Source organism: Protomyctophum bolini, assembly GCF_963924005.1.
Source record: "Protomyctophum bolini genome assembly, chromosome: 18".
In the NCBI taxonomy this organism is placed as follows: domain Eukaryota; kingdom Metazoa; phylum Chordata; class Actinopteri; order Myctophiformes; family Myctophidae; genus Protomyctophum; species Protomyctophum bolini.
Genome location: NC_137879.1, coordinates 1902829 through 1955328, shown reverse-complemented (window position 1 = coordinate 1955328; position 52500 = coordinate 1902829). Strand labels below are relative to the sequence as shown.

General features: G+C 43.2%; 2 protein-coding genes and 1 long non-coding RNA gene across 3 annotated transcripts in view; all 3 read right to left on the bottom strand.

Moving 5' to 3' along the window:
* LOC308332989 (protein TANC2-like) overlaps nucleotides 1-3078 on the bottom strand; it is a 168238-nt gene extending 165160 nt beyond the window's left edge. Inside the window, 1 exon segment of the mRNA XM_080789143.1 lies at nucleotides 2597-3078. The gene's annotated coding sequence lies outside the window, so the exon portion shown is untranslated.
* Nucleotides 3079-10441: 7363 nt separating this feature from the next.
* On the bottom strand, nucleotides 10442-19943 carry LOC308332822. Its single transcript, XR_013965749.1, has 4 exons — nucleotides 19651-19943; nucleotides 17081-17155; nucleotides 15137-15391; nucleotides 10442-12061 (listed from the first exon to the last, which is right to left on the bottom strand). It is a non-coding gene; the product is annotated as an uncharacterized lncRNA (long non-coding RNA).
* A 2421-nt stretch (nucleotides 19944-22364) lies between these two features.
* On the bottom strand, nucleotides 22365-41003 carry mfsd13a (major facilitator superfamily domain containing 13A). The gene is made up of 9 exons (XM_080789147.1): nucleotides 40797-41003; nucleotides 40290-40372; nucleotides 37340-37612; nucleotides 36141-36335; nucleotides 35626-35746; nucleotides 33517-33613; nucleotides 31554-31725; nucleotides 28550-28743; nucleotides 22365-26264 (listed from the first exon to the last, which is right to left on the bottom strand). The coding sequence occupies exons 1-9, from the start codon at nucleotides 40989-40991 to the stop codon at nucleotides 25960-25962; spliced, it is 1635 nt and encodes a 544-aa protein (XP_080645273.1). The 5' UTR covers nucleotides 40992-41003; the 3' UTR covers nucleotides 22365-25959.
* Nucleotides 41004-52500: the final 11497 nt, after the last annotated feature.

Here is a 52500-nt window from a genome sequence, read left to right as displayed (position 1 = left end):
AGCTGAGACCCTGCAGATCATGTCTGTCTGTCTGTCTGTCTGTCTGTGTGTCTGTCTGTCTGTGTGTCTGTCCCGCTGTTACTGTATATGTGTACCTGGCCCCTTTTGTGCCCATATATGGAGCTGAGTGATTGCTGATGCAACACACTCCATATTTGGACGTATAGCGGGACAGACAGACAGACAGACACACACACACACACACACACACACAGACAGACATGATCTGCTAGGTCTCATAGTAAGTGCTCACTGCTTTCGCAATTATATTACCGTTTACTTCATTGGCCCGTTGGGCCGTTTGACTGTCAAGGGTTCAGCCTCCAGGAAGAAACCCTAAATACAAAGTTAATAGAGCGCCGCAGTCCCGCCCCCTTTCAGAAAAACGAGTGGCCCAGGAAATCAAAAACCCAATGCATTCTCCCATCGGCACTTCTTATTTAATTTATTTATAGACGGTTACGCCGCGGACAAAGCCAACTCGGATCGTGACCAAATCATGACAATGAACACAATGTTTTGGGGCCGGTCAAATAATTTATAAGACGAAAAACAAAACAAATAGTGTTGTCTCCTGACTTTATTTTCTTCTTTCTAATGATTTGATCGGCCCCAAAACATTGTGTTCATTGTCATGATTTGTCACGATCCGAGTTGGCTTTGTCCGCGGCGTAACCGTCTTTAAATAAATTAAATAAGAAGTGCCAATGGGAGAATGCATTGGGGTTTCATTTCCTGGGCCACTCGTTTTTCTGAACACCATCTATACACCATCGCACATAAAAACAACTCCAGGGTGTCTAATGAAGTACTGTCACCTCATAGAAACTGGAAAAATACCAAAATTGTGGCACTCCATCTTTAAGTAGCATGTGACACATGTCACACTAGGAAGTTTTCAATCTTCATGATTCTGAATCCATTCCAAAGCATTAGTTTTGCATCATGGCCTAAATTCGGCCGTATATCCATTTGCCCAAATGTGCTGCTGACCTCGTCACATTTGTGACGACGGCTATGGCCGTTTATTATTATTATTATTATTATTATATAATTATTATTGTTAAACATCTGCCATTACTTAATTAGTTAATTCAGTGCTTCTCAAAGTGGGGTCCGTATATATTGTTTGTATGTTTGTATTAAATGGGTGACTGTGGTCAAAATGTTTATCAAATTGGAGGTTCATTGGAAATGAAAAGGGGTTGAATGAGAACCACTGTGCTGTAATTGTAATAATCTCATGTCTATATACAGTATAAGTACAGTACAGTCACACACACACACACACACACACACACACACACACACACACACACACACACACTAAAGCCAATATCATTCATCCCCTGTCCCAAGCAACACATCTTCTCCAGCGAGGTATAACCTATAATCTATTCTAAATACAGATGGAGAGGAGAGGAGAGGAGAGGAGAGGAGAGGAGAGGAGAGGAGAGGAGAGGAGAGGAGAGGGGAGGGGAGGAGAGGAGAGGAGGCCAGTCAGTCTCACAGGAGAGGAGAGGAGAGGAGAGGAGAGGAGAGGAGAGGAGAGGAGGGGAGGGGAGAGGAGAGGAGAGGAGAGGAGAGGAGAGGAGAGGAGAGGAGAGGAGAGGAGAGGAGAGGAGGCCAGTCAGTCTCACAGGAGAGGAGAGGAGAGGAGAGGAGGCCAGTCAGTCTCACAGGAGAGGAGAGGAGAGGAGAGGAGAGGAGAGGAGAGGAGAGGAGAGGAGAGGAGGCCAGTCAGTCTCACAGGAGAGGAGAGGAGAGGAGAGGAGAGGAGAGGAGAGGAGAGGAGAGGAGAGGAGAGGAGAGGAGAGGAGGCCAGTCAGTCTCACAGGAGAGGAGAGGAGAGGAGAGGAGAGGAGAGGAGAGGAGAGGAGAGGAGAGGAGAGGAGGCCAGTCAGTCTCACAGGAGAGGAGAGGAGAGGAGAGGAGAGGAGAGGAGAGGAGAGGAGAGGAGAGGAGAGGAGAGGAGAGGAGAGGAGGCCAGTCAGTCTCACAGGAGAGGAGAGGAGAGGAGAGGAGAGGAGAGGAGAGGAGAGGAGAGGAGGCCAGTCAGTCTCACAGGAGAGGAGAGGAGAGGAGAGGAGAGGAGAGGGTAGACAGACATCATGAATGAATTGCATTCATTGTAAAAGGTGTAGAATAGAATCATCATCAGAGTTAATTGAACAGCAGCCTTCCTCCTCCTCCCATCCTAATCAATCCGGTTCTCCCTCAGCCAGCAGAAAAACACACGAAAAACAACAAAAGCAACCAAAACAACAACAATAAGGCTTCATAATAAAACAATATAAGATTACAACCACAACAACAGCACCACAGACAGACAGATGTTGGCTTTACAACAATGACACATGCTGGGACAATAAGCTACAAACCCGAGACAATATACGATTAAAACAGAAAGATTATTCAGCATGAAAAAGCAACACAATAAATTAACGACCTTCTTGCACCCAAAAAGCACTGGATGACAGCGCGTCGACAATGGGCTTATTTTAACCCCCCTCCCTCCCCCCAGCAGCAATAATGATAATAAACACAAGATGTTCTCAGTGTTTTAAGAACATATACATTTATATTTGATCCGTACCTTGTGTTGTTCTGCGTCGCATCACCACCGCCACCTCCTCCAGACGCCATTCAGTCCAGTTCCATTCCGTCCAGCTCCACTCCACAGATTACAATCCATGACTTCCTAGAATATATATATATATTATATATATATATCTGTGTATGTATGGGAAAACCTATGCGTGTGTATGTACGTGCACGCTGTCTGTAAAGGCCAGTCCGTGTTTTGTTTCCACCCCCCACACACACACACACATACGGTACGTGACACACGCTCGCACTACTATTCTGCCGCACACACACACTACCGTCCCTCGGTGCCTAACCTACCCGCTATGAGAAGCCTCACGGGCGGCCGCGTCGTGTCCGTCTCACCGCCGAGTCCCGTAAAGCCGCTTCTCCTCCATGACGACAACAACAAACACGTTAACTTATTGTTGTTATTATTAAAACAATAGGCGTTAAAATGTGCGTGTTTGATGTTGTTACATGTCGCTGCAGTGTGTGTGTTTGTGTGTGTGTGTGAGCAGTATGTGCTGCCACGCAGCGACGCAACACGGTAGTCGAGACACACACACACACACAGGGTCTTATGGTCCCATGGGCCGGAGGGACGGCTCGCGCCACCACCACGCCGTGGTTGGTTGATTGCTGCTGGTGGAGGGGTCGGTTGTCTAGGCAACCGACCGAGACCGCTGACCGGCAGGGAGAGAGAGAGAGAGAGAGAGAGAGAGAGAGAGAGAGAGAGAGAGAGAGAGAGAGAGAGAGAGAGAGAGAGAGAGAGAGAGAGAGAGAGAGACTGTATTCTTATGTTCCCATAGGCCAGCTCGTTTCCGAGGCTGTGATTGGTCAGCTCGGTTGACCCGGAGTGACAGTACACAGCAGGGAGATAGGAAGGATAGGTGGGCACCGGTAGCGTGTGTGTGTGTGTGTGTGTGTGTGTGTGTGTGTGTGTGTGTGTGTGTGCGCGTTCAGGAACTAATCAAGCTGCTGTTACTTGCTGTTCCCGGGGCGAATTATAAGTTTGTCATGCCTTAGATAGGCAGTTTCTCCTCCTTCAGACTATACTGTACGTAAGTACTGATGCATATGTTGGGCAATTTACATAATTAGCATAATGTATAATATAGCTATATTTGTAGTACTATATAGCTATAGTATAATATACTATACTGTAGCTACACCTCTCAGCCATTGTAAAGTCCACTGTAACCTGAGACCTCTTGTGGCATATTGCTTTAGTATAGTATAATATAGTATATATGTACACTAGCTATAGTATAAACTAGGGCATTTCATCAAAAAACCGATTTATCGACTTCATTAACACGAGTCGATTCCCACCTGCAGCTCGAGTCGAAAATTGTTCTTTTTCTGTCTTTTTTCCCCCCCTTTTTTTTTCCATGCGATTGTGTGTGTGTGGGACACGGAACGCAAAACCTGATTGGCTTACCCTGATAGTGTGTGTCCTGGCTCTACCAATGATCACCTCATGCGTAAACACAGAGGGCGGAGCTTATAGCACGGTGGAGGGAGAAATAAGGAGAAAAGGTGTCAAGAAGAAAACAACAATGGCGGAGAGAGAGAGAGAGAGAGAGAGAGAGAGAGAGAGAGAGAGAGAGAGAGAGAACGCAGGTGGATCCTCGCAGACCCCGACGAATAAAAAGCACAGCCGGTCGGTCGTCACACGTGTGGAAATACTTCACGTTGGATGAAGAAAAGCAAACGCTGTCCTGTAACCTCTGTAAGACGACCTACTCGTATACCACGAGAACACAAGGAGCGCTATACGCTCGGCCATCTCACAAAAACAAGCATCCCAGGTAAGGGTGACGGAGTGCTGATACTAGTCGCCCAGTGCAGACGTCAGACGTCCATGAGCAGCGACGCCAAAAAAGCCTCTATCAGACCAAAGAAAAGGGCAAATCGCAGGTTAAATTATGGATGTGATCGTCCAAGACACCAGACCTGTGTGTGTGTGTAGAGCGCAAGGGAGAGGCTTCAAAGCGATGCTGACATTGTTTTGAACCGGAATACACACACAGCCCCGTCCGTGCCACAAAACTCTGTGCGGCTAGTATCAACCGAGAGAGTCATGACTCCGTGCGAGCCAGCATTATCCCATTCTGAACGGGAACCCATGTTGGTGTTGGCATCATGTTATGCTTTAGCTATTGAAAAATAGCAGATCTACAAGCTCATAGCCCGCCACCGAGTGGCGCGCTACGAGCTTGTAGGTCTGCTATTTTTGAAAAATCGAAGAACGACTGACATTTTTAAGAATCTGATCTCGGGTCAGAATGGGTTAATCGGACCAGTGTGTGTCCAGTGGAAACCTCGTATGAATCTGATCTCAGGTCAGAATGGGTTTAAAGAGGAGATGAAAGGCAGGAGTGTGACGCTGACAACAGACCTGTGGAACGTCCTCCTCAACCATGGAGCCCTAGATCACGGTAACGGCCCATTACATTACAGATGAGTGGACCAGATGAGTGGACCACGACAGCCAGAGTCCTGAGTCTGACTACCTCCCTCATGACAGAGCGACACACAGCTACCAACATCTCCGCTCGCCTGTCTGCGATAATCAAAGAGTGGGACATATACGGTACGGTACGGTCGGTGCACGATAGATAATGCCTCAAACATGAACCTGGCCTTGGAGATGTGTGAGCTGTCGCCAAAAGACCTCGCCGGATGTGCAGGGCACACTCTACGCAGTTGCCAATAAAAGCTAAAACCCTCGAAATGTTCAAAAGCACACTCAAAACCCACCTTTTCAAACGGGCTTTCCCTACATAACCCCCCCCACACACACACACACACCGCCTTCTTGTTTTTCCCTCTTTTGATTTTGATTTCTAGTTTTTAACCTTTTTAAACCTTTTTAAATATAGTTTTCTAATAAATATGTCTGTACCTCTTTCTGTAAAGCGACTTTGGGTACCCAGAAAAGCGCTATATAAATCGTATATATTATTAAGCTGGATTAAGTCCTATACCTGAAATCGCCAAGTCCGTCCGTGGAGCTGGCCAAACGTGTCGTCGTGAGTCATTTTCGACACTCATCGACGGCAACTTGCGCTCTGAAGGCAAAACAGCGTGACCTCAAAATGCCCAAAAAATATATAAACTCCAAAATGACTGTGCGGTTCGGTGTTTCATGATGCTTGGACGCTTACAGGAGCAAAGGGTCCCCGTCCAGGTCCAGTCTGTCCTGGTTAGATGAGTCCGTGACAAAGCCAAGTGTAGCCATGTCACTAACATGACTCTGTATGAGGGACTACCGAGGGTGAGCCAGAAAATAGCAGCCAGGAGAATGAGACTAGCAGGACACTGCCAAAGGCATCAAGAACTGCCAGCCAGCAAACTGGTGCTCTGGGAACCAACACACGGGCATCGATCACGAGGACGCCCCGCGCTAACATACGTGGATGTACTCAAGAGCGATGCAGGAGTGCAAAGTACCAACGAACTGGCCGGATGTACGGAGAACCGGGAGGACTGGAAACGACGATGGAGGGCTCGTCTGAGGACGACCTAGAGATGAAGGCCCTCGCGATGCGAGCGTCACATTGGGAGCTGATAGATTCAACTCATTCCTGTGTTATCTCCTCTAGGCAAAGTGACCACACTGATGTGTGCATGCGAGGTGCATGTTGGCCTGTCCTTCATCTATCCCGCCATTTTCAACACCGTCAACAAAACCCTCTATCTATCCATGAACCGATGAAAAGAACCGATGGTGAAACCAACTTGCATTCAACTGCATGTGGAAATAATATCAACTCTGTTGTGTCTTAAGTGTCGATTAGATCTATAACTGGTTTATGGATAGGGCAGGGGGGGGAAACTCTGATGATGGAGACTCAGAGAGAGAGAGAGAGAGAGAGAGAGAGAGAGAGAGGGAAACTATACCCCACACTCACTCCAGAGGGCCACAATGCATATAGTAAAAAAATAGCTGATCTACAAGCTCAAACTGCCACACGTTTTGATCTAGTAGATCTGCTATTTTTGCTCTTTTTTCAATTGAAATTCTGAATTATTTTTAGCTATTTCTGAAGGTGGGGGCCACATGTGGCCCTCAGGCCGCCAGTTGATATTAACCTGCGGGCCACATTAGCTGAAGGTGGGGGCCACATGTGGCCAGTAGCCCATGTAAGGGATAGGGGATACATAAAAAAAATAAAAATAAAAAATCTTCTCCCTGTGACGTGGCCCCCTCAGTGGTTGTGGCCCTAGTTATAAGAAGCGACCGCTTGGTTCGCTTATGCCTAGAACCGGCCCTGGATGGAATGTCGCGGTTTAGCCAGACAATAGCAGCCAGGAGAATGAGACTGTAGCAGCCAGGAGAATGAGACTGTAGCAGCCAGGAGAATGAGACTGTAGCAGCCAGGAGAATGAGACTGTAGCAGACAGGATAATGATACTGTAGCAGCCAGGAGAATGAGACTGTAGCAGACAGGAGAATGAGACTGTAGCAGACAGGAGAATGAGACTGTAGCAGACAGGAGAATGAGACTGTAGCAGACAGGAGAATGAGACTGTAACAGACAGGAGAATGAGACTGTATCAGACAGGAGAATGAGACTGTAGCAGACAGGAGAATGAGACTGTAGCAGACAGGAGAATGAGACTGTAGCAGACAGGAGAATGAGACTGTAGCAGACAGGAGAATGAGACTGTATCAGACAGGAGAATGAGACTGTATCAGACAGGAGAATGAGACTGTAGCAGACAGGAGAATGAGACTGTAGCAGACAGGAGAATGAGACTGTAACAGACAGGAGAATGAGACTGTAACAGACAGGAGAATGAGACTGTAGCAGACAGGAGAATGAGACTGTAGCAGACAGGAGAATGAGACTGTAACACTAACAGACAGGAGAATGAGACTGTAGCAGACAGGAGAATGAGACTGTAGCAGACAGGAGAATGAGACTGTAGCAGACAGGAGAATGAGACTGTAGCAGACAGGAGAATGAGACTGTATAGCAGACAGGAGAATGAGACTGTAGCAGACAGGAGAATGAGACTGTAGCAGACAGGAGAATGAGACTGTAGCAGACAGGAGAATGAGACTGTAGCAGACAGGAGAATGAGACTGTAGCAGCCAGGAGAATGAGACTGTAGCAGACAGGAGAATGAGACTGTAGCAGACAGGATAATGAGACTGTAGCAGACAGGAAAATGAGACTGTAGCAGCCAGGAGAATGAGACTGTAGCAGACAGGAGAATGAGACTGTAACAGACAGGAGAATGAGACTGTATCAGACAGGAGAATGAGACTGTAGCAGACAGGAGAATGAGACTGTATAGCAGACAGGAGAATGAGACTATAGCAGCCAAAGGCATCAAGAGCTGCCAACGCTAGTGCTGTGGTTACCGAATAACCAAATGCGCAAATTCCAATTTTATGAATTTATACCACAGGCAGACTCTTCACATACTAGAGCACGTCTGAAATAAGTGTCAGAGCTGAAATCGACATGTAAATATGAAATAAATGCTTAAACATGTAGCTATAGGTGTAATGTTAGAGTCCACAGAAGACATGTAAATATGAAATAAATGCTTAAACATGTAGCTATAGGTGTAATGTTAGAGACCACAGAAGACATGTAAATATGAAATAAATGCTTAAACATGTAGCTATATGTGTAATGTTAGAGACCACAGAAGACATGTAAATATGAAATAAATGCTTAAACATGTAGCTATAGGTGTAATGTTAGAGTCCACAGAAGACATCTAAACATGAAATAAATGCTTAAACATGTAGCTATAGGTGTAATGTTAGAGACCACAGAAGACATGTAAATATGAAATAAATGCTTAAACATGTAGCTAGTTGTAATGTTAGAGACCACAGAAGACATGTAAATATGAAATAAATGCTTAAACATGTAGCTAGGTGTAATGTTAGACCACAGAAGACATGTAAATATGAAATAAATGCTTAAACATGTAGCTAGGTGTAATGTTAGAGTCCACAGAAGACATGTAAATATGAAATAAATGCTTAAACATGTAGCTAGGTGTAATGTTAGAGACCACAGAAGACATGTAAATATGAAATAAATGCTTAAACATGTAGCTAGGTGTAATGTTAGAGACCACAGAAGACATGTAAATATGAAATAAATGCTTAAACATGTAGCTAGGTGTAATGTTAGAGACCACAGAAGACATGTAAATATGAAATAAATGCTTAAACATGTAGCTAGGTGTAATGTTAGAGACCACAGAAGACATAGGGATGCACCGAAATTTAAATTCTTGGCCGAAACCGAATACCGAATATCCGAATAGGATTAATATTATACATCTTTTTTCCTACCATTGCTGTCATGGCCGTACCTTAAAGCTACCTGATTTATGGCAAAATATATGGTTATGGCAAAACTTTACTTAACATAATGATCACTATTATGGGTCCATAAAACATTTATTCAGCCCTTTTGAATGCATTCATTGCATACACTATTCGGTGATATATTTTCTGCCTATTTGGGCCGAAACCGAATAGGCCGAAAATGCATTTTTAGCCATTTTCTGCCGAATATTTTCTGCGGCCGAATATGCGGTGCATCACTAGTAAATATGAAATAAATGCTTAAACATGTAGCTATGGTGTAATGCTAGAGACCACAGAAGTGAACCTTTTCAAGCCTGTTTTCTCAACTCGCTGTTTCTCTGCCAGACATTACTCTATAAGCCATATCTCCAAAACTGGAGGGTCAAACTGAACAACCAATATGTCAATTTGAAGCTATGATTCCCTGCTTTCACATGACATGAAAAAGCAAAAATTCTAAATTTTCCTTGTACTGCCTTTTGTCCAGCACCTGGGCTAGACGAGGCTCTCCTACATAGACTTCTATTGAGAATTGGGACAACAAATAGGGACAAGTCCTGAACCGGAAGTATAGGCAGAAAAGCACTGGACCGGTCCCAGGCAACAGCCTTTATTTTAGATTGTTTTGTAGTAATAGTACAACATAAACATTACAGAGATTTTAGTTGTTACTGTACAATACTTTAACCCCTTTTGACCTGAAATCAGATTCTAAAAATGTTCTTCTACATCCTGACAGTTTTCTGAAAAAGCTGATGTCAGTCGTTCTTCGATTTTTCAAAAATAGCAGACCTACAAGCTCGTGGCGCGCTATGAGCTTGTAGATCTGCTATTTTTCAATAGCTAAAGCATAACACCAAAATGGGTTAAAACAGTTTTCACACATGCTTAAAATAGCTCTTATTTGCGCCGCCCTGGTTGAAAAACAATGCATTTCCAACTCCAGGTTGTCTCAGTTCAGGCTGCATTAGAACAGCGCTCGGTTTCTTCCCCCACTCTGGGTCCGGGATGAGGCTTTCTACGTCTATGGGTTGTCCCCTGTGTGAGTCCTCATGTGATTTTTCAAAACTCGAACGTCGCTATAGCTTTTGCTACACACTGAACAAGCAAAGGGTTTTTCCCCGGTGTGAGTCCTCATGTGCATTTTCAAAGTGTTATTATGGCTAAAGCTTTTGCTACAAACTGAACAGGCGAAGGGTTTGTCTCCCGTATGAGTTCTCATGTGACTTTTCAGATTGCCATTTTCAATAAAGCTTTTGCCACAAACAGAACAAACGAATGGCCTTTCCCCTGTATGAGTCCTCATGTGATTTTTCAGATTTACAGTTTGGCTATAGCTTTTGCCACAAAGTGAACAAAGAAATGGCTTTTCCCCTGTATGTGTCCTCATGTGTTTTTTCAGTTGCTCCGATTGGCGAAATCTTTTGCTACAAATTGAACAAAGAAATGGCTTTTCCCCCGTGTGAGTCATCATGTGTATTCTCAGTTGTTCAGATTGGCGAAAGCTTTTGCTACAAACTGAACAAATAAATGGCTTTTCCCCTGTATGAATCAGCATGTGTTTTTTCACATCTCCAGATTGAGTAAAGCTTTTGCTACAAATTGAGCAAAGAAATGGCTTTTCGCCTGTATGGGTCCTCATGTGTGTTTTCAGTTGTTGAGTGTACCTGTAGCTTTTGTTGCAAACTGAACATGCAAATGGCTTTTCCCCTGTATGACTTCTCATGTGTCTTTTGAGCAGTGTATTGGTGCCATAGCTTTTGCTACAAACTGAACACGCAAATGGCTTTCCCTCTGTATGGGTCCTCATGTGTGCTTTCAACAGCTGAGTGTGGCTATAGGTTTTGCTACAAACTGAACAAGCGAATGGCTTTTCCACTGTATGAGTCATCATGTGTCTTTTGAGCTGTCGAGTGTCACCAAAGCATTTGCTACATACTGAACAAGCAAATGGCTTTTCGCCTGTATGAGTAGTCATGTGTTTTTTCAGATCTCCAGATTGGTAAAAGCGTTTGCTACAAACTGAACAAGCAAAGCGTTTTTCCCCCGTATGAATCCTCATGTGTCTTCTAAGCTGTTGAGTGTGACTATAGCATTTGCTACAAACTGAACAAGGAAAGGGTTTGTCCACTGTATGAGTCCTAATGTGAATTTTCAAACTTTGACGGTACTTAAAGCTTTTACTACAAACTGAACAAGCAAAGGGTTTGTCCCCTGTATGAGTCCTCATGTGACTTATCAAAATTTGATTACGACTAAAACTTTTGCTACAAACTGAACAAGCAAATGGCCTTTCCCCTGTATGAGTCCTCATGTGTCTTTGCAGGTGTTGAGGGCGAGTGAAGATTTTGCTACAAACTGAACAAACAAATGGCTTTTCCCCTGTATGAGTCCTCATGTGTAGTTTCAGGTGACAAGTTTGGCTAAATCCTTTGCTACAAACTGAACAAGCAAATGGCTTTTCCCCTGTATGAGTCCTCATGTGTGGGTTCAGGTGATAAGATCGCCTAAATCTTTTGCTACAAACTGAACAAGCAAATGGCTTTTCCCCTGTATGAGTCCTCATGTGTTGTTTCAGGTGAAAAGTTTGACTAAAGCCTTTGCTACAAACGGAACACGCAACTGGCTTTTCATGAGTCCTCATGTGTCCTTTCAGTTGACCAATTTCATTAAAGCTTTTTCCGCAAACTGAGCAAGGAAAGGGCGTGTCCCCTGTATGAGTCATCATGTGTGTCTTCAGCTGTTGAGTGTGGCCAAAGCTGTTGCTACAAACTAAACAAGCAAATGGATTTTCCCCTGTGTGAGTCCTCATGTGTCTTTTCAGCTGTATAGTGTAGGTAAAGATCTTGCTACAAACTGAACAAGCAAATGGCTTTTCCCCTGTATGCGTCCTCATGTGTTCTTTCAGGTGATAAGATCGGCTAAATATTTTGCTACAAACTGAACAAGCAACCGTATTTTCGTGAGTCCTCATGTGTTCTTCCAGAGACCACCCTGCAGCCTCCTCTGGTCTCTGAATTAGCTCCTCCTGCTGTTCCTCTTTAATCTGTGGTTGTGGTTCCTCCTCCTGGACCAAACTGGGACTCCTCTCCTCCTCTTCACACCCAGGAAGGAGTGTGAGATCTATCAGGAGGACACATAGAGTTATATATGAACAGAGAAGACACCCGAGTTCTCCTCCCATCCACTTGCATTAAGTTGCTCAAAAGCGCATGAGGCGATTTCACTCCTCCTTCCTGGTTTGGAACAGAGTGCATCCTGGTATGGATTTGCCCCAAACACATGAACGCGCTGCCGTTGACTATCATTGTGCCGTTTGTGCTGCGTTCACGTATGAAACATTCGTTCACGTGTCATGGCCCCAATAATAACATGAACGTGCACAATGATAGTCAACGGAGCAGCGCTGGCTCGAGATGCAATGACAAATTCGCCTCAGGGTTTCCTCTGGGTGCCGTCTCTATTGTATATATACTCTAAGGGAGGACAGAGGAGGGAACATCATCAGAGAACAAATCAATGTATGTGTTTTTAGAGTGACAGCTTTCGCAAGCGGAAAAAATGAGGGGGGGGATTTGCGGGTCCTGGCTTGCCTTTTTTGGGGGGGAGGGGGATGAAGAGAAAATATCACGCCAAAAATGTAGTACACATTGCACTAATTATACTGTAGGCTACTTAGTCAGACTTAGTTAACATATAGTCTATCAATAAATATAAGTAAATGTCAAAACACAGTCTGTCCTATCCTGTGACATTATGAATGAACATACATCAATGATCATGTTGTTGTTGTTATTGACAGATTATGATATAATTCACGGCAGCATTTTTCCCCCCCGTTCAGCTCTTATTTTGAAAGAGCCAAAAAATCTAGACCGGATGTTGTGAACGTATGTTGGGTTGTGTGACGATGCCACGTCGTTCCCTGTTTGCCGCGGGTTCTGCTCTAACATGACGCAGCAGGATCGCATCAAAACAAAAGTGTTTTGTCAAACCATGTGACTTCCATTGGAAATGCATTGGGGCGGCCATTAAACAGGGACAACGCATGTTGCAACACTGTGAGTGAGGTCTTAGGGCCGATTCATACTCCTATTTTAGAGCCGAATAAAAGTCGGTTCGATGCTGTAGAGCAGGGGTAACCAACCAGGGGTTCGCGAGCTACCAGTAGCTCGCGGGAACCTTTCAAGTCGATCCCGAAGTGTCAGACTGACGGGCAGCCAGACATCACAGCAGAATGTCGTTCGCAAAAAAGAGCAGATCTACAAGCTAACAACGTGTAGAGACTCGATGCATTTTAGCTTGAAGATCTGTTCCCCTTGCTTCCACCGCACCGCCCTCAGCCCTCCCCATTTTAGCACTCTGTGCTCATGTGCTGTGTCCTGTGTGTCTGTTGTTCCCTCGCAGCCGCAGGCAGCACACAGTCGCGTCAGAGTGAACGCAGCATGATGGCGTCCCCGACACGTTGAATACTAAACCTATTTGTAAAGTTCGAACGCCAACTTTTAACCAAACGTGGGAGAAACACTGTGCACGGCTGCACGCACAAATAAAGAGTGCACTCACGCACGCACATGACGGATTATTATCGATCAAAACAATCCTTAGCGTCGCTTACAAAAGCATGTGTTGCACAGCATGAATATCACTATGACAAAGTGTCAAAATGTTTAGTGCCGCTGTCAAAACATGACACAGTGAGAGTTGAAGATTCTAACTATTGGAACAAGAAATCAGTTTTGAAGGCAGTGGGTCCTAGACAGGGCTTGACGCTTAGCTCATGGATGCATGCATGATAGACAGACTATCCGTTTTATCCTGCTGTTCTATCATGGGATATTCGATGCAGGGCAAGATGCTCGATTGTGAATTAAATTGTAACATTCTCCTTGGCTTTGTCTACTTCACACAGAACATCTGACACACAGCTACAGTAGACTATTAATTTACTAAGCTGGTAACTTACTCGGCTGCCTACCGTTGCTGGTTAAGCAGGTCACACAATGGATATGGACCACTGATATTTATCCAGCCAGGTCGGTGATTACTTATCATTCATGCTGTGCAACACATGCTTTTGTAAGCGACGCTAAGGATTGTTTTGATCGATAATAATCCGTCATGTGCGTGCGCGAGTGCACTCTTTATTTGTGCGTGCAGCCGTGCACAGTGTTTCTCCCACGTTTGGTTAAAAGTTGGCGTTCGAACTTTACAAATAAGTTTAGTATTCAACGTGTCGGGGACGCTATCATGAACTCGTATGACTGACTCACATCTAAAAGAGACCCTCAGACTGGCAATCACTAAATATGAACCAGATTTCAAAACGCTTGCAGATAAAGTGCAGTCACAGCAGTCTCATTAAAGGTGGGCTGAACCTGAGAGTATGTCACCATATCTGTGCAAATATATATGGTCATGTTATGCCTATGTCATTTGAACATCTGCCAATGTGAATATTCATTGAAGTGAGAAACAAAATATTGTGCTGTAAAAGCAATTCATGTCCTTTGCATTTTGTTTTATTTAAAAAAAACTCAACAAAGAAGTGTATTTGTATTTCTGTCCTAATATTTTTTATTTCTAATACATTTGTCTTAATATTATTTGACATTGATAATTGCGAATGCAGTGAGCACTTACTATAAGTATTTATTCTAATTTAAGCTTTAGTCTTTGTGTGGATGTGTGCACATGCATTGAGCCTGTCAGAAATAGCAAAAAAATAAGTGTTTTTTATAACACGTTTTAGTGGTAGATCTTGGCTTACAATTGGGAATAAAATGGGCTCTTGGGCTTGAAAAGGTTGGTTACCACTGCTGTAGAGCCTACAATGTGACGTCATTTGAGGTTTGGGGGGGGCGGTGGGGGGGGGGGGGGGGTACCGTCCTAAAGTCGACTCTTCGGTGCTACTGAAAATTTCTGACGAGCCGAAATCATTTCGGCACTACAGCACCGAAACAGCGGTAAAATAGGAGTATGAATCGGCCCTAAGGCCTCACTCACACGCAAGACACACACTTGTGTCCCGTGTGTCTTCTGTGTGTCACGGCAGCCTCAATGCATTCGGGAGTCACATGGTTTCATGACAGAACCTTGATTCATGGCTGTCTTCTGCCCCATATTTTTAACATATTTTTTTTAACGTAGAAGTCTGGCCTCAGTCCTAGTTCTAAAATGGGTTTACAGCTGACTGACCTTCCTTGGCGTCCTCCCACCCATCACCGTCTTCGGCATCACATTCAGAACCGTTCTCAGAGAAGGGGTGGTAACCTCTAGTCGGTATGGGTGACGGCAGGCGGCCCACATCAGGTTGTGTTTTCGTGTATCCGGTGGAGGAGGTACCGGCTACAGGCTCTGGCTCTCTGTTCTCATCACCAGCGACACACTGTGGTTCCTCCTGGTCCAGACTGGGTCTCCTCCTCTCCTCCTCTGTGCACACAGCGAGGACGTCTAGGAAATATGAAATGAGAGAAAAGCACTGAACGTTTGACATGTTCTGTCGTTTCTCTTTCCAAGTTGTCTGTGTTCCACTCAGTTGTTAGACTTTACCAGATGTTTCTTTATTTCTAGCACTGGCCACTTGCCCAAATGTGCTGCGGCTATGGCCGCTTTTAGCCTGAGGGGTGTTTTTTTTGTGTAAAACGTGCAAACAATGTTTGGAATTGGAATTCTTCAACCTAGTAATTAAGGGTTGCCTAACTGCCCCTGGCAGCAAAATAAAACACTAAGGGTTGCCCACCTGCCCCTGGCAGCTAAATAAAACACTAAGGGTTGCCCACCTGCCCCTGGCAGGCAAATAAAACTTCTGGGCAGGTAGAGTTTGCTACACAACACCAGAGATCTGTCTAAACACCTGAACGTGTCCAGAGAGCTCTGTCTTCTATAAACACAACACCAGATATCTGTCTAAACACCTGAACGTGTCCAGAGAGCTCTGTCTTCTATAAACACAACACCAGATATCTGTCTAAACACCTGAACGTGTCCAGAGAGCTCTGTCTTCTATAAACACAACACCAGAGATCTGTCTAAACACCTGAACGTGTCCAGAGAGCTCTGTCTTCTATAAACACAACACCAGAGATCTGTCTAAACACCTGAACGTGTCCAGAGAGCTCTGTCTTCTATAAACACAACACCAGAGATCTGTCTAAACACCTGAACGTGTCCAGAGAGCTCTGTCTTCTATAAACACAACACCAGAGATCTGTCTAAACACCTGAACATGTCCAGAGCTCTGTCTTCTATAAACACAACACTAGATATCTGTCTAAACACCTGAACGTGGCCAGAGCGCTCTGTCTTCTGCTCTGTGGAATGTAAAATAAGAATAAAATAGAATGTGCTGCTTTCACTGTCACAAATAACGGCATGTGTTTTCTCTTTTAATGAAACAAACAAACAAACTACTGTACCAAATGAGTACTATTCTTCTATTCTTTTCTACAACAGGAGCCAATGCTGCATTGTTTTACAACACAACAATGGGTCTTAAAGGAGAATTCCATGCTAGAATGCTTTCTTACCTTTCTTTGTAGTTGTTACGTTACGTCACCACCAAAGAGGTCCAGGTGTTTTTTTGTGCAAAAGCTCCTTATTGGCTATTTTCCCTACCATAAGCGCTCAATGAATTGCATTGAATGGGAATTGAATGGGGCTATGGGGTGTTGTGCTAATTCACTTATTTCCATCGAAATAAGTAGTAAAGTGTGCCGCTTGGGATATTATTTACATTATGAAGAGAGGATATATACAAAATAATTATAATTTTGAGCGATGGAAATAAGCGAATTAGCACAACACCCCATAGCCCCATTCAATTCCCATTCAATGCAATGCAATTCATTGAGGGCTTATGGTAGGGAAATAGCCAATAAGGAGCTTTTGCACAAAAAAACACCTGGACCTCTTTGGTGGAGACGTAACAACTACAAATAACACCTGGACCTCTTTGGTGGGGACGTAACAACTACAAAGAAAGGTAAGAAAGCCTTCTAGCATGGAATTCTCCTTTAATTAGTAGTTCAGCAAACAATCATTGAGGAAACAATTTAGAAAGTATTGTTTGTTTGTTTGGTTCTTTTAGCAACAATATTCACATAATGTTATAATGCAGATAGAAATTTTTTTCTCTCTCACCCGTCGTCTTCTTCTTTCCTTTGGACATTTTCTTTAACTCTTTTCCGTTCTTCATTTTCTCACCAGTTCCTCCACCTACAGTACGTTCACCAAGACAAAAACAAAAGAAAACAATCTTGATGCGATGTAAAGTTATTGATCACAGCTAAACCAGGTAGCCTACTAGTAAAAAAACAAATGGACCCTTACGGGTCGATTTGGTTCAATTTCTTTGATTCCACACACAGGTGACACAGGAGGGTGATCACTGGCACACTGACTGACTGGCAGAGAGAGAGAGAGAGAGAGGGGTTTTTTATTTTATTGTTATAATTTTTATCCCACGATTTGTAACCCATTTTTCACCCCTGTGTAAATTATCTAATGTGATCCTGGGCTCTACACACCCTCCACCAACCTAGTCCCCATATATGGGGGACATGGGGAGACCAACCTAGTCCCCATATATGGGGGACAAGGGGAGAGCAACCTAGTCCCCATATATGGGGGACAAGGGGAGAGCAACCTAGTCCCCATATATGGGGGACAAGGGGAGACCAACCTAGTCCCCATATATGGGGGACAAGAGGAGAGCAACCTAGTCCCCATATATGGGGGACAAGGGGAGAGCAACCTAGTCCCCATATATGGGGGACAAGGGGAGAGCAACCTAGTCCCCATATATGGGGGACAAGGGGAGAGCAACCTAGTCCCCATATATGGGGGACAAGGGGAGAGCAACGGACTTGAACTCATGCTTCCTTCATGCCTGAGTGTCCAAGTTGCTCCTTTACACCTGACAGGGGGGAGTTTCCCTGGTTGGACGTTGTAGCGCGTGGAAGGAACACGTTATTCCAACCAGTTCCTTTCCCCTCCATCAGGTGCCCCGGCTGGCCAGGGGGAGGTAGTTTAGTGACCAGGATTACTGCATGTTTTTTGTGAGGATACCTACCGCTTTTTTTCTTTAAAAAAAAGAATGTAGAATTATTATTCTACATTGTTTCAAACTGATAACTGTGTCTAGGGAGGGAGTCTGGGAGTCGAACGATCATTACATCCTGGTGTGAAAGAAAATACAAAATAAAAGTTGTCAAGTACAGCCTGTGGACAATCACACAACCAGTTGGGAATATTAAATTTTGTCGTGGTGTCATTAATAAACATAGCCATGGTTAACTTCCGCGATTAGCACTGCTGCACTCTGCGTAGTTTAATAAAAAGCATTTTTATCCAAGCTGTTTTTCCCCCATTGGCTTTCAACTACGCGCCCCCTATCGGTCGGGAGGAGGGTGGCACTCGGTGTGTTCGATATAGGCACGCTGACCGTCCTGCCAATACAGACTAATAGGCGAGTGCGCTCCCGGTGTGCAACTGTGAGTTTTCCAAACAAACCCCGTTTGAGAAAAGTAGCCGGGGCGCTCGGATAAAAATGCTTTTTATGAAACAACGCGGATTGCAGCAATGCTAATCGCCGTACCAGCACATTTCTAACACCCGTGGCCCACGTGGTGAGTACTTCCATCTGAATGTTTATGTACACGTTTGCTCTGTAAATGTAGCGATTGCGTAAAACAGGCATGTTTCAGGGCTAATAAACTTAAGGCCTATTCATAGTCTGGATTTTCGGTGGTGAGGTGACCACCGCTCCGGTGGTGAGCTGACCACCGCTCCGGTGGTGAGCTGACCACCGCTCCGGTGGTGAGCTGACCACCGCTCCGGTGGTGAGGTGACCACCGCTCCGGTGGTGAGGTGACCACCGCTCCGGTGGTGAGGTGACCACCACCGCTCCGGTGGTGAGGTGACCACCGCTCCGGTGGTGAGGTGACCACCACCGCTCCGGTGGTGAGGTGACCACCACCGCTCCGGTGGTGAGGTGACCACCACCGCTCCGGTGGTGAGGTGACCACCGCTCCGGTGGTGAGGTGACCACCACCGCTCCGGTGGTGAGGTGACCACCGGAGCTGAAATAACGTTGAGCGGTGGTGAGTAAAGGCTCATACAAAGTCTGGTTTTTCGGGGGTGAGGTGACCACCGAACTACAACATGACGTCACTGAGGTGACCACCGAACTACAACATGACATCACTGAGGTGACCACCGAACTACAACATGACGTCACTGAGGTGACCACCGAACTACAACATGACGTCACTGAGCCGCGGTGAAGAGCAAACCACCGCCACCGCTCCAGCCCTTATCTCTGTTTAGCCTACTCACCACCACTCAACGTTATTTCAGCTCCGGTGGGGAGCGGTGGTCACCTCACCACCGAAAATCCAGACTATGAATAGGCCTTTAAAACAGAGCGGTGGCGGTGGTTTGCTCTTCACCGCGGCTCGTGACGTCATGTTGTAGTTCGGTGGTCACCTCACCACCGAAAAACCAGACTATGTATGAGCCTTTAGTGGTGTCATAATTAAACTTAGTGTTGACATGGCACACAGACTAGAAAATTAAAACATGGCACTTCATGTCAAAAAGGTTGCCGAGTACTAGTAGAGCCCCTTCATAGATGGTTGAACCCCATATAATCAACATAGCCTCAAAATCAGTTTAACCCACTTTAAACGTATATACTTTGGCAGACATACCTGCAGCCGGGTGTAGCAGCAGTGTGTCCATCTCTCTCTGGAAGAGGCTGCACATGAACTGCGCGGCCGCGCTGAGGCGCTCCAACACAAACACTCTGAGCCGACAGACGTCACCGCTTGTTGTGTGTTTGTCCAAAACACACAATATGTCCTCTCCCACCGACGTCATGTGTCCGTTTATCTCCAGGCGTACAGACTCCATTTGAACCGTTTAACCTCCTTTAGGAGACGTTTTTAACTCATTTAAGAGACGTTTAACCTGCTTTAAGAGACGTTTTAACTCATTTAAGAGACGTTTAACCTCCTTTATGATACATTTGATGAATTGAAAATTAATTGAACAATTAAGGTGGGCCCTATTGTAACCAAGTGTAACGCTTTATGGTGTCGTCCACTCACAGTTAATAGTTTTTGTATTGAGTTTGCACTTGAAATGACTGTAATTCTGCAAACTGTTAATACATCAATCAATCAGTCAATCAATCAAACGTTTTACCTCCTTTAAGAGACGTTTTACCTCCTTCATGATACATTTAAATCATTTAGGATAAGTTTTAACTCATTAAAGAGACGTTTTAACTGCTTTTATGAGATATTTCACCTCCTTTCTTTGTTGTGAGTCCAGAGAAACCTCGCAGCGTCGCGTCTGTCAACAGGAAGGAAGAACTACAGTTACGACTTGCTACTTCCTGGTCAACGTGACTGGTCAAGCATGCAACAACAACACAGGATCCAGCGGGGCACCGTTAGCCTTAATGCCTGCCGCCCCCTGGTGGAGGAGGCGTGTAACTGTCGCTGGTATAGATTTAGATCCCCTCGATCGGTGAGTCAACGAGGTGGCCACTGCCCAGTGCCCACTGCCCACTGGCCAGTTGGTTCGATCCCCACTTGGTCCAGAAGTAACCTTACAAACAATTTGGAATTTGTTTATAAACATTTTGATATTTGTTTATAAACATTTGGGATTTTTTTTTATAAACATTTTGATATTTGTTTATAAACATTTGGAATTTGTTTATAAACATTTTGATATTTGTTTATAAACATTTGGGATTTGTTTATAAACATTTTGATATTTGTTTATAAACAAAGTACAATGTGCATGCACACAATATGTAAATAAATAAATGTGTTACATTTTCTTGCATAAACACAAAGAGCTGTTTCCATAACTGCACAAATTATTGCACATAACATGAGTAGCTGTTATAATAACATAATAACATAACATGAGTAGCTCTTTGCCTGCCTGCCTGTCTGTCTGTCTGTCCATGAGTAGTTATTTGTCTGTCTGTCAATGAGTAGCTGTCTTACTGTCTGCCTGTCTATGAGTAGCTGTCTGCCTGCCTGTCTATGAGTAGCTGTCTGTCTGCCTGCCTGTCCAATTGTCCATGAGTAGCTGTCTGTCTGCCTGTCTGAGTAGCTGTCTGCCTGCCTGCCTGTCCAATTGTCCATGAGTAGCTGTCTGTCTGTCTATGAGTAGCTGTCTGCCTTCCTGCCTGTCCAATTGTCCATGAGTAGCTGTCTGTCTGTCTATGAGTAGCTGTCTGCCTTCCTGCCTGTCCAATTGTCCATGAGTAGCTGTCTGCCTGCCTGTCCAATTCTCCATGAGTAGCTGTCTGTCTGCCTGTCTATGAGTAGCTGTCTGACTGCCTGCCTGTCCAATTCTCCATGAGTAGCTGTCTGTCTGTCTGCCTGTCTATGAGTAGCTGTCTGCCTGCCTGCCAGCCAGCAAGTTGGTTAACAGAAAATAAATTGTTATGGCTGAGTAAAATAAAATACAATAATAATTTCCGCAATTACAATTTCCGAAATTTCCGCAATTTCCATTTCCGCAATTTCCGCAATTTCCATTTCCAACTATTAATGGCAGCTGGGTTTCATCATTAAAATAAAATAGAATCCCCCCCCCCCCCCCCCTTCGTTCGAGTAATAGTACAACTCTAATAGTATTACTTATAATAATGTAATTAAAGATAACTTCATTCAGATTTATTTATTTTTATTTCATTTTCCAGATTTTTTTTTCTTCTTTTTTTTAGATTTTCATTGGTGGGCCAGTCATAATGGTCCCGCGGGCCTGATGTGGCCCGCGGGCCTGAGGTTGAGTATCACTGGTGTAACACATGGACCCAAATGGACCCTTACAGGTCTGTAACTCTGAGAGTGTACTAGTAATGGGACCAGCCTATTCTCCAAACCATTATCTTATGCTTTGCTAGGTTGTACAAAATAATATTGGGTCAATTTAGCGCCACTCTGTGGCACTCTATGAGCTTGTAGATCTGCTTTTTTTTTTAAACCAAAATTATAACATGTTTAAAACACCAAAAGGGGTTCCCGCCCAAAATGGGTTTTAATCCAGAGCGATTTACATTAAGCAAGAACAAAAAGCATGGCAACGTAACAGTGGAATATCTACTGTATATATAATGAAACCATTCATATATAAACTATACATATATACTACACTATGCTATACTTAATGATGTACTATGACTACATACAATGCAATTCTAGTGCCGTCTACGTAACATGCTATCCAAGTCTACATAAAGTGCTATCTAAGGGGGTAGGTAGGGTAAGTGCTATGGGCCATGATGGAGTCTGAAAAGGTGGGTTTTCAGACTACGGCGGAAGATTGGGAGTGATGCTGCAGTTCTGACTGCAACGGGAAGCCCTTCCCAGTTCACACGCAAAAAAAAAAAAGGACAAACGTTGTGGAATGTTTTATTATATTTATTGAGCGTAGAGTCAAAAAGACACAATGGCACACACAGATATACATTTATATCCTGCTTGATAAAATCTCAACAATGAGGTGAAAGAACGTTTAAACATTCCACACACACACACACACACACACACACAGGCTACGGCAATCTGAAGAAAAAAAAAGAATACTTCTTTTTGTTCCAAGAGGATAAGAAAGTAAACTTTGTAGAGAACACTTTGTTGACGCTGCGATGTGGCAACCCAACACCTTTAAGACACTTCAAGACAAAATGGCAGTTTTCTTTGTGCAAGGATGTGTTTTTTTTTCCAGTCATGTTAGAAATGTTCTGATCCAAATGATCCGTTCTCTGTGGCAGAGATATATATATATACATACATCCTATGATCCATACAGACAGAAATATATAGGCCTATATCTTATATCTCGCCTCAACCATTATTCCTAAACTATAATAAGCCATTTTTTACAAAAAAAAAAAAAACCTTTTTAACCCATTTAGGCCTTTTTAAAAATGTATTTTTTTCTGGAAAAACCTCATGTTTCTATATCAGTGGTGCTCAATATTTCATGTCAAGGACCCCCAATGTAAGTACGTTGTCCCAGGGACCGCCCCAGAAGGAAAGATTTGAGTTAAAAACTGAAACTTTATAACAGAAATATAGCCTATAATCCATTCTCTATGACAGAAATATAGCCTATAATCCATTCTATATAACAGAAATATAGCCTATAATCCATTCTATATAACAGAAATATAGCCTATAATCCATTCTATATAGAGCGCCGCAGTCCCTCCCCCTTTCAGAACAACGAGTGGACCAGCAAATGAAACCCAATGCATTCTCCCATCGGCACTTCTAATATAATTTTTTTAAAGACTGTTACGCAAAACCAACTCGGATCGTGACAAATCATGACAATGAACAAATTTTTTTGGGCCGATCAAATCATTAGAAAGAAGAAAATAAAGTCAGGAGACAACACTATTTGTTTTGTTTTTCGTCTTATAAATTATTTGATCGGCCCCAAAACATTGTGTTCATTGTCATGATTCGTCACGATCCGAGTTGGCTTTGTCCGCGGCATAACCGTCTTTAAATAAATTATATTAGAAGTGCCGATGGGAGAATGCATTGGGGTTTCATTTCCTGGTCCACTCGTTGTTCTGAAAGGGGGAGGGACTGCGGCGCTCTATGACAGAACTATAGCCTGTAATCCATTCTCTGACAGAAAATGTAAAAATGCTTCCACTCATGAGGACAAAAACAAAAAAACAGTAATAATAATAAAAAGTTCTTAAGCATGCCGGGTCACCTTTGACCCCTCGTTTAAAAAGCTTGGTCCTCGTTACATCCAAGAGCGTGATTGGTTCAGCGTTATTTGGTCATCAGTTCATTTATATAAATATACTTTATGTTTTTTAATATATATATATAATATATATCAAAGTAAGGCAGATTTTTTTTTTTTTATCGTTTCCAAAAGTGTAATGTGTCTATTTGGTTCATGGAAACACAGTGGTGACGTGCAACTCACTCTTATTCAGGTAGAGGGCGCAGTTGGGGGGGGCAGTGGTGGAACGTAACCAAGTATATTTGAGTACTCAAGGACTAAAGCACTACAGACGAATAACAGCTTAAAGGGACACTTCACCCTTTTTTCAAAAAAATATATTTTAATGACGTTTAGAAGCTTTAGATCACTTTCCTGGGGGTCTTTATGTGTGTAATATGTGGTTTTAGATATTTTAGATTGTAGCAGTGAGCCCGTTGTCTCTGATGTCATGTACACTGGTCTCCTTCCTGGACTACAATTCCCATAATTCTTTGGTGCACTGCTCCTCCTTGTGGATAGGGGGAGAGCTGTCTTACTAAGACAACATGAAGGAAGGAAGGAAGGAAGTGAGCCCAGTGTCCATGACATCAGAGACAACAGGCTCACTGCTACAATCTAAAATATCTAAAACCACATATTACACACATAAAGACCCCCAGGAAAGTGTTCTAAAGCTTGCAAAAACGGTGAAGTGTCCCTTTAAGTTCCAAATGTCATTCTGACCCCTCCACAAAACGGTCTCGTTGTCCATCATTCATACATTATGGATAATTAGTGTGGACTTAAGCAATATTACACGAGAGGGTGTTTTGTTTAACGTGATTACTGCCACACGACAGGGATGCGGTCAGGAACGAGACGGAGTCGAGTTCCGGCAAGCATCACGTTAAACCACACCCTCGAGTGTAATATTGCAATTCTAAAGTTTTCTAAAACATTCTAAAACAGTTACGCTTAAAACTAAGAAAATCGCTGATTTTTAATGACAGATGTAGTCACTACGGGGTGCAGGTCTTTTTTTCCGACAGCATATTGATCCGAAACCTCAATCCTAACCTAACCTAACCCTAACCGCAAGCACGGGAGCAGCGCATGTCGGACCATCGCTTTTTCGCATCGCAGGGAATGTCCCCCCCGCTGCGGTGCGGACCGTTGCCCCGTCGGCTAGAATGCTGTCGGAAAAAAAGGCCGCCTCCCGTCACTACGACCACAAATGTCCCAAGAAACTAGCTAGCCTAGCCACCGAGTTTGCTATAGCGCTCTGGGAGAACAGAGCGGCTGAATTCTTTGTTTTGATTATAGGTGGTGAACAGTGCTGGTTTGATCCACGGCTAGACACCGTTTCAACCAATCGGATTGCTTCCTTGAAACGACCTGTTATTCGTCTATAGTACTCGTTAGTGCTCCTCAGGCACCGTCTCTCCTTATATGGACATTTTCCTACACTTTATACGTCTTACTTTGTAGATTTACAGCATCAAAACAATACTTGAACCAGTCAAGCAGTCTCGATTAAAGAAATAGCAGATCTACAAGCTCACTCTTGTACTGTAGAGGTCCTATTGTTTCTTTCGTATATGAAACTAAAGCAGTGAAAATAGCCGACATGATGAGCTTGTAGATCCGCTGTCGTTATTCATTTAAAAATGCGTTTTAATATAATAATCTTTTAAAAAAGGGAACCGTTAAAAAAAAAAAATCCCTTGACGGAAAAAATCTCCACGATGACTTGGCACTTAAAGGACCACTTCACCACTTTTCAACCTATCTTCATATAATAGGTCCGCACTAATAATCATGAAGAAATGGCGCAATTTTCTTTCCTACTCGGTCTGTGTCTCATAGGAGGGCTGTGGGCAGTTCAGAAAACGTCCTCCAGTGACATCATCGATGGGGGAATACATGCTAATAAAAACTGCAGGCTTTCTAGTCCTGAAAAGTTGCAATGCGAAAATGGAAGCCATCGTTCTCACGATAATGAAAATCTAAACATTTTTGTAAAAATCTGCCTAATGATGATGTCACTGGAGGACGGTTTCTAAACTGCCCACAGCCCTCCTATATATGAGACACAGACTATGAGTAGAAAAAAATTGCGCCATTTTTTCATGATTATTAGTGAGGACCTATAATATGAAGATAGGTTGAAAAGTGGTGGAAGTGGTCCTTTAAAATTCTTCCTCTTCCACCACTGATAACGCTGTGGCGCCCCCCCCTGGTGGAGAAGGGAGGGTACTTCACACAGCCTTGATGTCCAGAAGGTGCGTATTATTGGTAGCGTCTCCGGGGGGGAGCTCCTGCGCCCCCTGCTGCTGGGAGGTCCTCTGGGCCTTGACGAGGTGCAGCCGCCGCCCGTGGAGCGTGAAGCGCTGCCAGGCCGCCAGCTGCAGCAGAGCGCACGTGATGGGCACGCCCACCAGCATGTAGAAACAGCCCAGACGCAGGGGGGGAGGGGCCAGAGCCCCCCCCACCGCCGCTGGGGGAGGGGCCAGAGCCGCCGCCGCCGCCTTCACGGGGTCGTTCCTCTCGAAGATGTCATATCCTGGAGAGGGAGGGGAGGGGGGGGGGGGGGGGGGGGGGCACAGAAAGACTTCAGTGCGTTGTGCTTACACATGTTGCAACCGAAGGTCGCAACATGTGTTGCATGTTGCGATCTTCAGTGCTTACACATGTTGCAACCGAAGGTCGCAACATGTGTTGCATGTTGCGATCTTCAGTGCTTACACATGTTGCAACCGAAGGTCGCAACATGTGTAGGCACAGTGCAAGGAATGAATGCATTCGCATTCTGCATTTTGTTGTATTCAAGATCTGATTTTAGGCATGTTTAAGCGTCCAGGAAAATCCGTGTTTTGTAGTTCTATTTTTGACCCCATGTTTCTATGTACAATTTACAATTTAGGCATTTAGCAGACGCTCTTAATCCAGAGCGATTTACATTAAGCAAGAACAAAAAAGCATGGGAATACATCACATAAAAACATTTATCATGAAACATGCGTAAGCTAAGAAAGTAACAGTGTAATATCTATATAATGAAACTATACATATAAACTATACATATATACTATACTATGCTATACATATGTACTATGACGTGCTATGACTACATACAATGCAATTATAGTGCTGTCTACATAACATGCTATAAGTCTGTATCAAATGCTATCCAAGTCTACAGATGTAAGTGGTCGCCGACCCCCATCTGAAAAATATGTTGTTTATTTAGGACCTCGACTAAACACAAGACTTATAAAACCATAAAATATGTTGTTTATTTAGGACCTCGACTAAACACAAGACTTATAAAACCATAAAATATGTTGTTTATTTAGGACCTCGACTAAACACAAGACTTATAAAACCATAAAATATGTTGTTTATTTAGGACCTCGACTAAACACAAGACTTATAAAACGTGTTCCATTTCCCCAAGTTCAGCTTTGGGTTCAAGTCTTATCCGCTTTAAGTCTCTATATGAACTAAAAACAAACCCAGATAGTTGTGTAATAATGGTACAAAAAGGCCTTATCGGACAACGTGCCATTCCAGACGTTCCCACACGAACACACCTGTGTGTAAACGGTCTGACTTAAGAACAAACGGAAAGGAGCGGCGCGGTGCTAGTGACCACAGCAGATAAAACTTTAACGTAAGAAAAGAGGCCCCACAGCTCGTAGTCACGATGCTATGGACTCTTTATTAACCCATTCTGACCTGAGATCAGATTCTAAAAATGTTATTCTTATACATCCTGACAGTTTTCTGAAAAAGTTATGTTTCTATGTTTCAGTCGTTCTTCGATTTTTCAAAAAATAGCAGACCTACAAGCTCGTAGCGCGCCACTCGGTGGCGCGCTATGGGCTTGTAGATCTGCTATTTTTCAATAGATAAAGCACAATGTAATGCTAACACCAATGTTTCGGCAAGCAGGTAGCCTTCTTCAGCGTAATATTACGCTGAAGAAGGCTACCTGCTTGCCGAAATGTTGGTTTATTAAAAAAAAGTCTATAGCATCGTGACTACGAGCTGTGTGGCCCCTTTTCTTATATGTATAAGGTCTGACTTAAATAAGACCTTTTTATGTCCACCGTATTTGCATTTGGGTTCAAAAAGTTAACATTAGTACTAACCTATAGCTAAATGCATTTGAAATTAAATAAGCGTGTTACTTCTCAGGATTCCAATTAAAAAATAGCAACAAAAGAAAAATAATAACAATAACATGATTTCAATTCGAATATAGCAAAAATAGCGGATCTACAAGCTCCAAAATGTGTCGCACTGCGACGCGTTTTGAGCTTGTAGATCTGCTATTTGTGATACCACAGTATATATGCAATGTGGCCCTCTGGAGCGAGTGTGGAACTATAGAGGCCCTCTGGAGTGAGTGTGGAACTATAGTGGCCCTCTGGAGTGAGTGTGGAACTATAGTGGCCCTCTGGAGTGAGTGTGGAACTATAGTGGCCCTCTGGAGTGAGTGTGGAACTATAGTGGCCCTCTGGAGTGAGTGTGGAACTATAGCGTCCCTCTGGAGTGAGTGTGGAACTATAGTGGCCCTCTGGAGTGAGTGTGGAACTATAGTGGCCCCTCTGGAGTGAGTGTGGAACTATAGTGGCCCTCTGGAGTGAGTATGGAACTATAGTGGCCCTATGGAGTGAGTGTGGAACTATAGTGGCCCCTCTGGAGTGAGTATGGAACTATAGTGGTCCTCTGGAGTGAGTGTGGAACTATAGTGGCCCCTCTGGAGTGAGTGTTGCGCACCCCTGGTACAACACATCACCTGTGTATTTCACAGAGCAGCCACCAGGTGTCAGTGTCGTATACCTGTGTATGCACAGAGCAGCCAGGTGCCTATGAGAGGCGCCAGCGTCTGGCCCGGTTTGGTCCCCAGAGCCACCATGCCGAACAGCAGAGCCGAGGCGGCCTGAGGCCGGCGGTTCAACACCAGGTCCTCGTCCACCAGGTCTGAGATCACCAGGTTCAGCAGCTTACAGGTCCCCTCCGTAAACACCCGGTTACTGAGGGAGAGAGAGAGAGATTCATTCAGCTTACAGGTCCCCTCCGTAAACACCCGGTTACTGAAGGAGAGAGAGAGAGAGATTACAGGTCCCCTCCGTAAACACCCGGTTACTGAGGGAGAGAGAGAGAGATTACAGGTCCCCTCCGTAAACACCCGGTTACTGAGGGAGAGAGAGAGAGAGATTCATTCAGCTTACAGGTCCCCTCCGTAAACACCCGGTTACTGAGGGAGAGAGAGAGAGAGATTACAGGTCCCCTCCGTAAACACCCGGTTACTGAGGGAGAGAGAGAGAGAGATTCATTCAGCTTACAGGTCCCCTCCGTAAACACCCGGTTACTGAGGGAGAGAGAGAGAGATTACAGGTCCCCTCCGTAAACACCCGGTTACTGAGGGAGAGAGAGAGAGATTCATTAACCCCTTTTGGTGTTAGCGTCACGTTATGCTTTAGCTATTGAAAAACAGCAGATCTACAAGCTCGTAGCGCGCCACCGAGTGGCGCGCTACGAGCTTGTAGGGTCTGCTATTTTTGAAAAACCAGTCAGAACGACTGACATTTTTATAGAAACATAGGCTTTTTCAGAAAAAAACTGTCAGGATGTATAGAAGAACTTTTTTTAGAATCTGATCTCAGGTCAGAATGGGTTAACAGTTTTAGAATTACAGTACATTTCAAGCACAACTCAATACAAAAAGACTGTTAACTGTGAGTGGACGACACCATAAATCATTACACTTGTTTACAAGAGGGTCCACCTTGTTCAATTCATGAAAACATTTAGAGATGTATACGAATAGACACAACTATGTAGCAGGCCTGGAATTTCATCCTTTTTAGGGGCGAGGCCACTTGGCCTTTAGTGTGGTCAACGTTATGAGGGCACAAGGCCGAGTGCCAGGGCATGAAGGCCATACATTAAAACAATTATTTTAAGTCCCCGGTCATCATTATTTTTAGCTTAAAGGAGAATTCCATAGTAAAAGGCTTTCTTACCTTTCTTTGTAGTTGTTACGTCCCCACCAAAGAGGTCCAGGTGTTATTTTGTGCAAAAGCTCCTTATTGGCCGTTTCCCCTACCATAAGCCCTCAATGAATTGCATTGAATTGAATGGGGCTATGGGGTGTTGTGCTAATTCGCTTATTTTCATCGCTCAAAATGATAATTTCTTTGTATATATCCTCTCTTCATAATGTAAATAATATCCCAAGCGGCACACTTTACTACTTCTTTCGATGGAAATAAGCGAATTAGCACAACACCCCATAGCCCCATTCAATTCCCATTCAATTCAATGCAATTCATTGAGGGCTTATGGGAGGGGAAAATAGCCAATAAGGAGTTTTTGCACAAAAAACACCTGGACCTCTTTGGTGTGGACTACAAAGAAAGATAAAAAAGCATTCTAGCATGGAATTCTCCTTTAAAGGTTAAGGACTACTTTTTTTTTTTCAAGGCGAACATTGGTTCAGAACAGTGCTTTAAATAACAAAATATAAGTAGCTAAAATATTGTAAACATGTTTTGGGGTCCCAGTCCAGAGATGGAAATCATAATGAAATGGCCCCCATCAGGCTGCCTGTCACGGCTATAGGCTAATTCATATACATTTAATTTAGGGGTTCCTTGACATTTAAATGGCTGAGGATCATTTAGTTAAACTGTGAGTTAATTCACAGAAAATACAACGACAGCCTGCATAACCTTTGAATGAGGGCTTGGTTTAGAAAAAAGCCTGTATTTTGTGCTGAACTAATATATTGAACAACAGAGAAAAGATAAGGTGGGTCTGCAGGACTGAGGACTGTTTTGTTCTTACCTGGAGACAGTGTGTGCTGTGCACAGGGGAACAATTGTTTAACCCATTCTGACCTGAGATCAGATTCTAAAAACGTTCTTCTACATCCTGACAGTTTTCTGAAAAAGCCGTGTTTCTATGTCAGTCGTTCTTCGATTTTTTGCATTCGAAAATGCGGTGGTGTCACTGGATACTATTTACATTATGAAGAGAGGATATATACAAAGAAATTATCATTTTGAGCGATGGAAATAAGCGAATTAGCACAACACCCCATAGCCCTATTCAATTCCTATCCAGAATTCATTGAGGGCTTATGGTAGGGGAAATAGCCAATAAGGAGCTTTTGCACAAAGTAATACCTGGACCTCTTTGGTGGGGACGTAACAACTACAAAGAAAGGTAAGAAAGCCTTTTAGTATGGAATTCTCCTTTAAGGCATGTGACGTACTGTAGGACCTGTAGTCAAAACGGTAGAAAACATTATTTTGTTTTAAATGACAGTTGCAGTCCCTAAGCCATTCCAGCCTGTCAAAGTGGGCAGGGGTGAGGTGGGTTCGGGGAGTCATGAGGCCAAGTAGGAGCCTGACCAGTTTGTTTTGGGAGGTCTGGAGCCTTGTTTTAAGGGCCTGTTAAGGTCTTCAAGGTGTTTTTGTTGACCAGTGAGGAGATCCTGTAACGGAATCATGTTGACTTTTTTGATTACGTTGGTGGCCATTTTATCACCGGAAAGATTAGCCTCCAGGATGGAACCTAGGTAGGTCATTTAATCTTTTCGTGTGATAATATTGTATCCCACTCTAACCAAGAAGCCATCTGCCTCGCTGAGATTACCGTTTGGTCACATTTATGAGCAGCAAAACTAGTTCCTATGTGCGTGCGTGCGTGTGTTGTGCTGTGTTGTGTGCGTGCGTGCTGTGTTGCACTGCGTTGTGTGCGTGCGTGCGCGTGCGTTGTATGTGTGTGTGTGCGTGCGTTGTGTGCGTGCGTTGTGTGTGTGCGTGCATCTCCCTACCTGGCGATGAACACACACAGCAGGAAGGTGTGGTCGGCTCCGGCCAGCATCATGGCCACGCTGAGGGCCAGCTTGAGGACGAACAGCCACCGGATCACCTGGTAGACGCCGTAGCGCTGACACAGGGTCAGGAAGTACATGTTGTTCAGGTGGGGGGCGATGTAGGACACCCCTGTGACAGAGAAAAACACATGAGAGAACATAATTATGTTATGGAGTAATTATTACTCCAGTTTTGGCTTCACTGCACTGGCTTCCGGTTGTTTTTAGGATTGATTTTAAAATTATTTTACTTGTCTATAAAGCTCTCAATGGTCTCGCACCTTCCTACCTACATGACTGCCTGCCTAAATATGTCCCAAACCGCCCCCTAAGGTCTTCCACTGCTGGCCTGCTCGCTTTGCCAAAAAAAATGGCAACTAAAAAATACGGGGAAGCAGCTTTTTGCTTCTACGGGCCGTCGGCATGGAACAAACTCCCACTGTACCTTCGTCAGGCAGCCTCTGTAGTTTAACAAACTCCCATTGTACCTTCGTCAGGCAGCCTCTGTAGACATTTTTAAAGCTCAGCTCAAGACCCACTTCTACAACATTGCTTTTAATTGATCTTTTATTTATTTTTGTTATTCATGTCCTCATACTGTATTGCATTACTGCTTGTTTTTTTAATGTCGTTGCCTTGCTTTTCTTTTATTCTCCATTGTTCTGCAAAGCACTTTGAGCTGCATTTCATGTCATGAAAGGTGCTATACAAATAAAGTTTTATTATTATTATTATTATTATGTTGTTGAGGTGGGGGGGCGATGTAGGACACCCCTGTGACAGAGAAAAACACATGTCAGTGTTGTTTGTCAGTGTTGTTTGTCAAGTGTTGTTTTCGTCGACTAAAACCATGACAATAAATGTTCGTCGACTACCGGTACCTTTTCTCTGCTGAGGAAAACTAGATGAAAACTAAGCTATGACGACTAAAACTAAGACTAAATATACTGACAATGTCATCAAAACAAATATAAACTAGACTAAAATGTAAGAAGGGACTATAGTGGACAAGAGATCCAGTATAAGTCATTTTACACTTGGTTGCATGCTGAAAATAGCTGATCTACAAGCTTGTAGATCGGCTACCTTTTTTCACTGACTAAAACTAAATAAAAACGAAATAAAAACAAATCTATGATGACTAAAACTAAGACTAAATATACTGACAATTTAGTCAACAAATAAAAACTAGACTAAAATGTTAGGAAGGGACTAGTGGACAAGAGATCCAGTTTTATGCTGGGTTGCATGCTGAAAATAGCAGATATACAATCTCACAACACGCTGCGACGCGTTGTGAGATTGTATATCTGCTATTTTCACCATGCAACCAAAGTGTAAAATATGTCATTACAACGACATCAAGGCCTGTCAAAACACATTTTAGTCGACTAAATCAACTGTAGATTTAGTCGACTAAAATCGTATGACATTTAGTCGACTGAAACTAGACTAAACACTAGAACATTCCAGGCGACTAAAATGTGACTAAAACCAATTGAAAACTATTCAAGAGAGACTGTGACTAAAACTAAAATAGAAATTTGCTGCCAAAAACAACGTTGGTCGCAGGACAACAGCAGTAGCTGTGTGTGTGTGGGGTGAGTTTAGTGAACGATAAGGGGACGTTGCAGGACAACAGCAGTAGCTGTGCATTGATACGTATAGAGTCAGAGGTGTTACAGTTCTAGATGTTCCCGTTCTTACCCAGCAGAATGGAGCCAGTAGAGGCAGAGATGCTGTCAGACAGAAGGTGTTACAGTTCTAGATGTTCCCGTTCTTACCCAGCAGAATGGAGCCAGTGGAGGCAGAGGTGTCACAGTTCTAGATGTTCCCGTTCTTACCCAGCAGAATGGAGCCAGTAGAGGCAGAGATGCTGTCAGACAGAAGGTGTTACAGTTCTAGATGTTCCCGTTCTTACCCAGCAGAATGGAGCCAGTGGAGGCAGAGATGCTGTCAGACAGAAGGTGCTCCAGGAATAGAGGGAAGAAGTTGCTGTTGAAGTGGCAGTGGAACACCTGCAGGGGGAGACAAAGACCACGCTTTATTGAGTGAGGAAGAACAGCTGTGAGTGATGCTAATTTACCAATGAATTCTAGAAAGTTTTCTAGAACTTTTCCAGAATATTGAACCTAATTTCCAGACCTATATAATTGACTCTCTTACTGTATCTACGTACAACAATACCTTGATAGTTTGACTCCGTTCCACAGATAAATATTGTGAAAACAGCCTAGCGTTGGGAGGCGTTGTGAGCTTGTAGATCGGCTATTTTAAACATGACGGTTTGGCCAATGTTTAACTTGATTTGTATTTTGTATAGTAGTTTGTTGATTTAATACTTTTGACACAGTAATGGGTCTTATTAGAGGCGTTTTTAGCCGTGTTAAAAAGGTGTTAAAGGTCCTTTAAATTGTAACTTTAGCAATGTGCAGATCCCCTGTATTCACTGACACTGTTTATTAGCAATGTGCAGATCCCCTGTATTAATAATAATAATAATAAAACTTTATTTGTATAGCACCTTTCATGACATGAAATGCAGCTCAAAGTGCTTTACAGAACAATGGAGAATAAAAAAGAAAAGCAAGGCAACGGCATTAAAAAACAAGCAGTAATGCAATACAGTGAGGACATGAATAACAAAAAATAAAAGATCAATTAAAAGCAATGTGGTAGAAGTGGGTCTTGAGCTGAGCTTTAAAAATGTCTACAGAGGCTGCCTGACGAAGGTACAGTGGGAGCTTGTTCCATGCCGACGGCCCGTAGAAGCAAAAAGCTGCTTCCCCGTATTTTTTAGTTGCCATTTCTTTTGGCAAAGCGAGCAGGCCAGCAGTGGAAGACCTTAGGGGGCGGTTTGGGACATATTTAGGCAGGCAGTCATGTAGGTAGGAAGGTGCGAGACCATTGAGAGCTTTGTACACAAGTAAAATAATTTTAAAATCAATCCTAAAAACAACCGGAAGCCAGTGCAGTGAAGCCAAAACTGGAGTAATATGTTATCTCATCTTAGTTCTAGTTAAAACTCTGGCTGCTGCATTTTGGACAAGTTGTAATCTGTCAGTTGTTTTCTTAGGCAGTCCTGAAAAAAGTGCATTGCAGTAATCAAGCCGAGAAAAAACAAAGGCGTGGATTAGCGTTTTTGCATCGTCCAAGGACAAATAGGCTCTGATTCGTGCAATATTTCTAAGGTGAAAAAAGGCAATCTTGGTAACATGATTAATGTGTGAATTAAAATTAAATTCAGAATCAATAATGACCCCCAGGTTCTTTACTGTACTGTTACTTTCTACTGACACTGTTTATTAGCAATGTGCAGATCCCCTGTTTACAATGACACTGTTTAGGCTATTTTGGCATCACTGCACTGGCTTCCGGTTGTTTTTAGGATTGATTTTAAAATTATTTTACTTGTCTATAAAGCTCTCAATGGTCTCGCACCTTCCTACCTACATGACTGCCTGCCTAAATATGTCCCAAACCGCCCCCTAAGGTCTTCCACTGCTGGCCTGCTCACTTTGCCAAAAAGAATGGCAACTAAGAAATACGGGGAAGCAGCTTTTTGCTTCTACGGGCCGTCGGCATGGAACAAACTCCCACTGTACCTTCGACAGGCAGCCTCTGTAGACATTTTTAAAGCTCAGCTCAAGACCCACTTCTACACCATTGCTTTTAATTGATCTTTTATTTTTTATTTTTGTTATTCATGTCCTCACTGTATTGCATTACTGCTTGTTCTTAATGTTGTTGCCTTGCTTTTCTTTTATTCTCCATTGCTCTGTAAAGCACTTTGAGCTGCATTTCATGTCATGAAAGGTGCTATACAAATAAAGTTTTATTATAATAATTTATTATTATTAGCAATGTGCAGATCCCCTGTATTCACTGACACTGTTTATTTGAACATTTTGTCAGGTTACAAACGCCTGGCTGGCACCGCAGACTATTCTGATATCTATCCAAACCGTTACCACGCACGCACGCACGCACGCACGCACGCACGCACACGCACGCACACACACACTCTTACCTGCACCAGGTTCATGGAGACGAACCACAGGAAGTTCCTGTTGTTGGACAGCTGTCTGAGGTACTGGCCTAAGGTGACCTCTGACCTCTGAGGGTCACTGCTAGGCTGGCCCACCGCTAGCCTAGAGGGAGAGGACACACACACTGAGTTACTAGAGTCTGTAGACCGCTAGCCTAGAGGGAGAGGACACGCACTGAGTTACTAGATGATCTTATTGAATGAAACTTTATTGACAGCCGTAGCCAGTAGATGACAAACAACAATTAAAAACAGAGATGCTCCTCAGTGTGGCATCAGTTATGGAGCTTTAAAAGTGAGAGGACTTACTCTCTGAGGAGCTGTGCCTCAGTGTGGCATCAGTTATGGAGCTATAAAGGGAGAAGACTTATTCTCTGAGGAGATGCTCCTCAGTGTGGCATCAGTTATGGAGCTATAAAAGGGAGAAGACTTACTCTATGAGGAGCTGTACCTCAGTGTGGCATCAGTTATGGAGCTATAAAAGGGAGAGGACTTACTCTCTGAGGAGCTGTGCCTCCGTGTGGCGCTGCAGGCGCGCCTCCTTGTGGAACCTCCTCTGGAGGAGGCGTGACGCCCCCAGGAAGCCCAGGGCCGAGGCGGCGGCCAGCGCCACGCACAGAACCCGGAACCAGCCCAGGTTCTCCTTGTCCCAGAAGACGTAGGAGAGGAAGACCGACGCGGAGCCCAGAGCACTGAGAGGACGGAGACGTGTCGTCAATAATATAACCCGTTTTATATATATATATATATACTCAAAAAATAGCAGACCTACAAGCTCGTATGAGTTTGTTTTGTAGATCTGCTATTTTTCAATAGCTAAAGCATAAAACACACCGAAAGGGGTTCCCGCCCAGAATGGGTTAAAAACATGACATTAATATAGTTTAAAAAGGAGAGAGGGCAGAAACAAACCCATTTTGGACCGGGAACCCCTTTTGATGTTATAGCATTATGTTATGCTTTAGCTATTGAAAAATAGCAGATCTACAAGCTCGTAGCGCGCCACTCGGTGACAGCTTAAACTGTCAGGATGTAGAAGACATTTATAGAATCTGATCTCAGGTCAGAACGTTAAACTGTCAGGATGTAGAAGACATTTATAGAATCTGATCTCAGGTCAGAACGTTAAACTGTCAGGATGTAGAAGACATTTATAGAATCTGATCTCAGGTCAGAACGTTAAACTGTCAGGATGTAGAAGACATTTATAGAATCTGATCTCAGGTCAGAACGTTAAACTGTCAGGATGTAGAAGACATTTATAGAATCTGATCTCAGGTCAGAACGTTAAACTGTCAGGATGTAGAAGACATTTATAGAATCTGATCTCAGGTCAGAACGTTAAACTGTCAGGATGTAGAAGACATTTATAGAATCTGATCTCAGGTCAGAACGTTAAACTGTCAGGATGTAGAAGACATTTATAGAATCTGATCTCAGGTCAGAACGTTAAACTGTCAGGATGTAGAAGACATTTATAGAATCTGATCTCAGGTCAGAACGTTAAACTGTCAGGATGTAGAAGACATTCTTAGAATCTGATCTCAGGTCAGAACGTTAAACTGTCAGGATGTAGAAGACATTCTTAGAATCTGATCTCAGGTCAGAATGGGTTAAAACAAAGCCTTTAAAAAAAACCCATCTCCTCCCCCCCTCCCCAAAAAAACAAAGACACGGCGCAGTGACCCGGACCGACCTGAAGAGGGAGCAGTGGAAGTTGAGGCGCGTGCGGTCGCGGTGCGTCACAGCCAGGTCCGCCAGCAGGGCGGCGTGGTTGAGGTCCACGGCGGTCAGGAAGCCGTCGTAGGCGCACAGGCACAGCAGGAACTGCAGGCCAGGGGGCGCCCACGCCACCCACAGGGACAGGAAGGAGAGCGCCAACAGGGGCCCGTTCCGAGACAGGGCCCCGAGGCGCCGCAGCACCACCTCGGGGGGGGAACCGCCCCCCCCACCGCCCCCACCCCCTCCTCTGTGGAGAGAGAGAGAGAGAGAGAGAGAGAGAGAGAGATCATCAGACATCAGAGAATCATTCTTCCCTAAATTTAAAGAAAAATATAAAGAATTTGAATCCACCATTAATAACTCATCACTCCAATATGTTCTGGGAGAACAGTCCAAATGCACAGTTTTGGCAGCAAAATATGTGTGGAGTTGTCATCAACTGAGGGACAGCCAGTGGACAGAAGAGACAGGTATATCTGTCTGAACAGGGTCATTAAGTTGCCGTTATGTTTATGTTTGTTAATTTATTTTCATTGTTAACTGTATTGCTTGTTGTTCATTATTGTTGGGATGTTTATTGACTTTTGTTTTGTTGTATGTACGCTTTGGCAATGTAAAACATATTTATCATGCCAATAAAGCCTTTTGAAATTGAAATTGAATTGAGAGAGAGAGAGAGAGAGAGAGAGAGAGAGAGAGGATACATTATTGTACAGTGTTGTTTTCGTCGACTAAAACTAAGACGAAAAATGCCCGTTGACTAGATTTTTTTCACTGAGGAAAATTTAGACGTGAGAACTTGTTCTACAAATGTCTTCTAAATGTTTGCATTGTATGTCGTCATATAGCACTTCATAGTACATAATGTATAGCATAGTATAGTATAGTATATATGTATAGTTTAATTATATAGATATTCTAACTGTTGAAGGAGCCATTTCTGCCTGTGTGTGCCTTTAACCCGTTTGATGGGCGGGTTCACCATGGGGGGGGGGGGGGGGGGGTCACAAGGATTGACATAAAAAACGTTACCAGAGCATCAAATCTCGTACCAACCCGTCTCAGTAACAGTTTCTACCCCCAGGCAGTCAGGCTGCTGAACAGCTGACCTTGAACTGTATTGCCACTGTTTTGTCACTTCACTTGCACTTTTCTTTTCCAGTTTTTTGTCTTTTTCTTGCACTATATAGATGTTTGTTTATGTCCTGTGTATGTAAGACTGAGAGTGCTCTGAGCACTATACACATGGACAAATAAACCTGAACCGGAACCTGAACCTGATATGGGAACACAGGGGCAACAAGCCAGGTTGAATGGTTTGGAACAGGCTAAGAGATCACACGGTTTTTACCGTATCATTGTATTCTTGCATAAAGAAAACTGCTGTATTACATACTGGCCCCTTTTCCACCGGTTGGTTCCCAGTGGGAACCGGTTCAGTTCTTTTCCACCGGTTGGTTCCCAGTGGGAACCAGTTCAGTTCTTTTCCACCGGTTGGTTCCCAGTGGGAACCGGTTCAGTTCTTTTCCACCGGTTGGTTCCCAGTGGGAACCGGTTCAGTTCTTTTCCACCGGTTGGTTCCCAGTGGGAACCGGTTCAGTTCTTTTCCACCGGTTGGTTCCCAGTGGGAACCGGTTCAGTACTTTTCCACCGGTTGGTTCCCAGTGGGAACCGGTTCAGTTCTTTTCCACCGGTTGGTTCCCAGTGGGAACCGGTTCAGTTCTTTTTGGTTTTTAGTCCACGAGCCAGAGTTCCAAAATTGAAACGTTAAGTATGAATCGAGTGTCAAAACCATACCAATATTAGATTGTTATCACCATTAAACTTCCCCAATTGAGTACTTACACGAAGACAATGATTTATTGTATTACACATTTTTAATTTTAAAATACGCAAATTAGGCATTATGTAGGAAAATATGCGAAATAATCAAAAATATGAAAAAGCTACTACTGTGGAAGGGTTATCATGTATTAATTTACTTGTATTGATCCTATAAACAATTTAATATAGGGTATAGTTTGCCCATCAATTCTGGAGCTCTGGCTCATGGACTAAAAACCAAACAGAACTGAACCGGTTCCCACTGGGAACCAACCGGGGGAAAAGGGGTCACTGTGTTTAATAAATGGGAACCTCACCCTACACAGCAGTCAATGCCTGGACAATATATTATATATACACGCGTCAAAAGCGCTTTCTGTATGCATGTGCCCAGCCCGAGAGGCAAAGTATACAGTAAGTTTGAGCTTGCCTCTACCACTGTTACGTTCTTATAGCTTACGCATGTTTCATGACAACTACTTTGTGTATGTGTGGATGTATTGCCATGCTTTTTGTTATTGCTTTATGTAAGTCACTCAGGATTAAGTCTGATAAATAACTAAATTGTAAATTGTAACGGCCAAATTAATTGGGGTCATAATTAATGCGCCACATTTTAAAGATTAAAAAGAAAGTGCCGCACTACGAGCTTGTAGATCTGCTATTTTCCAATAGCTAAAGTATAACATAACGCTTAACCCATTCTGGGCGGGAACACCTTTTGGTGTTCGCATTATGTTGTGCTTTAGCTATTGAAAAATAGCAGATCTACAAGCTCATAGCGCACCACCGAGTGGCGCGCTACGAGCTTGTAGGTCTGCTATTTTTGAAAAATCGACATAAAAACTTAGCTTTTTCAGAAAACTGTCAGGATGTAGAAGAACATTTTTAGAATCTGATCTCAGGTCAGAATGGAAAACTGTCAGGATGTAGAAGAACATTTTTAGAATCTGATCTCAGGTCAGAATGGAAAACTGTCAGGATGTAGAAGACATTTTTTTTAATCTGATCTGAGGTCAGAATGGAAAACTGTCAGGATGTAGAAGACATTTTTTAGAATCTGATCTCAGGTCAGAATGGGTTGTGGTCGTTGTACTCACTGTGGAGCCGAGCTGAGGAAGGCCCGGTCACTCAGCCAGCCGAGGAGCGGGTCGTTGAGACTGTTCCATAACAGGAACACCGTCTGTGGACAGACAGACAGGCAGGCAGGCAGAGAGACAGGCAGAGAGACAGACAGACAGAGACAGAGAGAGAGACAGACAGTGTTAAAGAGACAGAAATCTAGAAGAAATTACGTAGTTTTCATTTAGTTTTTCCCGCAAACATTTTTTCCTCATGGTTTCAAGGCCTATTTATAGTCCAGTTTCCGGTGAAGGGGTGACCACCGTTAGTATTGGTGGTCAGTGACGTCCAACAACAGAGAGTTGTAGCTAATGCTGTTGTAGTTTTCACCTCTTCACCGAAAACTGGAGTATGAATGGACCTTTAGCCGACGAAATGAAGGCAGGTAAGGTCCAATCACCCATATGGACCAATAGCGTTCCTCTCCCACCCATATGAACCAATAGCGTTCCTCTCCCACCCAGAAGATGGACCAATAGCCTTACCTCTCCCACCCAGAAGGAGACCTTGTCGATCTTGTAGACGGAGACGAAGGTCTCGACGTAGAACAGCAGGAAGACGTTGTGCAGCAGCGAGACGAACAGCGACAGGGAGCCGTAGAGCAGCGCGGTGGAGAGGACCACGTCACGGCCATCAGGGAGACACCAGGAGGAGAAGGAGGACCACGGCCTCCTGCCCATGTCTCCCTGCTCCCCGACACCCTCGCCCTCCTCCTCCTCCTCCTCCTCCTCCTCCTCCTCCTCCTCCCCTCAGCCCTCCTCCTCCTCCTCCTCCTCCCCTCAGCCCTCCTCCTCCTCCTCTCTCCCGGGAGAGCCCTTTAGAGGAGAGGGTTGCTCCGTTCACTTCATGGGTGGAATGCGGTCCAATGGCGGCTCCGGGGAGGCTATGGGGAGCCCTATGGGGAGCCCAACGGTGACACAAAGCTCTGGGGCGGAATGCTGACGGAATGGACTGGACTCTGTGGGAGTAGAGTAGAGTACAGACAAGGCAGGAATGAACGAACCAACACCATATTTTCAACGGCTGCATTTGACACGATTGATCATTCAATTTTAATACAGCGTCTGGAGCACTGGATACTGGCCTGTCTGTCCTGGTTTTCCTCCTACCTATCAAACGGAAGTTATTTTGTCAATCTAGCTAAGCTGTTTGACTCAGACAAACACGACATGGGTTCTGGTATTCCACAGGGCTCGATTCTTGGTCCTCTGCTATTCTCCCTGTAGATACTGCCATTGGGAGAACTCATTACCAATCACGGAGTCAATTTTAATTTCTATGCTGATGATACCCAACTATATCTTTCTGTGGCTCCAGATGATCCCTGTGCTTTAGACCCGCTGTTGACCTGTCTGTCTAGCATCAAATGCTGGATGAGTGAGAACTTTCTCAAGCTAAACGAGGATAAGACAGAAGTTCTCATAATCGGTTCTAGTGAGCAGAAAGAATAATAATAATAAGCAGACTTGGCAACCTGACTGTAGAAAGTAACAGTACAGTAAAGAACCTGGGGGTCATTATTGATTCTGAATTTAATTCTAATTCACACATTAATCATGTTACCAAGATTGCCCTTTTTCACCTTACAAATATTGCACGAATCAGAGCCTATTTGTCTTTGGACGATGCAAAAACGCTAATGCACGCCTGTTTTTTCTCGGCTTGATTTATACTGCAATGCACTTTTTTCAGGACTGCCTAAGAAAACAACTGACAGATTACAACTTGTCCAAAATGCAGCAGCCAGAGTTTTAACTAGAACTAAGATGAGAGAACATATTACTCCAGTTTTGGCTTCACTGCACTGGCTTCCGGTTGTTTTTAGGATTGATTTTTAAATGATTTTACTTGTCTATAAAGCTCTCAATGGTCTCGCACCTTCCTACCTACATGACTGCCTGCATAAATATGTCCCAAACCTAAACCGCCCCCTTAAGGTCTTCCACTGGACTACAAGCTGATCTACAAGATTGTAGATCGGCTATTTTCAACAAGTGTAAAAACACTCATTACGACGGCATCAAGGCCCGCCAAAACACATTTTAGTCGACTAAATCAACTGTAGATTTAGTCGACTAAAATCTTATGACGCTTAGTCGACTAGAACTAGACTAAACACTAAGACATTCCAGGTGACTAAAATAAAATGTGACTAAAACCTAAATGTAGTTTCAGTCCAAAGACTATATGACTAAAATAAAAAAAGAAATCTGCTGCCAAAAACAACACTGCTGGACTGCCCAGCGCTATGGACTGGATTCTCCAGCTCTATGGACTGGAGTCTGGACTGTCCAGCTCTATGGACTGGAGTCTGGACTGCCCAGCGCTATGGACTGGATTCTCCAGCTCTATGGACTGGAGTCTGGACTGTCCAGCTCTATGGACTGGAGTCTGGACTGCCCAGCGCTATGGACTGGATTCTCCAGCTCTATGGACTGGAGTCTGGACTGTCCAGCTCTATGGACTGGAGTCTGGACTGCCCAGCGCTATGGACTGGATTCTCCAGCTCTATGGACTGGAGTCTGGACTGCCCAGCTCTATGGACTGGAGTCTGGACTGCCCAGCGCTATGGACTGGATTCTCCAGCTCTATGGACTGGAGTCTGGACTGTCCAGCTCTATGGACTGGAGTCTGGACTGCCCAGCGCTATGGACTGGATTCTCCAGCTCTGTGGACTGGAGTCTGGACTGTCCAGCTCTATGGACTGGAGTCTGGACTGCCCAGCGCTATGGACTGGATTCTCCAGCTCTGTGGACTGGAGTCTGGACTGTCCAGTGAAAACCTGGGTGAATGTAATGCACAATCTACGTAAAGCGCCTTGGATAAAGGCGCTATATAAATGCGCCATTTTCACCTTATTTACTGTACATCACTGCCATGGGTGTCTCCTCCCATTTAACATACTTAACCCATTCTGACCGGGCACCCATTTTGGTGTTAGCATCATGTTATGCTTTACCTATTGAAAAATAGCAGATCTACAAGCTCATATCGCGCCACCGAGTGGCACGATACGAGCTTGTAGGTCTGCTATTTTTGAAAAATTCGAAGAATGACTGACATTTTTAGAATCTGATCTCAGGTCAGAATGGGTTCATCAGACCAGTGTGTGTCCAGTGGAAACCTCGTATGAATCTGATCTCAGGTCAGAATGGGTTAACATACTTAAATTAGGAGATCATTATAGAGCGTCACAGTCCCGCCCCCTCGAGAGACCCGGAAAACAATTCCCTGTTTTTTATTTTCCCTCATAGACTTTTCAGAAAGTCTTTATTTAACCCATTCTGACCTGAGATCAGATTCATACGAGGTTTTCCACTGGACACACACTGGATCTGATTGACCCATTCTGACCTGAGATCAGATTATAAAAATGTCAGTCGCTCTTCGAATTTTCAAAAATAGCAGACCTACAAGCTCGTATCGCGCCACTCGGTGGCGCGCTATGAGCTTGTAGATCTGCTATTTTTCAATAGCTAAAGCATAACATGATGCCAACACCAAAATGGGTTCCCGTTCAGAATGGGTTAAAGACGTTTCACGCCGCTGGACAAAGACAACTCTTGTCGTGACAAATCATCATGACAATAAACACAGTTAGTAGAAATAAAACGGCAGGTTACAAAACTTTTTTTTGGTCGTTTTTCTTCTTTGAAATTATGTGTTTGGCCCTAAGTATTGTGTTTGTCGTCACGATTTGTCACGACAAGAGTTGGCTTCGTACGACGCTTAAAAAGGTCTTTAAATAAATATAATTTTTTGAAATGTCTATGAGGGGAAAATGCCGTTGGGATTCATTTCCTGGGCCTGGCGTCGGCATGACAGGGGGCGGGACTGCGACGGCCTATAGCAGGGGGTCTGTGGTAAAAAAACACATCATCATTTTGGGGGTCCTTGACATGAAAACATGTCTGAGAACTCCACACTGTACTCGTGGTATCTGCATCCGCTGTTACAGTTACACACTATATCTAAGGCATCAGTGGTCACTATGCTCACAGTTCACTACACACACACACACACACACACAGTCACACACACACACACACACACAGTCACACACACACACACACACACACACACACAGAACCAAATGGACCTTTTACTAGCCAGCTCACACAGTTAACAACACACACACATGGCATGCAAGCTCGCACCCTGCACACACAGCCAAATGGACCCTTCCTCGCCCGCAAAACACACACACACACACACACACACACACACACACACACACACACACACACACACACACTTGTTGTGGGGATAGCATTTGATACAGACTTATAGCATGTTATGTAGACAGCACTATAATTGCATTGTATGTAGTCATAGCAGGTCATAGTACATATGTATAGCATAGTATAGTATATATGTATAGTTTCATTATATAGATATTCCACTGTTACTTTCTTAGCTTACGCATGTTTCATGATAAATGCTTTTATGTGATGTATTCCCATGCTTTTTTGTTCTTGCTTAATGTAAATCGCTCTGGATTAAGAGCGTCTGATAAATGCCTAAATTGTAATCAGTGAAGGTCTGTAACTAAATCACAGACAGACAGACAGACAGACAGACAGACAGACAGACATTCTACAGCCTGTGAATACAGATTTCAATCAATCAAACAATCAATCCATTGATCTGCTAATCAATAGCTTCGGGGTTGTTGACAGTCTCCATGTAATAATAATAATAATAACAATCCACATTTCTAATGATATATTTAACACATGATTAAGCCTACAGGTTGTTGTTGTGGCTACATAACATGGCAGGCTGTATGTACGTTGTTTAGCAACAAAGCTAACCGTTTACTAACAACACCAAAGATAACAACAACAACCAGACCTTTGTTATTATTATTATTAGAGAAGAAGAGCTACAAGTTACTGTTAGCATTAGCTGGTTAGCATTAAACCCCATGTCTGTCTGTGTGTGTGTGTGTGTGTGTGTGTGTGTGTGTGTGTGTGCGTGTGTGATGTGTGTGTGTGTGTGTGCCGGCTGGCTATTTATTTATTATTTAATAAAGTACTATCCTATGCTCCCATATGGATTGGTTGGTTTATTGATAGATTGATTAGAAAATATGGATCTCTTACCATCAGCAGGGCAGGGGTCAGTCGGTCAGTCGGTCAGTGAGTCACTAAAGGGTTTTTACTGCTAACTAAAACTAGCTGACTTCATCTGAGCAGAACACACACTAGCAGGGTTGCCACGTTTCGGCTTCTAACGAGAGAAACAAGCAAACCGGGTCTATATAATTATGAAAACAAGCCCAAAAGAAGCGAGCCCCATAATATCAAAGGCTATAATAGGACTATTCGAAAAGAGCAGATCTACAAACTCGCGAGCAACGTTGCGAGCTTGTAGATCTGCTATTTTCAAAATAGCATATATATATATATATATATATATTTTAAACATTTTAACAAAACAAATCGTGTTCCTGACATGAATAAAATATGTTCAGATCATGTGGGTCTGCACCGGCAATAATATAATATGATGAATTCCTGTTCTGTTCTTTGGCTATAGTGTATATTTGTACGTCTCTAAATGTTTTGATGAACTGAACTGGACCCTGTTGTAAACAAGTGGTGTCGTCCACTCTTTGTAGAGTATTGCTTAAAATGTAGGCTACTGTAATTCTGCAAACTGTTAATAATTACCTCAATCAAGCAATCAATCAATGCAGACGAACCCATATTTATCTTTGACTTTCTTTGAGGGTCCTTGACATGAAAATGTCAAAATGTCAAGCAACTACTAAGCAACTAAGTCGCTCATAATAAGCTGACATGGCAACACTGGTGTCCACATACAACAGGGAACAGAAGACGTCACTGTAGTGGTTTTCAACCAGTGGTCCGTGAGGGGGTTAGTGGTCCGCGGACCACCAGTGGGCCGTGAGGGGGTTCCAGGTGGTCCGGGGACCACCAGTGGGCCGTGAGGGGGTTCCAGGTGGTCCGCGGACCACCAGTGGGCCGTGAGGGGGTTCCAGGTGGTCCGCGGACCACCAGTGGGCCGTGAGGGGGTTCCAGGTGGTCCGGGGACCACCAGTGGGCCGTGAGGGGGTTCCAGGTGGTCCGGGGACCACCAGTGGGCCGTGAGGGGGTTCCAGGTGGTCCGGGGACCACCAGTGGGCCGTGAGGGGGTTCCAGGTGGTCCTTGGCCAATATGGTGGCCTCAGATGGTCCTTGATGTGAAAAGAGAATTGAAAGCTATAGTAGAACTAGTACAGGCGACCTGCTGCAACAGCGCCACCCAGTGGGTAAATGCGGAAACAAACCATATAGTGCTTTATTTGGGTTCAATCCTTTTATTTACTTTAATCATTTTGTAATAAACTGTAGGCTATAGGCTACTTTTCTTTCATTCTTTTTCTTTTGCAAACTGTTAATAAAGTAGGCTATATTCAATCAGATCAATCAGATCAAACTGTTAATAAAGTAGGCTATATTCAATCAGATCAAGCAATACAAATCAAGGGGAGCAGCAATGAGTTAATTATTATTTATCTGAAGAAGAATAAATTCACCTTTTTAATTTGCCCACATTGTTTTAACAGGTTTAATGCTTTAATAGGCCTACCTGTCTTAAAAAAAGAAGAATTCCAAATGACCTGAAAGGCCATAAATGTATGAAAGAATAATTATACCCATCTGATATGTTGTTCCAGGGACCCCCCCCTCCCCCCCAGGGACCCCCTCCCAGGGACCCCCCCCCCCCCCCCCAGGGACCCCAGGGACCCCCTCCCAGAAGCAAAGATTTGAGTTAAATACGTTCACTCTGAAAGAATATACAGTAGGCTATATTCAAAGATGCGCCACGTTTTCACGATTTTTCAAACAATTTATAGCAGATCTACAAGCTTGTATCACATCACGGCACTCGGTGCCGTGCTACGATCTTGTATTATAGATCTGCTATTTTTCAATAGCTAAAGTGTAATGTAATGTAATGTTAAAACACCAAAAGGGGTTCCCGCCCAGAATGGGCACTGCATGTGATTGAATGCAGCTGCCTGACAAAAAGAACTGAGTCCATAGGTGACCGTCAAAATGAACCAACTATGGAATTCAGTTCTCACTGCCAAGCAACCTTAAACACAGTACAGTATAGACAACCTTATACACAGTACAGTATAGACAACCTTAAACACAGTACAGTATAGACAACCTTAAACACAGTACAGTATAGACAACCTTAAACACAGTACAGTATAGACAACCTTAAACACAGTACAGTATAGACAACCTTAAACACAGTACAGTATAGACAACCTTAAACACAGTACAGTATAGACAACCTTAAACACAGTACAGTATAGACAACCTCATACAGTGTTGAAAGTGATTTTTTTTGCTATGTTTTTATTTGTTTTTAATTATTTCTCCTAGGTTTTTTATTTCTTATTTCATATTTTATTTTACTATGTTTTATTTTGAGTTATAGTGTTTGTAAACAATTGTAAGTATTGCCTTTGTTTAAATGTTAAATGTTTGTCTGTGTCGGACCCCAGGAAGACTATAGCTTTTGTCAAGGCAAAAGCTAATGGGGATCCTTATAAACAATAAACAATAAACAATCAATCAATCAAAACCACAGCTTGTAGTCACGATGCAAAAAAACTTGAATTTGAAGATGACCAACGTCTTCTTCAGGGTGTGAGTAAGTCGCTGTACGTTAAAATAATAACAGACCAGCCAAGCTATATTCTTGAAATTGCAATACATTTACATGTTGTCAGTGAAACGGTCACAATGTTGTGTATATAGCCTTAATGATACTGGCCTGACACCCAGTGTTGTTTTCGTCGACTAAAACTAAGACGAAAAAATGTTCGTCGTCTACCTTTTTTCACTGACTAAAACTAAATAAAAACTAAATAAAAACAAATCTAGATGATGACTAAAACTATAAGACTAAATATACTGACAATTTCGTCAACAAATAAAAACTAGACTAAAATGTTAGGAAGGGACTAGTGGACAAGACATCCAGTTTTATACTGGGTTGCATGCTGAAAATAGCAGATGTACAAACTCACAACGCGTCGCGACGCGTTGTGAGCTTGTAGATCGGCTATTTACTTGCTGAAAATAGCCGATCTACAAGCTCACAACGCGTCACGATACATGGCATGTATACTCTGTAACTACAGTATTATTTATCTGAAAAATAGATTTATGGTGGAGAGATGATTCAAAAGTGGCTGTTCTTTACTCAAACCAAGGTGTATGCAACTGCCTAGAAGTAAAGCACTGAAATGCTAGACACTTATATATATTTTTTCTGGGTAAAGTAGAGTCCTTGATGTTTAATTTGAGTTATTTCATGTCTTGGTCATCATATCACATAAGTTTATATTGGCCTTGAAAGAGAAATGCCTGGATTTCTCAAAGGGCCTTTTTGCTCAAACTATCGTGTATTCAACTGCCTAGTAAGTAAAGAACACAACATTCTAGAAACATATTTTGTAAAGTAGAGACTTAGAGCTTCCAAATGAGCTACTGTGTGTCACTGTAGTCATATCACACAGTTTTTTATGGAGCTTCGAAGATTAGTGTAAATGGCCTAAAAGCAGGGCCTACTTTAGTCAGCGCATGGTGCTTTCAACGGCCCATAAATATAGAATGCAACATGCTGAAACTTGTTGTCGTCTTTCTGGGTAAAGTAGAGATTTAAAGCTTTGAAATGAGCTATTGTGTGTCACTGTAGTCAAATCACACAGTGTTATATGGGGCTATAAACATTATCAAACTAAAACGGCTTGTAACTCAAAATGGGTTCTCAGAATGGGACCTTTTTCACTCAAACCAAGGTGTAATAAAATGCTTATAAGTCAACCATGGAACATGCTACAAACATAATTTTATTTTTCTGTAGAAAGTAGAGACTTGCAGCTTTAAAATGACATTGAGGTCATATCACACATTTTTCTATTGGCCTTCAAATATCTCTTAAATAGCTGGCATAAGTCACCATAAGCTGATATTAGGGGTGGCAGTCCAAGGGTTAAGACATCAAGGCCTGTCAAAACACATTTTAGTGGACTAAATCAACTGTAGATTTAGTCCACTAAAATCGTATGACATGACGTCGACTAAAACTAGACTAAACACTGGAACATTCCAGGTGACTAAAATGTGACTAAAACTAAGTGAAAACTATATTCAAGAGACTGTGACTAAAACTAAAATAGAAATGTGCTGCCAAAAACAACACTGCTGACACCGAAAGGTGCACATTTGGTGTCAGAAACAAAACGTTCTATATTTGTGGAGCAGGACACAAAGTTCAACACGGCCTCCAAGAATCTACAAGCACCGAATGTCGCGCTACGAGCTTGACGATCAGCGACTTTTTGGAAGAATTGTGAAAATGCATGTGGCTCAAATCTTTGAGCATCCTATTCTTTCACTGCAGCGAACATTTGTAACTCAAATCCTTGCTTATATTTAACCCATTCTGACCTGAGATCAGATTCATACGAGGTTTCCACTGGACACAGACTGGTCTGATTAACCAATTCTGACCTGAGATCAGATTCAAAAAAATTCGAAAATGTCGATTTTTCAAAAATAGCAGACCTACAAGCTCGTATCGCGCCACTCGGTGGCGCGATATGAGCTTGTAGATCTGCTATTTTTTAATAGCTAAAGCATAACATGATGCCAACACCAAAATGGGTGCCCGGTCAGAATGGGTTAAAGGTTTGCGAACCACTGATATAGAAAGAATATATAGGATGGGATTTATGAAGACTCAATGAATTAATTTACACATTTTTGTCTCAATGGGTCAAAACGATTCAGTTGAGTCTCATGGTGGAACATTTTAACAGTTTTGTTAACTAACATTTACATTAGATTCACAAAGAAACCAAAAAAGAAATCACCAATTTTAGATGCTATACTATATACTAGATCACTATTTTATATTATAGAAGATCCATAGACTCTTAGTTTACTAGAGTAGACATTTCTTTGAAACTTTTGGAAATCTATTCAGTAACTTTGTTTCACACCCTCAACTTTCTTCTCTGCTCACAAAACCGTATATTTTATAACAAAGTATAATTATAACAATGTTGGATAATTGCCACTTACTTGGGGGCCTATTTTTACTAAACCCCTTATCCCTAAACTTCCATTTTATTTTGAAAAACATTATAATTATAATCGTTCGACTATAATCTACATCAAGATGATGATGGTGTACAGTACAGTTTCGGCTATTTGAAATATTCAAAAATGTTTTTCAAAATATAGTAAAAAAAAAAAAAGGCAGAGAAGTTTATGGTTAAGGGATTTATAGCACTGACGGACATATGAATATCCTTCGGGACAATAAAGATTATTATTATATAGCACGCTTGGGACTCCATCTTGTGCCTCCCTTATCCCTAAACGTATTTGCCATTTTTTACTATTTTGAAAAACATTTTAAAATAGTTCAACCAGCCGATCTACAAGGAGACGTTGTGGGCTGGTAGATCGGCTATTTGAACTATTTTAAGAGGTTTTTTGAAAATAGTAAAAAAAAAATTGAAGATTCGTTTAGGGATAAGGGTGAAAAAAGCATGAAGCCAGCTAGGATGCACACTTCAGAAATAGCAGATCTACAAGTGCACGGCGCGCGACCCCAGAGGAGCATGTTGGGCAGAACTCACCTGAATATCAGCGCAGGCAAAGGACAGCTGGAATGATTCATCTTCTCTCCTCCCTTCCTCTCTCCTCTCTCTTCTCTCCTCTCTCCTCTCTCCTCTCTCCTCTCTCCTCTCTGAAAAGGTGCTATATAAATAAAATTTACTTACTTACTTACTCTCTCCGCCCTTCCTCCCTCCTCTCTCTCTCATTTCATTTAACCCATTTTGACCTGACGTCGAAATTTATAAAATGTCTTCTGAATCCTGAGAGTTTTCTTTTTTCAAAAATAGCAGACCTACAAGCTTGTAGTGCGCCACTCTATTTTTCAATAGCAAAATCATAACATGTAATGCTTAAAACACCAAATGGGTAAAAGCATTAAGACCCGAGACCAGTTTCTTTATCAGTGGTTCTCAAACATTTTTCATGTCAAGAAGAACCCACAGAATTGTGTATCCGGGCCGCCAACTATGACCTCCGTCTGAAAATATGTTAGCAAAGATTTGAGTTAAAAATCGTCTTTGAATATTATTCAAAGATTTGCACTCAATAGCAGATCTACAGCCAGTCCGCCGTCCTATTATACGAACTTGTTTATCTGCTATTTTTCAACAGCTATACACAGTTCAAGGTAATGGTTAAAGTGGTTTAAAGCTATGAGGTGACACAGACGCCTTCCAGGCCTCAACGTGCTAAAGCACCTGCCTACCTCTCTCCTGGTTATATAGGGTCTCCCTGTCCGCTGAGAAACCTCACATGTCCAAATCTGTTTACTTTTATGTATTATTAAAACCATTCTGGGCGGGAACCCCTTTTGGTGTTTCTATGAAGCATTATGTTATATGGGCTACTTTAGCTATTGAAAATATAGCAGATCTACAAGCCCGTAGAGCGGCACTATATGTGCCACGCTATACGAGCTTGTAGATCTGCCATTTTCTTTTTTGGGGGGAAATCGTGAACAAATCGTGGCACAAATCTTTGAATATATTTAAATGCTTTCACAGAGAAGGTTTTTAACTCAAATCTTCTGGGAGGGGGGAGGGGGGGAGGTCCCTGGTACAACTTATTTTCAGATGGGGGTCCGCGGCCAAATAGAGATCACTCTGGGGGTCCTTGACATGAAAAAGGTTGAGCACCACCGACATAGAAACATGGGGTTTTTCAGAATACTGTCATGATTTAGAAGATTGTTATTTTCTTTAATCGGAACTCAGGTTATTGAAGATCTATACAAGCTTATAAAGGTTTGCATTCAGAAGGTTGTGAGCTTGTAGATCTGCTGTACTTGTGGATGCTTTATTTGTGTGAAGCTGTAATCATTTACAGAAATATAAAAAGACTAAATAAACTATAAGCTAAAGTTATACAATATGGAGAAAAGAGGTTTCTCGCTATACAGAGAGACCAGGGTGGGTTGGAGGATGGAATTAACCCAGTTAGGCCCAAAACCCACCTTTTCAAACTGGCTTTCCCTACATAACCCCACACACACACACACACACACACACACACACACACACACACACAC

What these genes read in the sequence shown, in the direction of transcription:
- mfsd13a (XM_080789147.1), bottom strand. Translation starts at nt 40,991, where the DNA reads ATGGGCAGGAGGCCGTGGTCCTCCTTCTCCTCCTGGTGTCTCCCTGAT. An exon ending in TCTCCTTCTGGGTGGGAGAG is followed by an intron (nt 40,373 to 40,796) that starts GTAAGGCTATTG and finishes GTCTGTCCACAG; the next exon opens with ACGGTGTTCCTGTTATGGAA. An exon ending in CTGTGTGTGTTCATCGCCAG is followed by an intron (nt 28,744 to 31,553) that starts GTAGGGAGATGC and finishes TCTCTCCCTCAG; the next exon opens with TAACCGGGTGTTTACGGAGG.